The sequence below is a fragment of the Anabrus simplex genome, chromosome 3 (genome assembly GCF_040414725.1).
Source record: "Anabrus simplex isolate iqAnaSimp1 chromosome 3, ASM4041472v1, whole genome shotgun sequence".
Classification (NCBI taxonomy): Eukaryota; Metazoa; Arthropoda; class Insecta; order Orthoptera; family Tettigoniidae; genus Anabrus; species Anabrus simplex.
In genome coordinates, this window is record NC_090267.1 from 245380776 (window position 1) to 245452864 (window position 72089).

At 40.5% G+C, this 72089-nt stretch overlaps 1 protein-coding gene across 3 annotated transcripts; it reads right to left on the reverse strand.

The window, feature by feature from the left end:
• Window positions 1-24668: 24668 nt before the first annotated feature.
• On the reverse strand, window positions 24669-54206 carry LOC136866200 (coiled-coil domain-containing protein 115). Of its 3 annotated transcripts, XM_068226650.1 has the most exons (4): window positions 53905-54200; window positions 49043-49251; window positions 48254-48413; window positions 24669-27432 (listed from the first exon to the last, which is right to left on the reverse strand). In XM_068226650.1, the coding sequence occupies exon 4, from the start codon at window positions 27430-27432 to the stop codon at window positions 26851-26853; it is 582 nt and encodes a 193-aa protein (XP_068082751.1). In that variant the 5' UTR covers window positions 48254-48413; window positions 49043-49251; window positions 53905-54200; the 3' UTR covers window positions 24669-26850. The 3 variants fall into 3 exon arrangements, with proteins under 3 accessions (XP_068082751.1, XP_066999048.1, XP_066999047.1); XM_067142947.2 differs by lacking the exon at window positions 49043-49251 and having other exon boundaries at window positions 54151-54206; XM_067142946.2 differs by lacking the exon at window positions 49043-49251.
• Window positions 54207-72089: the final 17883 nt, after the last annotated feature.

Below are 72089 nucleotides of genomic sequence, written 5' to 3' on the forward strand. Positions count from 1 at the left end.
GCAAGGTAATGTATGAATAAAGCATCAGGATATTTGTCCTTCACTCTTTTCTGTAAACCACTGAGCTCTCCTGACATCACTCCTGCTCCATTGTAACACTGAGCAACTAGTTCAGAACAACAGTTGTACTCATCCATTATGTGGAACAGGTGATCTGAAACAGCAAGAGCACTGCAATCGGCGCTTAAACCGGTAAATTCAAGAAGTTATTCCTGTTCTTCTTCACCAGCAGACAAGTACCTAACAAATGTTGAAAGTTGGGAATGGGCAAAAACATCAGTAGTCTCACCAATAATAACCACCACAAATGTTTACTGTACTATTTATTTTGGTCAATAATACTCTGACTACTCCATTAATTAAATAATTTTATATTTGATGTGAACACTATTGCTTTCTGAAAATGATTTGCCAGAGTGTCATCATACTTTATCAGCAACATTAAGAGTTCTATATAACTGCCATGATATAAGGAATTTGTACCTTCTGCACTTGTTCTGATAGGAAGTTCTTATCTTGGATTACTGGATTACCTTTCTATTACATTTTACCAACTCATCATTGATTATTAAAAACAATCAAAGGCATTTATGTTGACAACTGGACTTCAGTGAGAATTGATGGTAGAATGAGTTCTTGGTTTAGGATACTTACAGGGGTTAGACAAGGCTGTAATCCTGCACCTTTGCTGTTCGTAGTTTACATGGATCATCTGTTGAAAGGTATAAAATGGCAGGGAGGGATTCAGTTAGGTGGAAATGTAGTAAGCAGTCTGGTCTATGCTGACGACTTGGTCTTAATGGAAGATTGTGCTGAAAGCCTGCAGTCTAATATCTTGGAACTTGAAAATAGGTGCAATGAGTATGGTATGAAAATTAGCCTTTCGAACACTAAATTGATGTCAGTAGGTAAGAAATTCAACAGAACTGAATGTCAGATTGGTGATACAAAGCTAGAACAGGTCGATAATTTCAAGTATTTAGGTTGTGTGTTCTCCCAGGATGGTAATATAGTAGGTGAAACTGAATCAAGGTGTCGTAAAGCTAATGCAGTGAGCTCGCAGTTGTGATCAACAGTATTCTGTGAGAAGAAGTGAGCTCCCAGACGAAACTATCTTTACATTGGTCTGTTTTCAGACCAATTTTGCTTTACAGGAGCGAAAGCTAGGTGGACTCAGGATATCTTATTCATAAGTTAGATGTAACAGACATGAAAGTAGCAAGAATGATTGCTGGTACAAACAATGGCAGAAGTGTACTCGGAATGAGGAGATAAAGGCTAATTTAGGAATGAACTCGATGGATGAAGCTGTACGCATAAACTGGCTTTGGTGGTGGGGTCATGTGAGGCGAATGGAGGAGGATAGGTTACCTAGGAGAATAATGGACTCTGCTATGGAGGGTAAGAGAAGTATAGGTAGACCAAGACGACGATGGTAGACTCGGTTTATAACGATTTAAAGATAAGAGGTATAGAACTAAATGAGGCCACAACACTGGTTTCAAATCGAGGATTGTGGCGACGTTTAGTAAATTCACAGAGGCTTGCAGACTGAACGCCGAAAGGCATAACAGTCTACAATGATAATGTGTGTATGTATGTATGTATGTATGTACGAACGTATTATATTTTATTGTCTCCAGTTTACATTGCTGATCGAGTTGCAAATCAATTTTTGTCATGCCGAATGTTGTTAACAGAATTTCAGCTCGGATATGTGTTTGTTATTGCTAATGACACTGAGATGCTTTAAGCAGATTACTTATGTCATTAAAACCTGCCTTGTTACACACACACTTTTCATTTGAAAACATAACACAAGGCCAACAGTAGAGTTTTGATGTTCTTTGCCAACCATATAACCAGCCCTATTTTCCATACTGACCTTTATTAAAGTGTCAAACACATTATTTTGTTTTAGTTTTTACACCAGGTGAATCAGGCATTGGTCTGCCACTGGAAATTATATTGCTTTCCTCTTGAAAAGCTTATGCTCTGGACTAAGAGAGCTTCTAACGTACACACAATCTCCTCCCAGTCTGCTCACTCATGCCAGCAGTTTGACATGCTTAGTGACTCAAGCCAGGGAATGAATCTAGTCAACACATTCCCTACTCAGCTGGCAGAACTGCTATAGTTTCTTTAATTGAAATGTGTGCTTTTTCAGCATGTAAATTTGGTGCAGTTTCCCAAAAACACAAATGAAAATTACACTACACACTGCATGAAAATTTAACTTCAATTGAAGACATAAGCATGACAAAACCTTTTTCTTGCACATTTTAAAACATATAAATACTTCTGAATCGAATGAAGCAGTCAGATACATTCCAGGTGGCGAAGAATCCCAGATCCAAGGAAGAATTGCGAAGGAAGCAGAGTGGAACATTATTGCTGAGCCCTGGTTGGGCCTGGCAATCCATTTGCCTGATGAATGACTTTGATAGCACATCCCTGCGTAGCTCTTGGAAAGACTCTCAACTGGCTATGCATCATGATTACGTTAAAATAATTTTAATTATACAGTATATAAAATGTCACAATCTTTAAACTATTGTCTGCAATAACATTCTTAAATATATTGTTGTTGCTTTGTTGCTTTTTGTGATAATTTTTAAGGGAATGACTCATTCCCTTCGTTCCATACAATAACTGCTCCTGCCATTCAGACACTCTTTTCTCTAGTCCAATAGCCCTCATTATCGTCAATAATTTTCCATTACCTACCTTGTCAAAGGTCTTAGATAGGTCAGTACAATACAGTCCATTTGACCTTATGAAACTAAAATATCTACTATATCTTGCTGGAATCCTACCAGTGGAGCTTCACAGGAAATACATTTCCTAAACTTGAATTCCCTTCTATTAAACCAGCTAGTAATTTCACAAACATGTCTAATATAATCAGCAAGAACACTTTTCCAGAGTTTGCATGCAACACAGGTCAAGCTGATCGACCTGCAATTATCCACTTTATGTTTATCAGCCTTTTCTTTGTACAATGGGGCTAATATAGTGACTCTCCAATCATCTGCTATAGCTCCTTCATGCAAACAGCAATTGAATATACACTTTAAATATTGTAGTAGATGCCAACCCAGAGGGCTTCGGTGACAACTCTTCTTCACACCTCCACGCTATTTTTTTGGCTGGGTGGCGCTCTTCTCTGCTGCAGCTCAGTCGGCCCAAGAAAAATCTAACGGGCAGACGCCTCGTTGGCTGTCGCCTTCCCCTTCCACCATGTACACTTGCCTCATTAAAGGCGTGGACACTGCCTTCTCGGACCAGTTCATCTGTCTCGAACTTCACCGTGCCTCCATTGGGATATGGGAAGTTGTCCGACTCCAAGATAAGTCGTCTGGTCAAGCTTCACCGGATGTCCTGGCCTTCTTCCGGGAGGAAGATGAAGTGGCTCGTTTCATCACAAGTGGCGCCCTCCTCTCCGGCAGACTCCATGAAGTGGTGCCTACTCCAGAGGGTCTTTTATATGACCTGCGCTACCTTCCTGACCCCCCTCTCACTGTCCAACCCCGTTTTTCTCGTACCGTTTCGTCCCTCCCACCTCCGTTACGGCTACCACCACTACTCTTACCTTCACCACTTCTGCCTCTCCTCCCTTCACTACTTCGTCCGTCATTACCACGTCTAGCCACTCTTCTCCTATCCTGTCTACTTCCACCACCTCTCCCCCTCACTCTTATTCGAGTCCCTTGCCCTCCCCTGCCAATCCCCAGACTCAGGCTTCTCCGGCTCCACCTTCACATCAAGAACCGTCATCCGACGCCACACAACGGCAACTCCCATCGTCTGTGAGCTGTGTCCTTCGTGACATTGACCCGGCCGTCACGGAACAAGCTATCCTACATGAACTTCAACTGGAAGGTGTCCCAGCCCGTCACGTATTCCGGATCTTTAACGACCACGGCCCAACATTCATGGTCCGCCTTCAATTCTCGCCTGCTACCGACGTCGACCGGTTGATAACCACTGGGGTCCGTCTCCGCGGAAGGACTTACAGAGTGGAACATTCCTGTTCCCCGCCCCGTCCTGGCCGTTCTTCTCCTAACATCCCCACTTCTCGTCCAAATCCCGTCCCACCACCCACCCCACCCCCACCACCTATTAACATCCCTGCTCCCCCCCCCCCCCAACTTCCTCCTCCCGCCCCACCCGATCTTGGACCTTCTTCGGTTACTTGCTACTTCCCTCACTAACATTACCACGACCCTCTATTACTTCCTTTCTCCGTACTACCCTACACCGACCCCACTCATTGTACCAGCTCAATATATGTAATGTACTTATGTAACTCTCTGTCATGTAACATTGTCTTTTTCGGAATGCGCGCCCGAGGTACCTTGCTCTCAATAAAATTTCTCCTCTCCATTCCCTCTCGTGTTCGCGGAGGTTTTTCCTGCGCGGGATGCTTTGGGGGCTTCGCCCTGGGTCCCGGCTTGTTGTGATGGTGCCCCTACGCCAGATTCATTCACTCTTTTCCGTTACTGGTGTGTACGGCACACCCCCCCTAGTTTTAAGTTTATATCTCTTCCATTTTTTCTTCCCTCTCTACGGTCCAAGAGCTCCACAGTTGAGCTGATGGCCCGCCCCTCCTCGCTGAGGAGGGGAATGAAATAACTTGTTTTATGTTTTTTATGCCAACCCATAGCATTTAGTATATCCCAAAAAATCTGATCAACTCCAGCTGCTTTTCTAGTTTTCAACTTTTGTATCTTTTTGTATATATATTAGTTATCACAATACTTTGCTAGTATTAGTCACCTCTATGTTGGCATTATCCTCATATCCAATAATCTTTACATACTGCTGATTAAATACTTCTGCCTTCTCTAAATCCTCACATATACAGTGCTCTTGGCCATATATAATTCCCAGGATTTCCTTCCAGGAGCCTGTCTCTGCCTTAAAGTAGCTATACATATCCTTCCATTTTTTATTTCTTTGCAAAATTTAATTTCCTAATTTCCTGGTAAGTTCCTTTAATTTCTCCTTACTTCAACAACCTTCCCTAACTCTATTTTGTTTTCAACCTGCACTTCCTCCTTAATCTCCTTATTTCTCTGTTATAATATAGTGAATCACTGCCATTCCTTATCACTTTTCTTTTTTTTACACTCCTCAATAACTGACTTAAACCTATCCCATAGGCTGCTCATATTTTTATTTACAATTTTCTACCAATCATAACTAATTTTTTAAACTCCCTTATGCTTGCCTGCCTTATTAACCATATGGTACTGCTTCACATTCCTACTTTTACAACCTTCCTTCCTATCACATTTATTTTTAACTATGATGTAAACAGCTTCGTGATCACTTATACCATCTATCACTTCAGGTTTTCTAAGGAATTCATCTGGTTTTATCAGTACCACATCTAGAATATTCTTCCCTCTAGTCGGTTTCATCACTTTCTGATTCGGCTGTCCCTCCCAGATTAACATATTTACCATTTGTTGGTGATACTTTCTGTCATTTGCATTACCATCCCAGTTATACAATATACAATCAGCCATTTCAATCATTAAAATGATGTGGCCTCTTTAAGTCGTGGGTATAGGTAGGCCTTCAACAGTCTTCTCCAAGTAGAACGGTCTTGGGCAGATCTCATCCAAGTGGTACCAGCGATCTTCTTGATATCCCAGTTAACATGGAGTAAATTTAGATCAACTGCTACAATCACGTTCAATTGTCATTTCCCACATTATTGATTTATCAAATAATTCTGTGTCAGTGTCACCATTTCCATGTCTGAAAATATGAAGTTGCGTGTTATCTCTAGGGATGAATCTTTCATCTAGAATTGAATGTTTCTCATCCTTAACTCTCCCATAGCTTATAAATTCTTCCTTCACCAGTATGAATACTCCTCATCCTTTTGAATCTATTCTGTCTCGATGACAAGCACTCCAGTTCCAGGAGAAAATTTCCACATTCATAATAGCTGTTATTCAACTTCTATTACAATATCTAGTAAATATTCCTTTCCGTACAATATTTCTACATTTTACCACTAACAAATTTATGTCACCCTTACTTGACATAGGTCCCTGTATTCTTATCACCACTCCTAGCCCACGCTGTTTCACTGAATGTACCTCCCTATAACCCTTCAAAACAAACCTCTTATCTTTTTTTTTTGCTACTTGTTTTACGTCGCACCGACACAAATAAGTCTTATGGCAATGAACCTCTTATCTTATATATACAGTACCACTGTGGTTCAAGTGAAGGCCATCAGAGTGCAGATCCCTATCTCCTACCAACCCATTAGGATCCAGAAATATCACTCCCAGTTTCTCCCCACAGACCCACTCCATACCCTCATTTAAATCCCTAATCACATTCCTATATTGCTTTACATGTCAGACCCTTTGTGCCTCACATCTTACCCCAGTCATCTCAAAACACCTTTGTAAAAATTCCCATTGACAGTCTAATGCAGAGGAGCTACTAACTCCTTTCTCAATTCCTGGAATGCATAAAAACAGCATTGACCTGATGTTGCTGTGAACTTGACATGCTTTCTTCAACTTAAAGTTTTGTCACCAAAAGCCTCTTTTAATTTTTGGTGGGTTTCAGCTGCAGATTTATTAAGCCTAAAGGAAAATTTAATGGAGAGTCTTTGCTTCTTAACATCAGCCCTTTGAAAATTACTAAAACACAAGAATATGGTGCAAAAGCACTGAAGAGGAAATGAGGATGCCAGTTGGCAGACTAATACTATAGTTTGAACATGCACCAAGAGGCACCTAGCATCGGAACTTGGCTTCACTTCTTTCTGCAAGTTGCTTTTATGTCGCACTGACACAGATAGGTCTTTTGGCAACGATAGGGCAGGAAGGGGCTAGGAGTGGGAAGGAAGCAGCTGTGGCCTTAATTAAAGTACAGCCCCAGCATTTGCCTGGTGTGAAAATGGGAAACCACAGAAAACCATCCTCAGGGCTGCCGACAGTGGGGTTCGAACCCACTATCTCCTGAATACTGGACACTGGCTGCACTTAAGCGACTGCAGCTATCGAGCTCGGTAACTTGGCTTCACTAATCATGCAATATATTCAAATTGTAGGATAGCTGCCTTTCAAAATCTAGTTTTGCTTCCATAGCCAAGGTTTCAGACTGTCTTCTTTACAAATAGCCTTGTATGATCCTGACCCATTTAATTTCTTTAAATAAGAAGTGATGGAATTCTTCTCCTTGCTGCAAGTTGGGGGCTTCATTCATCCCATCCCTGACCTAGTCATCGACTGGAAAACAGGTTGTAGGTCTTCATTTTCAAGAAGTAATGGCCTATTCTTTCATGTTCATCTTCAGAATTTGTCCAATTTTTGTAGTAAAATATACTATCTTGGAGATAAATGCTATATGATCAATTTCTGATTAACAACAAATCATAAGTCACTTCCTTAAGCATTCTTCTGATATTCCCCAATTTCTAGTTCATATCCTGTTTATAATTAGTAACACAAATGTAATTTGTACCCAGATATTTTGCTTCATAAATAGCAAAGTAAATGCAAACAAGGTTGTAATTATACATGACATGGCAGAATCATACATAATTATCCCTTATTGACGATAGTAAACTCCTACCATCTTATACTAGTGGAAGATGGCAACGCGACTATAAACCAGACCTTATATTCACCTGTCTGTGAAGTCTGTAGCATATGTAAGCCTATACTGAACACCCAGCATCGTCCTAACCTATGTCAACTGCTGTTCACCTGCAATGAGTTCCATTTAGACAAAGATACAATTTCAAGAAAGCAAACAGGCAAGCATTCACTGCAATATTAAATGATAAGATAACAGCAATACAACCATCACTAAACACATATGATGAGTCTGTTGATCTCATACAAGTCTGTTCTCGGTGTGATATCTCGAGAGGATGTAGAACCAGATATATTCACGACCTTATCCCTGAAACATCTGCTCTCATGGAAAAATATTACAATCAGTTTGCCACAGATTCTTTCAGCGATGAAACTATTACATATAGACAGCAAGTTATCTCGATCATTTTAGCATCAAAGCAAGAACAGTGGTTAAAATTAATGGAAAAACTCAACATGGGGAGAAGTAGCTATAATGCCTAGAGATTGCTATGCCACCTGAGCAATCATCCCACTAAGACCAAATTACATGGTAATGTGTCCGGCTCCATAGCTAAATGGTTAGCGTGCTGGCCTTTGGCCACAGGAGTCCCGGGTTCGATTCCCGGCAGGGTCGGGAATTTTAACCATAATTGGTTCATTTCGCTGACACGGGGACTGGGTGTATGCGTCGTCTTCATCATCATTTCATCCTCATCACAACGCGCAGGTCGCCTACGGGTGTCAAATCGAAAGACCTTCATCTGGCGAGCCGAATTTGTCCTCTGACACTCCCGGCACTAAAAGCCATACGCCATTTTACATAGTAATGGGACAGCACACTGAATCGCATGTCAACTTATAAAAAATGCAGTCCAAAAAAGTCAGGAATGTTAGTAGACCTCGAATAAATAACCCTGATGATGAAGGAAGCAGCATCCTTTCAAACAACTTCACATTTGAGCAGTTGGATAAAGCAATTAATAAATGCTGGAATGGGAAAGCTGCTGGCCTAACTGTTACAGCACTTTGGGCATTCTACTAGGAAATGGTTGTTAAAGACCATTGTGCCATCTGTATAAAATCTTGGAAAGAATGATTCTTGAAAGCCTTTCTGAAATCATAGAACCACTGTTAATTCCAGAATAAGCACGGTTTAGATCTAGGAAGAGTTGTACCTCTCAAATTTTACACTTGATGCAGCCTTCATCAACTTATCCTATGTGTACGAGACAGAGAATGGTCGTACACTCTTAGAAAAAAATGGTATGAAATGACTAAGGATTCCACGATAACTCAGTTTGTTGGATGTCTTCTCCAGAATCGGAGATTCTTTGTGGACATTCAAGAATGCATAATAGATAGAGGAGCTTGAAGAATGGCCTCCCACAAGGAAGTGTGCTAGCTCCAATACTCTTCAACATTTATGCAAAAAATCAGCCCCTTCCAGAAGGAACAAAGAGTTTTATATACATAGATGATCATGCCATTACTGCTCAGGATGATTGCTTTGAAAACATGGAACAAAAGCTGCCCACCCCCTTACAAGACCTAAGCAAATGTTACAATGAAAACCAGCTAAGATCAAACCCTGAGAAAACACAACTTGTGCATTTCATCTCAGGAACCAATAAGCAACTAGGCAACTAAATGTATCAAGGGAAGGGAATCAACTTAAGCATTCCCCCACTGCTAAATACCTAGGAGTTACTGTAGATCGAACTCTTACCTATAAAGCTCACTGTTTGGAAACAAAACAAAAGTATCAGCAAGAAACAATATCCTTCATTAACTCTCTGGTGCCAGTTGGTGGGGACAACCTAACACACTTAAAACAACCACCTTGGCCCGGCCCTCTGTTACTCCACTGCAGAATACACATGCTCTGTCTGGTATACATCTAGTCCTTCGAAGTAAGTATACAACACTCTGAATTATACCTGCTGACTTATCATTGGCTGTCTAAGATATATGCCTGTAGAAAAAGTTTACTTCTTAGCCAAAATTTCTCCACCAGATATCAGATGTGAAGTGGCAGCCAGAATTGAAAGAGCAAAGGCAGACAACTCAGAAAATCATCCTCAGTACAGGTACTAACCATCAAAGCAAAGGCTCAAGTCAAGGAAAAGTTTCCTTTATCCTACAAAAAGCCTTATAGAACTGCCCAGAAAAATCAGAGTAGCATAATGGAAAAGGAGAGTTAAATATCTTGAAGAGTGGATTATTCCTAGTGAAAGTTTACTTTTAGATCATGACAATGGATGGGTTTCGTGGAAAATACTGAACAGGTTGTGATGCGGGGCAGGTAGGTCTAAGATGAATTGGGATATACTTCCGACACCACCATGTGCAATTGTGGGGGAAGAAAGAACAATGGATCACCTTCTTGCTTGCAGATTATATAACCAGCTAAGTGTACAATGAAGGACTTGATGAGGGCAACTTCTGCACCATGTGACATGGGAAAATACTTATCACTAACTAATATTTAATACAGGTACTCTCTATAGAGATTTTATAACCTATCATTGATGGTTATGATGAGACTACTTAAGTACCAGCTAAATATTTACCTTTTATATTATACTCTTTATTTTAATCTTGTACTTTTAAGCTTCTGATATGATTAAATAAATAAAATGGAAAAGATCAGTCATATAGACTTGGCAGCTGTTCAGGTTTTCTTCAAGTTCAGTACCGGTAATGATCTTCTCTAGATTGTTGGCCTCCTAGTGTGTAGCTTGTTTAACCTTTTTATGCATGTTGAAAGTTTCATGCTTGGATTCACATTCTTCTATGGCCTTACACTGGTTATTCAGTCATTCAGTCTAATCATCTGGCAGATTCTGGTCTGGAGTTCTTTACACTTTTCCCAGTTCTTGTTTTTTACCAGCCTCTGTTGGTCCATCAAATCAAGGATTTCGTTCGTCATCTACATGTTTTTTCCAAACTCACTTGTCTTGTATCAGGTGACAATTTCCTATGTTCTGTACAGTGGTTTTGGACTGACTCCAACTGATTTCGATGTGCTTTGGCATTTCATTCTGGTTGGGTCAGATAATTGTTCACAGAGGTCTTACAGTATTGTTCTCGAAATGTTTGCACCTTGTAGTTTTGCAGTATCAAGCTTAGGACTGACACATCTTTCCATGATCTTTAATTTCAGGCTAAGTTTAGTAACTAATGGATTATGATCCAATGAAACATCAACACCATGATAAGTCTTTGCTGCCTTGATGCAGTTTCTGAATCTTTTTAATCAGGATGTATTCAATCTGATCACTCACAACCTTTGACTTGGTTTCAGCATTTGATTTCCAGGTGTACAATCTCTGTGCTGGTAATCTATAGAAAGTATTTGACACAACAAAGCTCTCCTGTTGAGAAAACTGAACAAATCTGTCCCCACATTCGTTTCTCTCACCCAAGCCATAATTGCCAGGGTACCATATTTCTTCTGACTCGAAGACTTGTGTTGTCTTACACTTCTTCTATCATTTACACACAACTCACCACACCACACTACACTGCATAACCAACTTCCACAGAAACACGTAATACTTCAAATACAGCTTTGGGTTAATCTGTAACTATCAGGTCCTTCAGTCTATCAAAACTAATTTATTAAATAAAATTTAGAAAATACCTGAAAAAAGAAAACATTTAAAACAGATTATGCCTAAAGAAGAAAAAAATTAAAATAGAATGACATTTTTCATTCTTGAGAGAACATCATCACCCTTTCCTTTTATAAACTGATTAATATTATTAAGAAGTATGAAATCATTTATGTTAAAACCTGAGGTGGAGCCGTGAGGAGAGCAGAATCACATGAGGAATAGTTCATTAATATAAGTTATAACATTTCAATAATTATTAGAACTGTGGACACAGGTTTTAACACAAATGGTTATGGTAATTTGGTTCATTGTTTCCTGAGTAACAGAAAAAATTATCTTTGATTCTGCAACTATCTGATTCAGGCCATCAAATTTTGCTTATTCCCAATATGCTTATTTTGAATCTTTCAATTTCTCTGGTGGTGATATAGATCTTTCCTCCTTCATACATACTTCACATATTCCCAGTGCATCTTTATTATAGACGACCCAGAGATTCTTAGCACCTCCTGACCACTAAAGTCTTGATGGGAACTGGGGGCCAAGGTATTTGATTGTTCAGCCACGCTGATTATATTTTAGGGAAAAATTGAGGTGGTTTCCCCTTGGTTTCTCAATGGCATTTTAGGCCATTCATCAACTGTTGTTAACATAGGGAACAGTCTCTGTTGCAATCACCCCTGTGAGCTATAGATGCTATAGCTAATATCTGTTCCCAACCTGTATACAGACACCTTTTTACTCAATTAATCTGATCACTGGGCTGCCTCTAAGAAGTAAGTAACAAAGTTTCAGTAAGATCAGAATGTTTGAAAGAAGATGGAAATAATTTACCCCAAGTTGATAGACCTTGTGCGGTAGCACCTTGAGCATGTCAAAATGTGAAAAGCATTCTGTATGACCACTTTCCAGGTCACTAGATTGGTCACAGTTCATTGTACAAGTATAATTCCTATGATCTCATTAACAACTCATTGCATCTTTAGCTATATTGTAGTTATTTAATGTTGCTGTAGGAGCAATGAAAGTCCATAGAATGCTGTGAATTATGCCATTCACAATACAACACCAGAAATACTGAGGATATGGAAATTTATTAGCCTATGTGCACAAAACATGACATTGAACAGACAGATCATAACTAAGAAACACAAAACATTAACATAAATACAGAGCTGGTAACTTCCTGCCCACCCTGTACAACAGACGTGCAATATGATAAAATTAAAAAAGCAAAATGTAAGCATTTCACATTTCACATGCTCAACGTGCTACTACACAAGGTCTATCAACTTGGGGTTTTATGTACTGTATACCATGGGATCTATAGTTCATTGTGGAATCTGACTACTAGGATATGTTGCTTGAGTTCAAAACTCTCACTTGTATTGAACAGATTTGAACCACAGCATTCTTACTAAGAAGTACGCAACAAAATTTTAGTAAGATCAGAATGCTTGAAAGAACTTGGAAATAATTTACCCCAAGTTGATAGAGCTGGTGCAGTAGCACCTCGAGCATTGGAGATTTGGCATCCTTATCAGAGAGTTGGGCTCTTCCCAAACAACACAAGATCTGACTTGTACGGATGGACAGCTCATCTATGGCGCAGAGAATGCAGTCAACAATGTGGGGCAGGGCCTTTTTACGTTTAGAAATTTCACTCAAAATATCTCTCTGAGCACCTGTATAGATCAACAAGATCTTTAACATCTTTGGTTCTGGTAAGACTTTCATTTCTTTTATATGATTGTTAAGTTTCTTGTACTGTATAATAGTTCCATATGTACAGATTGTTGGACCAACGTCTGATATATCTCTACCAAACACTCTGTTATTTAGACAAGCCCAGCGACAGATTATCCTCTTTTCTCTGTCATCAAAATTATTGAAGTCTTTGCACCATGCTTTTAAGCTCTTGTAACCCACTCGTGATATTTCCTGATGTAGTTGCACTCTAGACCTTATAATATGAAACAGAGCTGCTGATAAACAAACGCTGAAGGAAGCTGAAGAACCTAGTCCTTCTCCCAATAGAATTTCTGTGGCAACTTGGATAAGGCATTTCTCAAGAGGAATAGATACACAAGAGAACATTCCAGTGAGTAAGACAAGGAATGCCAAAATAGAATTCCGCTGTTTACTAGATAGATGTAGCCTGTGGTCACTAACTCTCAGGAACATTTCTGCTCTTCTAAGTAATTCATTCCCATCTATCAAAAGTGGCTCCTCTAGATTTACTTGATCAATATCAGATTTAGTCAGAGGCAGTGGATTTTTCAACAAATAATTTGTGATATGTTCAGTACAGAAAACACAGTCTACACTGAAATCGTCAACATGGAGAACTATCTCATTTTCCTCTACATCTTGTGGCATACTTAGAGTTAGTTCTGTTTTCAAGTTCATTGTAGCTGCAATGCCTCTTTTCTCATATTCTTCTGCCACTTCCCCATACATTAACATTTTGGCTGGAGCTTTGATTAAGAAAGCTAGCTTAGGCATTCTGCTAATTTCTCCTCCACCATTCAACACAATCAGGAGTATTAGGTTATCTTAAAATTACATTCTATAATAAAAGTTTTTTTAAAAAATTTAAAAAAAGAAAGAAAAATACCCTACCATTTCCGTAGAAACGTAAGAATAGCGAGTTTAATAATTTAAACATAACTTTGTTGCAGCTCTTGTATCTGCAGATTAGTCCAACACTGATGAGAAACTGCAATAAAACCCAAGCAATCATTTTAGAAACATTTAACAGAAAATTCCATTACATAGTTGTTAAATACTTCCCATGGACTGAAATTCATTAATTGGGATTTCTTTTTCTTCCACCTTGCAAGCCATCTCTTCAAAGGCTGGCAATTACCAAGCTGTGTGTACTTTGTATATTCCTGCATGGACAAGTTCTTTTGAGTTGTTCTCATACCAGTCCCCCAGGTTCTTAAGCCATAAAGTTCTTTGCAGGTCAGGTCTCTGATGTTTTATTTTCCCTTGAATCACCAGTTGCAGGATCCTGTACATCTCGTTACATATCAGTGTCTCAAATCTTCAAAAAGTCAACAGATTTCCAATTTGTGCAAGATAATTCAAGCCAAGTTTTAAAACTATTTCACAAGGCACAAACATAGTTTTTGATATTATGATTCACATGGTATATTATTTTGTTATATCCTAATAGTTTGAATTCTGTTTTACAGAGGTATATTAGGGTTGTAATTTACAATCCCTCCATAGTGTAATGGCTAGTATTATTTGTTGCCATCCTTGGGGGTCCAGGTTCAATTCCTGGTACTGCCAGAAATTTAAAACTGGCAGGAAGGCTGGTATGCAGTTGAAATGGTACATACAGCCCACCTCCATTGGGAGTGTGGCTGAAAAGAGCTGCACCACCTCGGGATGAGGACATAAGTTTACTTTAGTTAATTATTAGTCCTTCACACCAAATTAGTTTCATAATATTGAAGATGTGTTGAATGAATTTGAGGAACTACTTGTACCAGCAGAATTTTCTGAAGATGGTATAATGGGTTTGAGAGTTCCAAATTACAATTGTTCAGGTGACACTCGAGATCAAATCTTGTCCTTCCAAACATGACACAGTCAAACAGTGAATGGTCCACTGTTTGAGAAGTGCCACAAAATTTTAAAGCGTTCAAAGTAGCACTAAACTTTCATTTGCCGGAGAGAAACTGAGTGATAACGAATTCAGGTACTAAAGTTTTTCCACTGGAGTCGTCAATATATGTTGGGGAAGAACCTCTTGTGACAGACCTCTTTGTACTTGAGGTGCAAAGGTTGTTCCACTGACTTATTAGATATGTTTTGATTTGGGCTTTTGCGTAGCTTGGGGGTGATCTGTTGAAGGTATTCCATAATGGATGAGGAGGCTGCTTTTACAAGGATGTCTACCTTTAAATTTTCAGGATAACCGATGATGATGATGCTTGTTGTTTAAAGGAGCCTAACATCGATGTCATCGGCCCCTAATGGTACGAAATGAAATAACAAAAAAATCAAAATCATCCACTGACAAAAATTAAAAAAAAGTTCATGAAGAAGGAATGGATGGACATGAACCAAAAATAAAAACGAGCAAACAAAAAAGGAGTGGATACAATTCAAAACAGATCATAGATAATTCATTACTGACCAAGGGTCCACTCATGAAGCACAATCCTGAATCGAGGATGCTTGATGTCTAAAGGGGTCCAAAATCCATGTCTAAGGCCCCTCAGAATGGTGATGGTGATGATGATGCTTGTTGTTTTAAGGGGCCTAACATCAAAGGTCATCGGCCCCTAATGGTACGAAATGAAAGAACAAAAATTGCAAAGGCATCCACTGACCAAAATAAAAATAAAATATGGCATGAAGAATGAATGGATGGACAGGAACTCAACAAAACACAAAACAAACAAACAAAAACCAGTGGATCGGACTCAATACAGATCGAAAATAACATTATTGCCGACCAAGGAACCACTTATAAAGCACGATGCTTGGTGTCTAAAGGGGGTGCAAAATCCACGTCTAAGGCCCCACAGAATGGTACATGACGCGAGTAAAGTAGAACCATGGTATGTGTCATGTTGGGGTATTAATCAGAAGTAGCGAAGACTCACGGTGTTCCACAAAAGATGGTACTACTCACAAGTATTGCAATACGTACAAGTAACGCAGACCTATGGTGTGTCTCACACAATGGCCCAACTCAGAGTCAACGCAAACCGAGAAGGTTCCCCACCTAGGTGTACTAAACACAGGCGCCGGTATTCCCGTGGTGTTCCTCACATAGTGGGTACTAATCACAGGCAACACAGACCCACGGTGCTGCTCATATAGTGGTACAACTCACAGGCTACGCCCAGACCCGCGGTGTTGCACACATGGGTACGACGCACGGGTACTGGAATCCACCAGGCCAGGCTTTTACTGCTACTAATCACAAACCTATTTCGTACCGAATTTAGTGGTACTACTCGCAAGTACAGGCAACCTATGGTGTTCCCCGCGTGATGGTACGATTCAAAATTAGTTTCATGGTTCTAATTCAGTCAGCCCTTGGTCGCCCCTTTTAGTCGCCTCTTACGACAGGCAGGGGATACCGCGGGTGTATTCTACATGTGCGTCCCCCACCCGCAGGGGGTTCAGGATAACCAGTGTGTCCTCAGATCCAGGAAAGGCAGATGTGAGACTACTGCTGTACTGTAGCAACTATTGGGTTGATGTTGTGCTAGTCGTAGATTGAGTCACTTAGTATCCACGCCCTATGTTGTAGTGTTGACAACACTCCACAGCAGATGTGATGATCCATAGCTCGGCCTGAAATACTGAGCAGCTGGATGCCAATTTATATGAATGCGCATCCCACTTTCGTCAGATTCAGGGATATTAAGTGTGCGAGAGCCATCTGTGTAAATGTAGTAGTCATAGTTAAGCAAGCAGTTATTGCAAACAAAGTCTTGAAGATACTAGGATGAAGGATTCCAGGAAGTGATAGTTTTTCTCCACAGTGGTTTCAAAAACTGGATTAGGAGATGTTCTGGAAGATAAGATAAGAACAGGAGATTATTCCAGCGATGACAAGAGCTGCTTGTATAGACTTTGTGTCAGGGGTGTGAGAAAAATGAAGGATGATTCCTTCCTGAATCTGCAGAATTTTCCCCTTAGCCCATTGCTTTTTGAATGTGGAATGAATAATAATAATAATAATAATAATAATAATAATAATAATAATAATAATGAAGTACAATACAGTATTAGTGGAACACAGGCTGTGTAATATAGGGATATCATGTGGAAAAATGAAATGGCGTATGGCTTTTAGTGCTGGGAGTGTCCGAGGACAATTTCGGCTCGCCAGATGCAGGCCTTTTGATTTGACGCCCGTAGGCGACCTACGTGTTGTGATGAGGATGAAATGATGATGAAGATGACACATACACCCAGCCCTGGTGCCAGCAAAATTAACCAATTAAGGTTAAAATTCCCGACCCAGCCGGGAATCGAACCCGGGACCCCTGTGACCAAAGGCCAGCACGCTAACCATTTAATCATGGAGCCGGATGTATAATGTGGAGTACTTCTGAGTTAAGTACCCATGCTGACCTGCATGAAACAGCAGTGGCCTGAAGAAAGTTATCCGGTTTAAGCTTTAGTTTATAGAAATTTAGCCTAAAATCTAAGTGTCTGTCCAGCAGGACTCCCAGATACAAAAGTTGACTTTCTAGTGAAATTTCCTGTCCGTTCGTGAGTTGTGGCTTCATCAGATTTCTTCCTCTTGTGACAACCATGGCCTTGCAAGTGACTGATCTCATGTTTTAATCTGTACTGAATTCTGTTGATTTACTATAACTAAGTTTTATTATGATCCACCTGTTCAATACATTATAATGTTGTCACATTTAAAATATCTTCATTAGTTAAAAAGTTATATGTGGGACATGTTTCACTCCTTTACAGAGCATCATCAGCCAAATCTGAATCTTGAAGAATGCTTATGTTCGTAAATAATGACTTAAGAACTATTAGACCATTTTTCACAAACTTAAAACTTATTCTATTAGAATATCATTAAATACAGAATCTTTGGATACATTCCTTAATTACGTGTGCTTAATAGGAATTTTAATGTATCTTTCCGGCCACTTGCGTAGAAAGCTGAAATGGCCGTATTTAAAAACATATTTTTGAAGTTCCCAAAGAAAAACTAATATCGGGAGAAATAATAGAATAATCGGGAGGCGGCAAAAACTGTCGAAAATCGGGAGTCTCCCGCCTAAATCGGGAAAGTTGGCAGGTATATATATATGCAAGCGGCAATGAACGAAGGACTTCCGGCCACTTGCGTAGAAAGCTGAAATGGCGGGATTTGAAAACATATTATAAAGTATATATATACACATATATTCGCCAAAATACTCGAGGACGGTGCTCCCATAGGTAAACCTGTCTGCTGGTAGATTTTATTCTCAAAAACGAAATAATTATTACTTAAAGTGAATTTTAATAAGCCTATGAACTCATCTATTTCACTAATGCTTAATTTACTGAATTAGGTTAAATTATTCCGTATCAAATTTATAGTGGTTTTAAAGGGGATATTACATGCTGACGACATAAAAAAAAAGGATGTTGTAGTGTTTTGGTACCTTCATATGTTTTATTCTCTCGCAAAGTTCTATGGAGTTCTTTATCACGGTATTTGATAGTGATAATGTGTACTAAGGAAATCTTGAATAAATTGAGACAATTTGTACGTCGGGCTGCCCCTAAAAATTGATCGTATAGGGGGATCAGCCTTATGAATTTTTGGTAACTATTTCGCTACAAGTAACCTAGGGTTCATGGCAATGAGTTTTTCTTCTTTTCAAATTAATTGAAAAGGAAAATACAGTGGAACCTCGATTATCCGTTCCCGGAAAGTACGTTTTCCCGGAATATGCGTTCATATTACGTGGTCCCGAGAGCATCGTAATTAAATCACGTTGTAAAAGTCCCGCATTATCCGTTCCTCGAAGAAACGATTTCCCGGATCAATCGTCCAGAAATTCCAGTCCCATCAACGCTAAATCCTCGATCAATCGTTTTTTAATAAACTGTATCTCACGAAAGGACGGCTATGGCATATTTATGGATCTTGGCGTTCGGCGATGAACTTGCATCTTAGCATCGCATTCGGGTGGTATTGTTTAGAGAATCTCGGAAAATCATAGGGCAGAGAGTGGCCACAGCAATTGCTAGAAGACACGGCGCATTTCTACAGCTCTGCGTGAAGACGGAACGAGTTTCGTCAAATGTTCGCACTTATAAAACGTCCATATTATGTCCAGGGTTAGATGTTTTCTTATTTACATTTTTTCGATCGTACTGCCGAAGGGGTTTTCGGCACTTTGCTCAGGGCACTGCAGACCTAAGTGGGCTTTCAGGCAGGAATCGAAACTGCTCCTTAACACAAATTCAGTATTTTTCATATTATCGTACATGATTATGTTAGCGAGACGAAAACAGATGTTGCACCTTACATTAAAAAAAAAAAAAAGCCATGGGAGGTCTTGGGATTGCCTATTACTGTTACTAATGTAAGACTGGGAATTTTACGTTTTCGTGTTAAAATACCAAAAACCGCAGTCGTTTTACTTGCGCACGTTACATTTTAAATGATTGGTATCATTTCAAACTCGTACTGATATGTGCAGCGAGCGCACTTTCCAGATGACCTCAAGGTCACGAATAACCGTAATTTCTGAAGTTTTGATATTTCTTTTATCTTTCCAATTTGATTGGATTTGTGACGCGCAGAATTGAATATAATGTATTCGAAAACTTTTAAGAATCGATACTTACATTCGAAACCATGTTTTCGAGTTCAACATAACCTTTAAAAGTCGATGTAGGCCTAATTTGCGCGGTACGAGATTTCCAGAAACTGACTACGAACAGTATACCGGAGACCAAATTACAATGAAAGATTAAGAAATGAACGGATTTCGCCATCATTTTGGGTGCTTTTGTATCTAATATGCTTTATTTTATTAGATGAGAGACTTAAAAGCTACTTGTGGTCGATTGTCGTTTGGCTTGGCGTTGTTAGATTTTTCGAAGAGTTTGGCTAGCGTAATCAAAGTTGCTGAACTGAAAGAAGTTTTCACGGGAAACTGACGAAGATTCCCCTGTAAAATTGAATATAAAATATCGAGATTTTGAACTCGCGTACCGGTAATTAATGCGGTTCGCGGTCTAACATGCCCGGCTCTCATCCAGAGGGCCCGGGTTCGATTGCGACCAGGTCAGGCAATTTTACCTGGATATAAGTCTGGTTCCAGGTCCACTTAGCCTACGTGATTACCTTTAATTGTGGAGCTACCGTATCTAATGGTGAGATGGCGACCCCGATCTACAGAGCCAGGAATATCGGCCGAGAGGATTCGTCGCACTGACGATGCGCCCCTCGTAATCTGCAGGCCTTCGGGCTGAGCAGCGGTCGCTTGGCAGGCAAAGTCTCACTGGGGCTGTAGTTTGGTTTGGTTTAGGAGTTTTTGTAAGATTATAATTATACATATTTCATTTTTGTGATGTTCAGCCAAATTGATAGTTTTCATTCATTCCCGGATTTTCCGTTTTCCCGTGTTGTACGTTTTATTTTCACGGTCCCTCGAAAAACGGAGAATCGAGGTTTCACTGTACTATTCTTGACTATTGGTTTTAATTTGTTTTGCAACTTATTTACGAAATCCTTAATTATGCCAAAATCGCTTCGTTTTCCGTGAAAAACGAATGTGTTTTATTAATATAATCGTTCCTCTCCATGATTACTATTGCATTCCCTTTAAGTGATTTAGTTGCTATCAGATCATTAACTTTTAAATTTTCTTTGAGGCTTTTAACTTTCAGATTAGTGGATCGGTCTATGCTGTGATTAAATACTTGTTTATGATAAGATAAAAGTTTGTGTTTTATTACGTACTATATTTTACTCTTCCTGTTTATCTAAGGGTAATTTGTTGACGGCCATTTCTGTTTCTACTGAAGTAGTAATTAAACTATCTTGCTTTTTGTTCAAAGGGCCTAACAGCCCAAATTAAACTATCATGTTTGGTGGTGCTGGTGGGCCAATTGTGTTTGGGTACACTACTCAGAATTTCAAGCTCATCTTTTCTAAGACTTGCTTTACTCACGTTCATAACCGGTGGATGAAAACCTTTGGACTCAATGTTGGTTTCAATTGCGTTTGTTAGATTGACAATGTTTTTACGAGTATATGAGCGAGTTCCATTTTTCATCTAATGTGTTTTTGTAGTGAATACTATTCTAATGGAGCTACAAGTGTGGTAATTTCCAAGTGAGCCTCGTAAAGTCTGCTATTCAAAATAGAATTCTTTGTATGTAAAAACTTGATCGTAGTGTTCCTGTGCGTCTTTTGAGTGAATTTCAGAAATTTAGGTGTCACATTATTAAGGCACCTCTTAAGAAAGGTTATGTCTACCAATTTTCGCTAATTTCACTTTTGTATTACAGTTGAAATTAGCTTTCTTTCTTGCCTGGATGGCATTCTTATTACAGACTACGAATCTCATGTTAGGTCCGAACTGACAGTTGAACTTCTTACAAAATTATGTTGATATTCTTCTAGTCAATATTAATATTTTATGTCCAATTAAGATGAAACTTTACACAGATATATGGGCCATCCTCCGTAAGACATATATAATGAATTAAAAACATCAGACACACCAAATTAAATGTTAATTAAAAAGGTTTCTCTTAAAAAGCATGATGAAAATTAAAAACTGTGAGATGGTGATCGTTAAAACAGTCTTGAGTTGGAGGTCCTTTTGTTTCAAGGTTTTTGTTGTCCCTTGGTGTAGTTCAACTAGTATCTGTAAACTGTTGGTTTAATTGTTCTGTTCAGACATGCGCTGATATATATAAGCATTACTGAAGTTGAACCATCTGATTTTCAGGCTGTAAAATGGATAATACAAATCAAATTAAGAGTTGAAAAATGGTTACTAAGAGGAAAATATTTACGGTAAGTTATGAAGAATGAAAATTAACTTACGCTATGTGGCCCGCTTGTATCACCGGTGTTTTCTGACTACGGAGTCCAGCTTTCGACTGGCTTGCTCCTGCAGTCGAGACGCAAGACGTATTGCTAGGAAGAGGACGAGAGGGGAAATGGCGCGGGGCTTGCAGGAGAATGGGGGCGGTGACAAACCGAGTGTAATAATTGTGAATTCTTCTGTTCCTGTTTTTTTCCTACAAATAATCTGAATGAAAGTTTCCCATATTACATTCTCTTTTTCACTTATCTCATTTGAGTTGAGGGCTGGAATCTTATACGAGGGGGTACCAAAAAACCTGACATATTTTAAAAGATATATATTTTCAATTTTTTTATAAAACAACCTCCCCTTCAAAGTACTCTCGATCACAACTACTGTAATACATTTGTCCCACCGGTGCTTCTACTGTTTGAAACATTTTTGTAGTCGTCTTTAGAAATGACTGGCAGATCCTCCCTCATTTTCTCCTTGACCTCTTTAACGTCGTCAAATCAGTGTCCTTTCATACGTGGAAATAAGAAAAAGCCGCATGGAGCCAGGTTAGGCGAGTAAGGAGCATGGGGCAGCGGAACCATACCGTTTTTAGCCAAGAACTGTCTAACAGAGATGGCTGTGTGTACACGTGCGTTGTCATGGTGGAAGAACCAGTCTCCTGTCTGCCACAAATTGGGCTTTTTTGAAAAACACTGTTGTACAATATTCTAAAAACTTTCAAATAAAAGGTTTGACTGGCGGTCTGACCTGGGGGAACAAACTCTGAATGCACTACGCCCTTGGCATAAAAAAAAGCAAATCAGCATTATTTCGTGTTTGATTTGACTTGACATTTTTTGGACGGGGTGACAATGACGTCCTCCGCTGGCTTGACTGCTGCTTTGTTTCTGGTCGTGACCATAGCACCATGACTCATCACCAGCCAGAAATCTGGATCAGTTTCAAACTGTTGTTTCAAAACACGACATATTTCAACTTAACGTGCTTTTTGATTGTCAGTCAGAACCTAACGAACAAACTTGGTAGCAACCCTTTTCATTCCCAAATCTTGTTAAAATTCGCTGAACCGAGCTCCAAGATAACCCACTAATCTCTGACAGTTGATCAATATTGTCTGTTGACGGTCTGTGAGAACAAATTCTCGAATTTTTTCAACATTTTTGTCGATTCGGGCAGTTGATGGAAATCCCGTATTGACTATAATCAATCAATGAACATTCAAGATAAACTTAAATATTATAATTAAGCGGTCCGCCTATTCAGTACAATATATAATTTATTAATATCTAGGACATGTTTCGTCCCCTAAGGGACATCATCAGCCAATAATAAATTAACATCAATACATCAGAAACAAATATTAAAATTGGAAAGACACTAAATTTTTTTGACAATTTAAAATAAGATCTTCAAATTTTGTTAAAATTGCAAGTCACAAGACAGGTAAAACAGTCAAATTGTCCATATTTCTCTTGTTGATGTTCTTGGAAAATAAGTTTTGCTTATAAAATCTTAAAATATCATTTGTTGTAAAAAGCACACTTGATTTGTATTCCTTGGTGAAAGATTTGTTGAAACTTAATAAGCATTCCTTAGATGGTATATTAAGGAATAAGTTTATCTTGAATATGATTGATCAATCAACATGTCGCTATTTTAAAACCGAGCAAACCACTCATACACTTAAGATTTTCCCATAGAGTCATTTTTGTAAGCTGTTTTCAACATTAAAATAGTTTCAGCAGCATTTTTACCAAGTAGAAAACAAAACTTCACAGTTGTACGTAGTTCACTTAAACTTGCCATCATCAAAAACGGAACAAGAACAAAACAGCGCTAGCAGAAACAATCACTGCACATGAACAGAACAAGCCAGGTCGACAACACAGGTGGCACTGAACTGGCGGTGATTGTGCTATACACGCCTAGCGGCAGAAATGCATACTATACAAGCTTCGCCCACGGCAATGTTATTCCAGTTATTTTTGGGTACCCCTCCGTACTGATCCATACTAATGTAAAAATTCTCTATTCAATAGTGGACCTTTTTGTTCATGTTGTAGAATTTTTAGATCTTGATCTACTGTGGTATAATTATGATCTTTGAGATGGTTACTCATGGCAGAGAAACGAGACACAAGAACCCATCCCTCAACTTAAATGAGATAAATGAAGGGAAAAAACATAATATGGGAAAATTTCATTCCGATTATTTGTAGTAAAAAACAGGAACAGAAGAATTCACAATTATTACACTCAGCTTCAGTTACCGCCCCCATTACCCCGCATAATCCCATTCTCCCACAAGCCCCGTCCCATTTCTCCACTCCACCTCCTCGCAGCAACACGTCTTGCATCTTGCAAATCAAATTAAGAGCACAACTCCGTAGTCAGAGAAAACAGGTGATACAAGCGGGCCATGTAACGTAAGTTAATTTTCGTCTTCATAACTTATCGAAAACGTTTTCCTGTTAGTCACCACTTTTCAACTCTTAATTTGATTTGTATTATCCATTTTACAGACTATATGTAAATCAGCCCATGTCTGAACATAACTAAGCCAACAGTTTACAGATACTAGTTGAACTACACGAAGGGGTAACAAAAATATTGAAACAAAAAGACCTCTAGCTCAAGACTGTTTTAACGTTCACCATCTCACAGTTTTTAATTTACATCATACTTAAACATGTCTGTCTGTGTAAAGTTTCATCTTAATTCGACGTAAAATATTATAGTATTGACTAGGAGGATATCAACTAAATTTTGTACGAAGTTCAACCATGAGATTCATAATCTGTAATACATTGAGAGCATAGGAAATCTCAGGGGATCAACAAAAAATGTGTAAACGACAGGAAAACACTGAATACGGGAATGTAAAAGCGGGTTATTGTATTTTTTTACATTTTTTCTCATAGATTTTTACATTACTATCTGTTTCAATCATTTGGCATATAAGCCATTTTGCTAAACAATATTAGAAGACTTATACAACTGTTTCCCAACAATAGACATCATTAAGCAACAATATATTTTCTTAAGTACATTATTTGTGTTCTTACTGATAAAATAAATCAAAACGTAATTTGCAAAATGAACAAGTTATTTAAAGTCAAAACAATGTATCTACAACAACACCTGTTTTTCTTATCCAATAATTCAACTCGAAAATATTCTTGAGCTGATGTAAACATGTTCTAATAATGATTTATCACATATGCCAGGCAAAATAACTGAGAAAGAAGCAATGGCAGTGTTGCTGTTCTTAAAAAAACTTCTTTTGGATTCATCTCAAAACATGCATTTTGTAGGTACCGTATTTTCTCGTGTATTAACGCACTTTGACGAAATATACAGGGAAAAACTTCAGATGCAATATTCAAGGAATTCTGATATTAATAAAATTATTTACAATTCATTTAGATTTAGAAGGTACATCAAATATAATATAGACAACTAGTTCAACTCATTTTCGGTTATAGTCATTAGGGCAAAAAATTTCGGCGTGAGAATTTTTCGAAATGTAAAAAAGTTATATCAGGTAAGCTGGACACGTGGGTTTGAAGTACCACCACTGGAAAATATTCTTCCCATTACAAACTCTGAATACGACCTGTAAACTAATAAAAGTACAATTCATGTAAGTCTATAATAATGACATACCGGCAAGAAGGAAAACCGTCCAACACGAGAAATGCCGGGCATCGAAGTCCATTTCTCTTCATAAAATTAATCATCCAGCCTTGGCTAACCTTCAAATCCAAGATACTGATTCCATGTGCAGCAGCCATCTCTCATCCTTTAAATTACAGCATTTTGTGAGAAATGGCATATTCAACATCGCATAACGAAATCATATATTTAAGCAGATCCTCCTCTACTTTCGGAAACTTGCTGGTTTTTGGTCCGTGAAATGTTCTGCAAGACTTGTTGGTCACTTGAAGTGCACTTCTCTGTTGCCACTGTAACGCACGTTGCATTCGGACACTGAATACTTGCGGCCCGCTGCCCTATGCCCGTATGTTCCGGCGTAACTGATCACCGCGAGTTTATGTGAAATGAAATGGCGTATGGCTTTTAGTGCCGGGAGTGTTTGAGGACATGTTCGGCTCGCCAGGTGCAGGTCTTTTGATCTGACGCCCATAGGCGACCTGCGCGTCATGATGAGGATGAAATGATGATGAAGATGACACATACAAACAGCCTCCGTCCAGAGAAATTAACCAATGATGGTTAAAATTCCCAACCCTACCAGAAATCGAACCCGGGACCCCTGTGACCAAAGGCCAGCGCGCTAACCATTTAGCCATGGAGCCGGACACGAGTTTATGTGATGCAGTATTACTCAAATTCCTGCTCTCTGAGGACTAACAAACAATTTTTTAAGATCACAAAAAACGCATGTCCCATACCTGAAACACTCGTAAAATACGTTTTACCAGACGAGTAGAGCGTCACTAGTCACTTCTGCGCTGATTCTCTCACTGAACTAGTGCAGTCTTATTTCCTACTGGCTGATAACAGCACATTGCCCGGTATTTGGAATGCCTGGTTGCAATAGGAACGCTGCTACCTGAGTAGCTGACATCTTTCTTCGAAATGCAACCTGGAGCTGCATGATGGATGTTCGATAGATACATGAACTTTTTTTTTCTCCACTTTGAGCCCAAAAATACTGGGATGTGTAAATTATGCAAGGGCGTTAATTATGAGAGAAAATACGGTGTGTCGTAATGACTCTAAATCCCCTAAATATACCACAGTATTTTGGCACTGCGAACACCAGTCATCGGTAAATCTTGAAACTAAAGACATGCAACTTTCTGAAATTAATTTTACCAGATGGACACTCGAATGTGTAATCAGCCTTCTTTAACACGTTGACTTGTGAAAATAAAATTTCCTGTTCTCCCAAAAATTTAACCCACCTCTTCTAATGAAATCATAAATGGTTATGAAACTTTAATACACCAAATATCTGACTACTTCTGTCAGAACCAAACCCATTATCGCAGGATCAACAAGGCAGCCAAGTACCAAACAATTAAATCATGTTTCAGCTAACAAAGAGGATTTGCACTGTAAAAGTTCTTTATACTTCTGCTGACAAAATACCAGTTCACTCTGAATTGTAGCAATCTCAACTACCAATTGAAGAACCGTCCGAAAACATGTTTGTGCTCTTCGTAAGTTCTGAGGGACCAACACACCAAACCACTTTAGGGGATCAATAATTTTTGCACTTTCTTCATCTTCCTGCATGTCTGTACTAATACTAACTACTTCATCCATTTTCCCTTTCCGTTTCTTCACCAGCGTCCTTTCAATACTGGGTTCAACATCATTAAGAGACATGTTGTTCAGTTTATACAGTGCATGTCCCAACGTGCTCTCAACAAACGCTGTGACTGTGTATTGAGGCAAAAATTCTTCACTGCACTCTGTTGGTAGCTGGAGAGAGGACACATTATTGTTTCCCATTATATATCGAGCTTTAGCCATGTCAAGAAAGCCCGTCTTCATTAACTCTTCTAACCTCACTTTACTCCGAATATGCTGTTCCATTAACTGCAATATCTTCAGTGACAATTCATCCATTTCCTTATATATCTCATTTAACTGCTTCCCCATCTGAAATGAGAAAAGAAGAGTATAAGACACTGAACTCTTAAAAATGAAAAAGATTGGTAACCTGCAGAAATGAAAACTCCTCAGGGCACTTGATTTATTTCCATAGCTCAATTTTTTCTCGTAATTGACTTCTCTTTAGTTTTGTGTAATCATTCAACAGATCAAGGGTTATTCCTACTGACTGAGTACAAATCTATTGAACGCATAATGCAAAATTTCGAGAAAAACACAATAAACTCTGATATGTTATACATTGACACACAGGTCTTTTTCTCAGAATATTCTTAGAAAAATATTTTGTCAGTAAGCCCTTTATTTGCCTAACATCACTTACGAGGGCCATCCAGAAAGTAGTACCCGTTAGCGCCGCATGAAGCGCTGGCGACTCGGGTAGCCGCTGGGCAAGGTCAGACTGCGTCAGCAGCTTGTCTGCCTGCTCTGTACGAGGTTGCGTGACGCTAGCATTGCCTGTGTTGTGTCTGTGATTGTTTAAAATGTTTAAAGAAATTGAGAACCCCGCCAGTTGTGAAGTGAGGGCCGTGATTAAATTTCTTAATACACAAAACGTTCGACCTTGTGATATTCCAATATAATGGTCCGTTATTGGACATTATAAATTTTCCAGCTAACTCATTCTTGGTTGCCTGTGTTTCGCCCTCGTGTGCTAAGTTAGGCTCGTCAGTTGGGACTTAGCACACCACCCAAGACACAAGGCTAGTACATACCGTGGAGGCCACTGCATAGGCTATTTGAAGCCACCAGCAGTGCCAATGCACTATGAGAGCTATGTCTCATTTCCAAAAACAGATGCCTGCCTGGCCATCAAATGATGTAGATGTTGATTCCCATAGGGAACCTAAAATATTTGTCCTGAATGAGTAAATTTATAATACCAATATAATGGTCCGTTATTGGACATTATAAATTTTCCAGCTAACTCATTCTTGGTTGCCTGTGTTTCGCCCTCGTGTGCTAAGTTAGGCTCGTCAGTTGGGAGTTAGCACGCCACCCAAGACACAAGGCTAGTACATACCGTGGAGGCCACTGCATAGGCTATTTGAAGCCACCAGCAGTGCCAATGCACTATGAGAGCTATGTCTTATTTCCAAAAATAGATGCCTGCCTGGCCATCAAATGATGTAGATGTTGATTCCCATAGGGAACCTAAAATATTTGTCCTGAATGAGTAAATTTATAATACCAATATAATGGTCCGTTATTGAACATTATAAATATTCCAGCTAACTCATTCTTGGTTGCCTGTGTTTCGCCCTCGTGTGTTAAGTTAGGCTCGTCAGTTGGGACTTAGCACACCACCCAAGACACAAGGCTAGTACATACCGTGGAGGCCACTGCATAGGCTATTTGAAGCCACCAGCAGTGCCAATGCACTATGAGAGCTATGTCTCATTTCCAAAAATAGGTTCCCTATGGGAATCAACATCTATATCATTTGATGGCCAGGCAGGCATCTATTTTTGGAAATGAGACATAGCTCTCATAGTGCATTGGCACTGCTGGTGGCTTCAAATAGCCTATGCAGTGGCCTCCACGGTATGTACTAGCCTTGTGTCTTGGGTGGTGTGCTAAGTCCCAACTGACGAGCCTAACTTAGCACACGAGGGCGAAACACAGGCAACCAAGAATGAGTTAGCTGGAAAATTTATAATGTCCAATAACGGACCATTATATTGGTATTATAAATTTACTCATTCAGGACAAATATTTTAGGTTCCCTATGGGAATCAACATCTACATCATTTGATGGCCAGGCAGGCATCTATTTTTGGAAATGAGACATAGCTCTCATAGTGCATTGGCACTGCTGGTGGCTTCAAATAGCCTATGCAGTGGCCTCCACGGTATGTACTAGCCTTGTGTCTTGGGTGGTGTGCTAAGTCCCAACTGACGAGCCTAACTTAGCACATGAGGGCGAAACACAGGCAACCAAGAATGAGTTAGCTGGAAAATTTATAATGTCCAATAACGGACCATTATATTGGTATTATAAATTTACTCATTCAGGACAAATATTTTAGGTTCCCTATGGGAATCAACATCTACATCACTTGTGATATTCATCGCCAATTAACGGAGGTGTATGGAGACATGTGATGGACGAGTCATCTGTTCGGAGCTGGTGTCGCAACTTCAACCCGGGGAGGGGGAATACACACGACGAGGAGCGTTCAGGAAGACCATCTGTCATTACAGACCAACTGCTGAGCGCAGTAGACGAATGCGTGAGGAACGATCGGCGCATCACAACTGATGAACTCTGTGAACATTTTCCTAATGTGTCCCGAACAATTATTCATGAAACTGTCAAAGACCATCTGCATTATTCAAAAATCTGTGCAAGGTGGGTCCCTCGCACGCTTACAGAGGAGCACAAAACCAAGCGTATGGCTGCAGCACTGGCGTTTCTGCGACGTTATTCCGATGAAGAAGACTCTTTCCTGACTCGCATCATTACTGGGGACGAAACATGGGTTTGTTATGCATCGCCTGAGAGTAAACGACAGTCAATGGAGTGGCATCATGTTCACTCACCAACCAAACCAAAAAAATTCAAGACAGTTCTGTCCACGAGGAAACTCATGGCAACCGTTTTCTGGGATCACCGAGGTGTACTGCTCCTTGATTTTATGGCCCGTGGAGACACAATTAATGCTAATGCGTATTTTGAAACAAAGAAATTACGGTGGGCAGTACAAAATCGATGGCGAGGTCTATTGTCTACAGGCGTCATTCTCCTTCATGACAATGCCAGGCCTCGTGCTGCTGCGATAACACAACTTTTGCAGCAATTCAAGTGGGAAACCTTCGACCATCCCCCGTATAGCCCGGACTTGGCCCCTTCGGATTTTCATCTCTTTACGAAGCTTAAATACTTTCTGGAGGGAAAAAAGATTTGACAGCGATGAAGAACTTAAACGAGCCGTGACTATGTATCTCAATACGCTGGCGGCGGAGGACTATGACGCTGGAATACAAAAAATCATCCCACGTTATGACAAATGCCTAAATTTGCTTGGAGATTATGTGGAGAAGTAGTGTAAAGTATGCTCTTTCCAATAAAAATGTGTATATTTGTTAATATTTACTCCTGTATCTTTATTGCGCAAACGGGTACCACTTTCCGGATGACCTTCGTATTTACTCACAAAATATGATGCTCCAGGCATTGTAATTGTATATGCCGGTAGATGGCACTGGAATGTTGCCTTCCGCTGATCATTTGATCGACACCAAGTTTCAAACTGGCATTGTAAGTGTATTCCCTGTAAAAACAACTAAGCATGATATAGAACAGAAAATTCCCTAAAAGCATTCACGACACTTTGTGATATCTCCAACTCAAATGAAATCAGAACAAAACGGTCGAGAGATCAAACCCTGGTTCCCGGAAGATGAAGAAAAGTGAAAGAGCTGAGGAAGTATACATACTGTAGTTACAGTTACAAAAAACCTAAGAGTCATGAGCCCAAGAATGGAATCGTGTCAATGATCTTTGTGAGCTCACTTTCAACAATGGCATTCTCGTCATAATAACACTGCAGGTTGCAACAAACGAGCGTAATTAAGTTGTACACTTCATAAAAGCCTAATTATATTGATTATAAATCAACCCCATTAATTCAAATTTTTGCCAATCAGAACACAGTTTGGTCCCAATTAGTTCGGATTGTATTTAAATAAGCCCTATTTTGACACAATATTGCATAATTTTTTTTGTCCCTTTCTCTTAAAATAGTTCCCATAGTTTATTCAAAATGGCTCTTCCCCCTTAATTCAGTTAAGCAGGGTTTTCCTCCACTTAAAATAATGATGCCATGCACACGATACGATATTTATGTGGCAGTAACAGAGTTGCAACAGAGTGGACGGAAAAATATGAACTTCCAGATTTCTGTATGTCAGGAGAACTGTACCGAACTCGAAGCAAATAATAACTACACCCAAATTTTTCACTGCCAAATTTTGAAAAGAGAACATTGCAGGGATTACTTGCATATACAGGGTGTTTTAAACCTTTTGGGTCAAATTGAAACAGATGATAGTGGGTCCACATACGATTATATTGAGATAGGGAACCAATAGTCGGAAATGCAAATTTATTGTGTTATGGACTTACACAACGTACACTGCATAACTACGTAGCTCATAGTAATTGTTCAAAGTGACGACCGCCAGTCTCAATGCATGTATTGCAACGGCGCAAGCAGTTCTGCCGTACTCTCGCAAAGATCCCAGGTGCCTGTTGTACACTGGAACAGGCAGCGGATGATAAACAGCGTACACACCTGACCACCAAACAGATGTACTGTACACACCTTAACTCGTAGCACGTGTCATGCGACAACCGCATACATCGCACCAGCGCATTAACTTGTGCCACTCACCCACCACTATCCCTGGAGTCAGTTGTCCACTGCATCAGGCAGCTTGTGATACGTCCATGGTGAGGCGTGTTACTGTGTACAGTGCATGACGCGTAGTGAAAGATGGAACATTACTTGTCACGAGAGTTGGCAGACATGCGTTTAATGTGTGGTGCGGCAGGATGTAGCGTCCGTTAAGCAGCATGAATGTACAGACAATGCTTTCCTAACAGGCATCATCCTGATTGGAAGAATTTTATCTCCGTGGATACCAACGTACAAGAGACGGGGTCATTTACGCTACAGAGAGCCGGCCAAGATTCCTGCCAAAGACATTTCCCAACACCAGACTTTGAGCAGATGGTGTTAGATTGTGTGGCACACCATCTAGCAATAAGCACCCGTCAACTTGCCTGGGAAAAGCACACTTCGAAAGATTACATAAAATCAACATCATGGTCTGTATCGCACTTTAACAGATTCACAACTATTTTTTATTTTCCACCTTGTCGATACATTACTTGTTAATAATATACGAAACATGTACCACTTTTAACCAATAAGTTGCCCTAAGCAACTAATGTATCGACATAGTGGAAAATAGTTGTGAATCGCTTCGAAGGATACGGTGCGGAGAGTACTGGCGGAACAGGTATTACACCCCTATCGTAAAGAACGTGTGCAAACACTGGGACTAACGGATTTTGAGCCCTGTGTTACTTCTGTCAATGGATTATCCAACACAGTGCTGTAGTGCCGAACTTTGTAGTTTGTATTGTTCATGGATGAGGCCTCATTCAACCTGTGATGGTGTTTTCAACAGCCGTAACAGCCATGACTGGAGTGAGGACAATCCCCACCCACCCACATTGGTGGCCACCAGCAACGATTCTCTGTCAACGTATGGGCAAGCACTTTCCAAGATCACTTAATAGAACCTTATTTGCTGCCTCCCCGTTTGATTGGTCCACATTACCTGGTGTTCCTGCGAAATGTGCTACCAACAGTTCCTGGAGACTGAACCCCTTGTTGTCTGTGAAAGGATGTGGTTTCAACACAACGCTGCACCAGCCCACTTCGATTTTAATGCCCGTGAGCACCTGAACAACACGTACCCATAACATTGGATTGGAAGGGGCTCCTGTTCCATGGCCAGCGCGATCGCCAAACTTCCCTCTGCAGCCACAAGCAGCAACTTCAGACAAACACGGAACAGTGCCGGACGTGCTCCCGAAAAAGCACACATCAAAATGTCAACATCTACAGTAAGTACACGCACACCCATTCCAACGTTTAACAAACATTCCAACTTGGCAGACACAAAATTTCTTACACTTTATTTCTATTTACAAATACAAATACATCCAACAAAACAAAGTGAAGAACGCTAACCACAAAACATATGTTGAAATCAAGTAATACATATTGACATTTGACAAAATCAAATAAAGATAAAGGAAGCATGTCGCTAGAACAATTTATCTACATTTATATACTTATCTACATTTATATACCGTATCCCATCAAATTTTATGGTCAACCAGTCTTAACATAAACTGTAAGCTTTGTGTATAGATCGACAAAGTCCCGCACTAAACACCGGATGACTACCATGATTTCAACGTAAGTGTTCATATTACCTCAAGAAACTCTTTGTATTACATCACCAGTAGACGAACATGGCTGATCATATATCATAACATAGTCGCATATACAACACGCCAATCGCAAATACATGACTCGTCAATATCGTATTTCCTACCAGCAGCACGATTTCCAATAATTTCGGCTTCCCGAACTACTTTCAGTTTCTGATTCGCAGTAAAAGATCGCAAGCGCTTTATGAAATTCATGTTGATACTCCGAGGACGTGCGTGAGACAGACGCCAAGAGCAGAAGTAGCGTACACTGACAGCGGAGAGAGCATTGTTGCCAAGCCGCACCGGCGGTGATGCTCGATTTACACGCGTTTGGAAAGATAAATTTCCCAATATTTTAAATAAGACCCGCACCCAATTTTGGAAGCGATATTTTCGAGAGAAAAAAAAAACAGTGCGGGTGGTTTTCGAGATTATACGGTATATTCCACCTATTATGAAACCATACTAACCTATGCAGCTGGATCGTGGACTACAACAAAACAAGAGAGTAGAATAGAGGCAGCAGAGATGAAATCCCTAAGAGGTATTGAGGGCATACCCAGAAACGATAGAATGAGAAATGAAGATGTAAGGAAAAAGACAGGAATCTTGAAACTTAAAGACAGGATAGAAACAACAAAGCTAAAGTGGTATGGGCATATGATGAGAATGAGAGAAGAGAGAATGCCATAGAAAGCTTTTTCAGAGAAGGTAACAGGAAAGAGACCACAAGGAAGACCCTGAAAGAGCTGGACAGATTCAGTGTGGGAGTGCAGAGGAGAGGGGAGAAAAACCAGAACATGTACTTAAAAAAGGAGAAGAGTGGTGGAGAGACAAGCAGCAATGGAGGTCCTTGATTCACAACCCGACCCGGGAAACTGGAAACGGAAAATGAAGATGAAGTTTATGCCTACATTTATTTAGTTGCCATTATACAATCTCATGTTTAGAGCATGTATTTGATACTTCATTTTGTATTTTCCCAATCTTGTACAACTGTTTTACATTACAGACCTAAAACTTTCATTATGTGAATATCATCCCAATTATTATAGGTTAATATATCATCAATCATCATCATAAAACCCCTCCAGCGTACCAGGTAGGGTGAGGTTAATATTTCATTTAATATTATCAACATTCTTTGTTTGCCATTGTGTGATTTATTTATTTTTGACTTGTTTTATATGGCGTGGCTCAGGCTATGATGCCTGCTGTTGTGCCAAACCATCTTATATGCGCTACATTGTACAAACTAGAGAGTATTAAGGTTTCTAATTACACATAATTAATTATAAAATTAAACTTAAATAATAGTTATGAACAAAAGGTAAATTTCTGTGAGTTACTAAAAAAACATTAAATACTAATTTTATAAGTCTATGTACCACTTATAACATCATTTTTTAAATACATTTCTACTATGTATGTCTCTACAGCCGGAAGGGAATTCCCGGAGCGTATGGTTGCAGGTATGAATGAGTTGCTGTAACCGGTCATGCGGTAAATTGGGAAGCTGAGCAGGGAAGAGGTTTCTGACCTTGTAGGTATTCTGTTTGCGGATGACAAGTATTTAAGATCCATTCTCAGATAACTTGGTGTGTACAGAGAATGTTGTGAACAAGCGAAACAGAGTGACGGTTTCTTCTCTCCGCCAAATATAACCACGACAGCTGTTCAAGACAAGGTGATATATGACAATACCTGAGCACATTTAATACAAAACGGACCCACGTATTATAAGCCCGCTGAAGTTTAGCGTAAGTGTGGTGTTTAGGTACTTTTATATTACTTCACCATAATCGAAGATGGGCAGAATTAAAACTTTGAACAAGTAACTTTTCTCGTATTTAGTGGAAGGAGATCCTGTAAACATTTAAGGGAGTGCAAAGAAAAGAATACTCGTTGGCAAATTTTCGTCGTGTGCTTCGTCCAGTTTAAGTACTTATAAAAAATGAGGCCAAGGTTTTTAGCCACGCTAGTGCGCTTGAAAAAATTTTTTGTGCTTGTAGCTTAGCTAATCATATTTCCCTGTCCACACAGTCAAATGCTTTACTTAGGTCTAAAAGTACAAGGATAGTCATTTGTCCGTTGTCCATTCCTACTTGAATGTCATTTGTAACTTTCAGTAGTGCTGTGTTTAGGTCTAAATCCTGACTGATATTTGTTGAGTAAATTGTGTTTGTTAAGGTAATTTGTTATCTGCTTGTGAACGACCTTTTCTAATATTTTACTAAGACAAGGAAGTATGCAAATTGGTCAAGAGTCTTCGGGTTTTGTTGGATTATTGATTTTTCTTATCGGTCATATTATGGCACTTTTCCATACATTGGGAAAGATTCCTGTTATGAGTGATATATTTATTATGTGTGTAATTGTTGGGAGAACAATTTCAGAGTCTTTTAATTGATGTCAAATTTATTCCGTCACATCCAGTAGCCTCTGACTTCATTTCATGAATTGCTTCTCTGGCATCATTAAGAGTTACATGTGAAAAATAAAACTCTTCTCCATCGTGTTTTCTTTTCGTACGTAGTCTGTCGATTGTTTGCCTTTTAGTTTGTTCGTTTGTATGTGAGTTCTGTGAGCAGAAATATGTATTTAATTCGTCTAATGGCAAGTCAGTGTTTTCGTCGGTTTTATTTTTTGTCAAACCAATGTTCTGAAGAATTTTCCAAACATTATCAGAATTGTTATTTTTTTTTTAATTTCATGTGTATGGTGTATCTTAGCATTCCTGATGGTCTGGGCTGTTGTGTTACGCAATTTTTTGTACTTTTCAAAATCGTCTGCGGTTGGATTTTTTCTACAAGGGCTATTTTTTTTTCAAGGTCCGATCGGTCGCGACAGTCAAACGCCCGCGAATATATGATGAACCGCTGCGCAGATGTGTTGTGCAACGTCTCTGAAATGACCGTTATGCGCCTCACCTCAGTCCCGTCAGTAGTGAATGTGCAGCGCGCTCGTAAACATGGCTACAACGATCGCTTCGCCCGCCAAGTGTGAAGTGCGCAGTGTAATTCGATTTCTTCAGGCTGAGGGGTGCAATGCAGCCGAAATTCATCGCCGAATAAATCGTGTGTATGGTGAAACGTGCACGAGCGACAGCAAAGTGCGACAATGGTGCAGGAACTTTACAGCAGGGCGTACAGACGTCCATGATGCAGGCGGCCAGGGAAGGAAGCGTGTGTCAACCGAAAAAATCTTGTTCAGCGTGTGGATCAGGCAATTCGAGAAAATCGTCGGTTCACAATTTCTGTGTTGAGTGCTTCGTTTCCTGAAATTTCCAGGTCAGCTCTCTACACAATTGTGAGTGAGACACTTCAGTACCGCAAACTCTGTGCGAGATGGGTTCCGAAGATGCTGTCTGACCGTCACAAAACACAGCGAATGGGCGCCGCTTTAGCGTTTCTCCAGCGCTACCATGATGAAGGACCGGATTTTTTGGACAAAATTGTCACAGGGGACGAGACATGGGTTCATTTTGAAACGGAAGAAACAAAAGAGCAATCCAAACAGTGGATTCATTCGCACTCCCCGAGTAAGCCAAAGAAATTCAAGCGAACATTGTCCAACAGAAAGTGTATGGCTACTGTGTTCTGGGACCGGAAAGGAGTTCTGTTGGTGGAATTCATGGAACGTGGTTCCACCATCACTGCAGCCGCATACTGTGCGACTATTCAACGTCTACGAAGGGCAATTCAGAATAAGAGGAGAGGGATGTTGTCATCAGGCATTGTCCTCCTCCATGACAATGCTCGCCCGCACACTGCAGCTGCCACCACGAACCTCCTGCAGCGTTTCCAGTGGGACGTTTTCGATCACCCAGCATACAGTCCGGACCTGGCTCCATCAGATTTTCACCTCTTTGCTCACATGAAACGCTGGCTAGGAGGACAGCGTTTTGACACCGACGAGGCGCTGCAGACCGGCGTACAAAGATGGTTACAGGCGCAGGCGGTGACGTTCTATCAAGAGGGCATTGACAAGTTGGTACCACGCTACGACAAATGTCTCAATCTGCGAGGCGACTATGTTGAAAAATAGCTGTGATGTATCAGTAAGTGTTACCGATAGAAAAGTGTCAAATTTGTACTGCTGTTTCATTTCGTGACCAATCGGACCTTGAAAAAAAAAATAGCCCTCGTATAATATTTGTAAGCTGCATTTCTTTCCTCCATTTTTGCCTGTATGTCTTGCGTCAGCCAAGGTGATAGTTTTCGTTTCACTCGTGCTGTCCGTATAGGGGCATGTTTGTCATGCAGTCCTAAAAGTACTTCGTTAAACAAGGTTATTTTTTTGTTAATGTCATGTACAAGCTGTATGTTGTGCCACGGTGTTTTGAATGCGTCCTCAATGAACGCCTCTTCATTTAGGATTTTGAGGTCTTGATAAGAAATTAATTTAGGCTCATATTTGGGACATTTCAGTGAGTAAGTTGCGTAAATAAAGTCCTGGACTGGTTGATGTCTGTGAGTCTGCATTCTATCAGTATTGTTTGTAATAATTAAATCCAGTAGTGTATGAGAAGTAGCTGTGTGGTGCGTAGGATTTGAGTGAGGTAAGCATGCTTTTGAGTCTTCTAGATTCAGCCGAGTCACATTTTATCATGTCAGTATTGAAGTCACCCATTAAAATAACATGCTCGTACCTGGATAATCGGTCCTGTAATTCTTCCTCCAGGTCTTCGATATATCTCGTCTTCGGTGCACGATACACAACACCCAGTAAACACTTAACAGTGCGAATTTGTAATTCAATAAATAGAAACTCCAGCCAGTTGTGAAATTCACTTGGTGTTTTGTGTATTTCTTTGAATTTCATATCATTGCGCAGATATATCCCTACGCCTCCCCCACCTTTTCCTACTCTGTCGTTTATCAGCGTGTAACCCTCCATATGTACTAGTGAAGACGGGATACTTGGTTTCAACCATGACTCAGATATTAATATGGCATGGAAGTTGTTAGAGAATATTGTCTGAGAATTCAGTGAAATGGGAAAGAAGGCTCTGTGTGTTCACGTGGCCCACCTGCAGAGAGCCTGGCGGTATGTCGCTGGGACAGCCAGCACTGATTTGGGAAGGGGTGGTTGTAGTTTGACCGGTCTACATTTGGGGAGGGGAGATTTGCAGGCTGTAATTAGACACATTTGTTTCCTTTAACCTAAGAAAATCCAACAGTTTCTAAATGCTAACTGAACTAGTTCCCTGGAATTTAGTTAAGCCTAATCTAAGTTATCAATTAAATTTAACAGATACATTTACAAATCTAGATATTTTCCTATTGAATTACAGTTTTCGCCTAGTTTTAGCTTAGGCTTATGATTAACTAATGCTGTTTAGTTCTTGGCGATTTGTGACCCGAATTTTCTTGTCACCTCATTACACTATCACTGCCCCGTCCTTCGACCACGTATTTTTCACGCCGTACTTCGAAATTGCCTCCTGGAGAAGCTGTAGTCTCAGGGGAGTGAGATCTTCTCAGATAGTTTTGTTTGTGCCCTTCAGTTTTTTCTTGTTTGTGAACATTGTGTTCCTCTTCCGATAGGACACAAACTTCACTATTATTGGTCTCGGACGACCACCTTCTCTTTTCCCTACCCTGTGTGACCTATCAATGTCTTCTAGACTGAGATAGACCCCAATTTCCTCGGCGATATTTAAAATTATGTCGTCCGTGTTCTCGTGTGCGGACTCTGCTACACTGAACACTCGCAAGCACTGGCGCCTCGGGTACTGTTTCAGATCATCAGTCTTCTCCCGTAACTGGGACTCTAGTCTCTTTATGATTTTGTCCCTATCTTCGAGAGCACTCCGCAAGTCTCCTAGTCTCTTTATGATTTTGTCCCTATCTTCGAGAGCACTCCGCAAGTCTTCAATTACCTTAGCATTGAAGTCTATAGACTCCTGCAATTGTTCTACCACTACCTTTGTCACTTGCTCCTGTATTAGGTTGGCAAGTGTGCTCAAGATGTCCTTGCTACACAGCGTGTCCTGGACTGCTTGCTTCACCAAGTTCTCCATCAGCACTTGCTTCACTTTGCGCGGTGTGATATTTTTGTCTGCTGGTAGATGTTAATCGCACGTATCACGTCGCTAACACTTCTGTATACGCACAACAATGCTAGAGAAAAGTATCAGCGTCACGAATCGTTTACACTACAAAAGTACACCTTCAAAATTAACGTTAATCAGGAGCCTTGCCTTGTCCGACTATGCACTGTTCGCCATGTTGATAAAAATTAAACAATCTTAGTCCGCTGTGTTATCATAATATTCTGATTATTGTAATTTATATTTCAATATTATGCAGATTTCATATAGTGGAATTAGAATGAACATAGAATGTTTTGGTTAATGATTAATTTTTCTTCCCAATATATTTAATCTGTATTGTAACATCTATGGATAAGTTTTCTAGAAATTATGAACTAAATTTGAGCTCAAGGAATTAATTTTAAAACATTTTGCTCAAACCATACACAGGTTTCTTTTTTTACTCCCCAACAAAAATTAGCCTTTATGCTACATGGAACATTTTGCCAGTTGCACCTTTCAAGTTTGGTGAGGAGGGAGACTTTACCCACTCTTCTTTTCAAACAGTTAGCATGTTGCTAGAGAGGGGCAAGGAAACACAAGTCTGGCAAGGAGGAAGACTCTACCCACTCTTCTTTTAAAACAGTTGTCACATGACTACAGAGGGGAAGGAAATGGATATCTGTAGTTTCCAAAACTTTGTAAACGTTAACACAACTCAAATGATGCTAGGTCATGGCCAGTATAGTTTTGCTAGGAAAAGTCCAGAGCCTGAGGAAAGTAGGGTAGACATTCGTTATAAAAGTGTCTTGAAGGTCATTTTCAGCCTCAACCGCCACCATTACACTGTTAAAATTTAGGTGGGAAGAGTCTTTCTATTCGCCAGATACACCATGATAATATTCTACTAGAGAAAAAGGAAAGAAAAATGATCTGTTGAAGAACGGTTCAGCCTTAACTTCCAATGAGACTTGAAGTAAGGAGATCAGTTCTTACTGTACTCTAGCACCTCTGCTTACCCAACCAACAACAGTTAAGTGGCTGGGTCAAAGTGGGTGCAATCACACAATGCAATATGATGCTACTGCATTAATGAATATCCAAACACTTTCAATATTTCAAGTTAGTAATGAAACACTACTTGCGAGGAGCAAGTAAGGCAGCTTGCTTAAAACAACCATCAACTATGATTTCTGGAAATATGTAAGCACTTATGTCCTAAAAAATTCCAAAACACAGAAACTTGAAAATATGATGTAAAAGAAATTAAATATTGTCCAAAATTGGTTTAGAAGAACAGCAGCAATCTGGTCACATTCCTAATATTCCTTCATCCTTTCTATTTTGACAAAACCCTTTATCCCCAAATTTCATTTAACAAAATATTTCTAGGGGAAAAAAAAAAGAAACTCACAAAATATGTGAATAATACAAGGAAGAAAAGCTAAAACTATCATAACATGACCAAAAATATTTTCTGGTCACATGGCTTGGTCTCCCTCTACTTTTACTTCTCTCACCCTCCATAAGAGAGTCCATTATCCTTCTAGGTAACCTTTCCTCCTCCAATCGTCTCTCACAATCCCACCATCGAAGCCAGTTTATGCGTACAGCCTCATTCATAGAATTCATTCCTAACTTAGCCTTTATCTCCTCATTCCCAGTACCATCCTGCCACTGTTCCCACCTGTTTGTACAAGCAATCATTCTCGCTACTCTCAGGTCTCGTACTTTTAAATTATGAATAAATCATGAGTCCACCCAGCTTTCACTCCTGTAAAGCAAAGTTCGTCTGAAAACAGACAATGAAAAGATAATTTCATCTGGAAGCTAACTTCCTTCTTAGAGAACACTGTTGATCGCAACTGCGAGTTCACTGCATTAGCTTTGCTGCACCTCGATTCAATCTCACTATACATAGTGTTTGTACTGTGCGGTACGGCAGCTGCTTCAGCCGAACTTGTCACATGTGGTCGTCCTGCTTTAAGCATGTATGCAATCTTATAGTAAATTTTACGGGTACTTTATAAAAGATGCTGGAAGTGTCGGCCTTCCTGGGTTTTACAGGCATTATACCTGGTAACCACATTCTGCCTGACATGAGCAAGTTCTGCCACTGTAATGTTCCTGAATTCATTCGTAATGTTTTCTTTCAGTTCCTCCAATGTGTGAGGATTTGTTCGATACACTTTTCTTTCAGTTTACCCCACAAGTAAAAGTCACACACTATCAGATATGGAGAAAGAGAGGTAAACAGACCAGCACTGATCACTCTGTCTGCAAACACTTCCCGAGATTGTAAGAAGGGAATCTTCTGCTGTATGAGCAGGGGCTGAATCTTGTTGAAACCACACACGCAATTCTTCTTCCGTTAACTCAGGGCCTCTCAGGGTGCATGCACTGTGCAAAAGACTACTTCGCTTCGTTGCCCAGAGTGCAGACCCCCACTCCTCGATTTGGAGCAATAGCACTGTGTCTCTCTTTCCCCATGCCTGTCTCGCTCGCACCCCCCATCTCCCTCTTCCTCACTTGCTCCGTAGCGCTCCAAATCCGAGTCGAGTTGAGCCAAGTAACCCAGAGACGAAGAATTGATCTGACCCGAGTGGAACCGATGCACAGTGCACGGAGCTCTTGCGCCTCGATTTGCACGCATGAGATTTTGGGCGTTTGAGAGGCCCTGTGTTAACTGATGGAAGAACGTGGTCAAAATGTCATCTTGGTACCTCTCTGCATTTAGTGTCACCTCCAAAAAAAAAGAAAAAAGTAGGGCCAATTATTCATCTTGCACTAACAACATACCAAACAACAATCTTCCTATCATAATGAGGGACTTCATAAACACCATTAGGATTTTCTACACACCCATGCGAGAGTTATGACTTCACACGACCATTAAGATGAAACCAGTCTTCATGCGAAAAGAACACAAGCTGTGGGTTTAATAAACGATCAATGATGCAAGATGATACCGGTATTCTCAATATCTCACTTTTGTGGCTGGATCAACAGGTTTTAAACAATGGGCCCATGTCAACCTGTATGGTTTGATGTGTAACAGCTTTGTACCTCTGTGTGCAAACCGAAATTCCTACTTGTGCTAATTTTGAGTGTGATTTATTCGGTGACTGTCCGAGATTCACACCTATGTCATACAGCTTTTCCTCTGTTACAACTATTCATGTGTGTGCATATTTTTTATTGAGCACTAAGCCAGTAGTTTCAAATTCTTTTATAATTACATGAATCTGTGCTCATGAAATTGCTGAACAAATGCATTGCATACCCATCAAGCAGACTCTTACTTAAATTTTTTTACATACAAAAATACGGTGTTGCAATGTTAACTGTCTCACCATGTTAAGAGCTGAGATTCAGACTGGCGACTCATGCTTGCCAGGTCGAATATGTGCAGGCTGCTTGCAAGGTGAAGAACTATGCGCCCACCTTCGATACTGCAGTTGCTGTAGCGCATAGTACAAACCCCATGCATTTGGTCTGGGTTGATAGCAAGACCCTGTTCTACTATTCTGGGAGAACACACATCCTAAATACTTGAAACTCTCTACCTGTTCCAGTTTTGTATCCCCAATACGGCATTCAATTCTCTTGAATTTCTTACCTAATAACACCAATTTAGTCTTGTAAAAGATAATTTTTGTATCATACTCATTGCACCTATTTTTAAGTTCCAAGATATTAAACTGCAGGCTTTTGACACAATTTGCCATTAAGACTAAGTCTGCATGGACCAAACTGTTTACTACATTTTCACCTAAATGTATCACCCCCTGCCACATAATACCTTACAGCAGATGATCCATATAAACTATGAACAACGAAGGTGAACGATTACAGCCTTGTCTAACACAAGAACTCATTCTAAACTCTCACTGCAGCCCAATGGTTGATTTTAATAACCCACCCTTAATCCCATAGTCCCCCCAGTATGGCAAACTTCTTTTCCCTCAGTACTCTGTCATATGCCTTCTCTAGGTCTACACAACATGAACTACCTAACCCTCTCATAGCATTTTTCAATTACCTGACACATACTGAAAATCTGATCCTGACAGCCCCTCTGTTCACACTGGTTTTCACCCAACTTATTCTCAACCACTGACCACACCCTACCTTCCAAAATCCTAGTGAACAGCTTGCCTGGTATACTGATCAATGAGATACCTCAATAGCTGTTGCAATCTTTCCTGTTCCCTTGCTTATAGATAGGTGCAATTACTGCTTTTGTCTAATCAGGAGGTACCTTATTAACACTCCATGCTAATCTTATTACTCTTAGAAGCCATTTCATCCCTGCCTTCCCACTTTATTTCACCATTTCAGGTTTAATTTTATCTATTCCTGCTGCTTTCTGACAATGGAGCTTATTTTCCATCCTTTCCACTTCAAGCATAATTTCACCAGTATTGTCCTCCTTTAAAATGAGCTTGGTTGTTTTCACGATGTCACCAGGAAGATTTCCTTCCACGTTGAGAAGATTTCCAAAATATTCCTTCCACCTACCCAGTGATTCCCTTGGATCTATTATGAGTTCACCAGATTTACCCAAAACACTATTCATTTCCTTTTTCCCTCCCTTTTTTCCTTTATTTTATTACTTACCAGAAAGGTTTCCTTGCTGCTTGACCTAGCCTTTCCAGATTACCGGTACCAAAATCTTCCCAACTTCTAGGATTCAACAATTATTTGTTTGGCTCAGTTTCTTTCATCTATGTACAATTCCCTGTCTACATCAGTCCCTGTTTGGAGTTTGGAGTCATTCCTGATACACCTTTTTACATGTATTACTGAATCGAGGAAAGGTTAATGTTTTCTACTATTTGCCCTATGATTTTTCCGTGTTGCATAGCAGGAAAAACACTTCATCATTCAACCAAGATGTTCGCTATTTTCCACCTTTACACACAGTTGTTCCTAGGCTGTTTCTACTACAGCATCCCTGTATGCCACCCATTCTCTTTCTATATCATGAACTGTCCTACTGTCCAATGTTTGGTTTTCACTAATCATATCCCTGTACCAGTACTTCTGATTTCATCAACCTGGAGATTTTCTACCCTTATTCGTCTACAAACCGATTTCATGTAACAATTAAGGCTTTCACGGCCAGCGCTACAAATCATGTCGGTGTTTTCCAGGCTTGTAGGCTGTGGTCCCAGAACAAGTGACTGTCCTGACGGTTTCACCGAAGATTGCATTCGGCATTGTCAACAGTTCTGACTGATTTTGATAGCAGAGAAGCTCTCAGTGGAACGAAGTGGTGTTGTAATTGCACCTCATTGGATAGTGCAGGCTAAGGTACGCTGCTCACCTATTGGTCCATCATGCTGGGGGGAACAGTCACTGATTGGCTGTTCTTCAGCCAATGTTTGAAGCATTATGGAGCCCGATGTACATCGACCTGTCTTGGTGGAGACAGGCAACTGATAACCAGTTGCTTTTTCTGTTCTGCCTGACCATCGTGTCCTTCCAGATTTAAGGCTGGAAACCAGGCTTTGTTTATCTGTTCAGATTCCTCCTTATGGTTGAAGCTGTGCTTCAGAGTTTCAATGGCTTCCCTCTGTAGCTGGGCGTGATAAGACACAGGAGTTGACAGTACTTCAGTGTCGCTGAACTATATATCATGGCCTGCTAGCAGCAAGTGTTCAGCAACTGATAATCTATCTGCTTTTCCAGCCGGCTATGTCTGTTGTGTTTCTTCAATCGTGTGGCGATGCTTTGTTTTGCAGTGCCTATGTACACCTGGCCGCTGCTGCACGGGATTTTGTAGACATCTGCTGTGGAGAGAGGATGGCGCTTGTTTTTGGCAGACCTCAGCAGTTCCTGGATTTCTTTTGTTGGCCTTCTATGGTCCTATATATGGTTTTTACCCCCATGGGACTCCAGTAGCCTCCCTATTCCATCAGTTGTTTTCCCAATATACAGCAGAAAGACTTTAGCTGCTGGCCTGGAAACTCCTTCAGAAAAACAGCTTACACGAAAATTAGCACTATCTCTGACTCTATTACAAGAACTAACACTTAATATTACTTTTTTTTAAACCAAAATCACAATGATCAATCTCCTGAAAACAAAACAATGACCATGACTAAGGCAAATAAAATCATGAAGGGAGAAAAATAACACCAGATTTGAGCATCGTTATATTCACTTTTCATTTTGGCTTTCACTAATAACAGCGACCAATAAGAGAACGCCCTACAGCTATTGAAGTTTTGCAATCATAGACTTGAAATCATGAGCAACAGAATGGGAGGTTGAGAAGTAATATTTTAAAAATCAGGAATCCTTTGCCTAAACTTTGAGAGTTCGCAGGTATGGACCAGGATAAAAATATGACATCATAGAAATCCAAGGTCTACATCTTTACAAGGAATTCTAACCAAAATGATTCAGCTTTTCTGTATTTATTAAAAAACCTCAAATCAGACTTTCAGAGTTCAAATTTCAATGATTTGACATCTCACCAACTACTACTGGGATTTTTAGGAGACAACATGCCAGAATTTTGTCCCACAGGAGCCTTTTATATGCCAGCAAATTTACCGACACACAGGACATTTCAGCACCTTCAAATAAGGTCAGTCAGGGTAAATATGAGACATTTTTTACAACTTTGTTCATAAATTACAAACTACAACAGTGACAGTTATACAAAAAATCATAATAAGTTGTGACTGGTGTTACAAAAAACACTGGAAACAACAGATTACTATATATTCATTAACTTTTGAAAAATAAATATAAATGTGCATCTCATTTTTAATCTGCAAAAGGGGGAATTATGAGAAAACCCAGGGGAAAAGTGAGACAGTATTGTAGCAGACTGTAAAATCATGTTGGAGAGTTAATAGGGCAATTGTGAGACAGCTTAGGGTCAAAAGAAGACAGGAAAAAAAATCTGGATGTAATAGTTTGCAACACTTTCCTCAGTTTTATTATAGGAACAAAATGGCCATGTTTTGATACCATGAAATTTAGGCTTGAGATGCATTTTTATACTCATTCCTGACAAAAATTACTTAGTATAGACTGTTGACATTATACCATCTAATTAAATGGTACCTGAGCTTTATGCCTGAATTTATGTTACATTTTAATTATACTAAATAAATACAGAGTGCCCATTGTAATCAGAATGGTGAAAAATGAGACTCACTTGGTTTAAACTGGCTTAACAAATTGGAGTTCTAGATTCTTCTTTTTTTCAAAAACATTAACTGTTCCTGGGAATGCAAATGTAATGCCTCTACCTTTCCCTGTTATTATTGGAACAGGCAATTTCCATAGTAATTTTGACTTTTCCACAACAGATACATCATTTTTATAAAGCCTTACCACAGTTTTGTTACTGTCCACACAATTGAGACACATGATTTGCATGTCTCCACCTTCCAGAACTTTCTGAACAGTGGCAACATATTTATATTGAAAAGAATGCCGCTTTCCAGAACTTTCGAAAAGTACAAGTACAAAGTCACCTGGATTTACTTCATCTGCCATGGTCATTTCCACAGCATCTGTGTCAAGCAGACCAACTTCATCAAGACTGTCACCACTACCTTGCCAATCTTCTTCGCTTGTAGCTGAGTCAGAAGAATGAACTACGTTTTTCTGCTAGTTGCTTTACGTCGCACGGACACAGATTAGTCTTATGGCGATGTTGGGACAGGAAAGGGCTAGGAGTGGGAAGGAAGCGGCCATGGCCTTAAGGTACAGCCCCAGCATTTGCCTGGTGTGAAAATGGGAAACCACGGAAAACATTTTCACGGCTGCCGACAGTGGGGTTCGAACCTACTATCTCCCAAATACTGCAGCTATCGAGCTCAGTGAATGAACTTCTGCTCTTGTCTTAGATGGAGGTTTTACTACTGGAACTGTTGCCTTTTGAATATCTGTACCCTTTCTATCCTTCTTATGAAGTGGTTTCTGCTTTTCCCTCACAAGCTGGGAATACTCTTCAGATGTTATCACCTTTGCTGTTGGGTCCACTCTTCTTCGCTTCATCATGGTTTTGTCAGTGTGTTTGATCTTTGAAAGTAGAATATTCTTGAAAGAATTTTCAGGAAGTATATCAGGAAAGAAGTCTGTAGGAATGACAAACATAAGTATTTAGGTACAGAAACAAGTGTACCAACTGTCTCATTTTTTCCCCTAAAAGTGTCTCACTTTTACCCTAATGATGTCTCATATTTACCCCCCTTTTTTAAAAATGAAGTTTCGTCTCAAATCAAAAACTTAAAATTGTGTTTTCAAGCTGAAAAGGAAGATTCTCCCTTACACTACCAAATAAAACCAGAAACACTTTCCTGGATATTTGGGTTGAGCTAGAGTAACAAAATACAAAGTGCAATGCATGAAAGTTTTTTTTGTTAGAAAAAACACCACTCAGGAAAAACTTGTGTACTGCTAGATATAGAGTTCAGACACTTTCCAAATATTTTACCATAATGGGTAAAAGACTAATATATGATATCATTAATGCAAAGTGTTGAGATTATTAATCAGAGCAGATAAAATTGAGTGCCTCACTTTTTCCCTTTTTTTTTTTTTTTTTTTTTTTTTTTTTTTTTTTTTTTTTTTTTTTTTTTTTGTCTCATAATTACCCTGACTGACCCTACAATCAAAATGAGCAAGGACTGTGCAAAACAACTTGGGCTCAGAAAGCCAACCATTTAAACCACTCAGCCTGAAAATTTTTTTAGAACTGTAATTATCTGCTGTAGGTAAAAATAAAATACCTTTTCCCATGTAGTACACCAGTAAGTGTTGACAGCCAATTATGATGCAATAATAATGACCCAATGAGTTGAAATGCTTGCACTAAAAGTACACCATAAGAATTCCTCATACAGATACTTCACTCTTCCTTCTAGCTTTTCGATCTAGAAGATAATTTCACTGCAATGAGAGAAAACAAAAATTATGTAATACTGTACAATGTGGCCCTCTTGTTGAGCAAACAAAACTTCTACAATGAAACATAAAAGAGAAAATAGGACCTTTGAAATTTCTAATCAAATTATTATTCACAAATATTAACAGTAGGGCCTATGTTTAGGTTTAGAACCACTTTTGTGTAATTCAATATAATTATGAAAATACCTTCAAAAATTTGAGTGTACATGTATGTTTGAATGGATGATGATGATGATGATGATAATAATAATAATAATAATAATAATAATAATAATAATAATAATAATAATAATAATAATTAATGATGAATTAAACACACTGTGTACTTTTAACAATTAGTAGAATACAGGAAAATCATAAGCAGAAGCCAAGAAGAAAATTGACAGAGTCACCAGCTGCATCTACACGTAGGAATTCCTTAAACGATCAGCAATCCGGGATAACCTCAAATGCCGTCGCAATCGCACCACAAACTTCGGTGACAAAAACAGAAGATACAGGTGACCGATTCGTTGAAAGGGACGCCCAGCAGCCCACAGCTATGGGACTTAAGCGTAGACAAAACAGTCAATATCCAGAACAAGAATTGCAATCAAAAATAGGATATTCACCAGACTTCCAAAGAGCTACTGCGCCAGTCAGCGTAGAGAGAGAGGCGGATGTACATGAGGTAGTCGTTCAACCCGGCGAAGAGGAAGCCCCATGGAACAAAGTTATAGGACGAACACGTGGACAACACAATCAATCTCCAGGCCTCCAGGTGCAATCAAGACGCAGAAGAACACCAGACGCTCAAAGAGGTACTGCAACAGTTGGAGCACTGAAAGCAGCAGAAAGAAACGTATGGATATATGTGGGTCACCTTAGCAGCGATACAACTGCGTCTGACATCACCCAATATCTGAAGGAGAACGGTATTGATAATGTCACCGAATGTTCCATGTTGACCACCCAAGGATCAAACAAAGCCTTTAAGGTTGGAGTTCCCATTAAGTTTAAGGAGAGAATATTCAGCCCTGATTTTTGGCCAGAAGATGCGACTTTTCGCTCCTTTCGTATCCGACAGCAGTGAACTTACATGCCTCCTATGGAACGTCGAAGGCCTCAAGTCACTTACGCGCACTCCTGAGATATCCATATTAGTTCAAGATTTAATAATCCTAACTGAAACTTTCCTCCTGGAACCAATCAGCATCAAGGGATACTACTCGGTTCATTCACTGGCAATGATAGGACATCAAGGCAGACCGTCAGGAGGAGTATCCTGTTTCTACAAGCCGTCTATGGGTCAAATAGTTAGTGAATACACAGAATTAGACACCGTGATCGTCACTTTTAGACACTTTGCTGTAATCGGAATATACATAAGACCCAACGTTTCTGCAGAAGTTGTGATAGAAACCATTTTACATGCTTTAGAAAAAGTGAGTAATAACTTACCAATACTACTAACAGGGGACTTTAACTGCCGTCTGGACAAACCCGACCGTAAGGCTCTAACTGTTTTTGAAACCCTTGAAGAAGAAGGATTTTCTCTGGTCAACCAAGAACAACACCCAACGTACATAGGTCACAATGGCTCGAGTGTCATAGACTTAATATTCTTCAGAGGTAACGAATTTCACATACTACAACAGAAACACATTTGGTTACCGATCAGAAAGCACATTCCAATACATACTAGTTTCAAAATAGATGACCTGGAAATCATTAACATTAAGCAACAATGGGCCCCACGGCACATCAACATAGCATTACTGGAACAGTCACTAGATAAAAACGCAATAACCTCATGCCTATCTAGAGGGAATATCGATAAGGCCTTAGACATACTAGAAAATACCTTACTTAACTCAGCGGGAAAGATGCCCCGGAAAAGAATAAGCAAGCCCTGGTTTGACGAGGATTGTTACACCCAAAGGAAAGTAACCTTGGAGAAACTCCACAGATGGAGAGAACACAAAACAGAAATAACGCTGAAAGAATATTCAGAAGAAAGGAGAAAATACAAGGAATTAATCAGAAAGAAACGACAAGACTTCATTTTAAAGCAAGAGCTGGAGACAATAGCAGCAGCAGAATCAAAACCGTATAGAATACTAGAACCCCACAGAACGAAAGTGAATTCCACTATACCGATGAAAATATGGGAGGACCATTTTTCAAGTATATATCAAAGGACCCAAATGGCCGTCACACAAACTCGAACCACGCAGCAGGATCCAATCGTGCCAATCACAGTGGAAGAAGTATGGAATGCATTTCAAAGATGTAAACAAGGAAAAGCGCCAGGTCCGGACAACCTCACAAACGAGCTTCTAAAAGAATCAGTTCCTCTAACGGTAGTTGTATGGACAGCAATATTCAATGAATGCATCGTACGCAGGAAAATCCCTAGGAGGTGGAGGGAATCTACTATCCAGGTGCTATATAAAGGAAAAGGGCCAAAGGACTCTCCAGATTCCTATCGTGGGATAGCCCTCGAATGTGCTCCTTTTAAAGTATTTACCAAGTTAATATTAGACCGCATCCTACCACAAGCCATGATGTACATACCAGAAGAACAGTATGGATTTACTGCCGGAAGATCAACAATCCAAGCAATTGAGAGGGTACTTAGCATTATATGGGATGCTACAAGCATAACTGGAGGCTTCGTCTACGCTATCTTTGTGGACTACACTAAAGCGTTCGATGGAGTTAACAGAACCATTCTACTTAGGAAACTATCTTTTATCTTAGGACCAGGGAATCCACTATTGCACTTATTGGAAGATATACTAAGTTCTAACTGGCTTACGGTTAGTGATAAAGTAGGCCGGTCTGGACTTATAGCCCAGACTAATGGCGTACTCCAAGGGGACCCTCTCAGCCCAATGCTTTTTAATCTGTTGACTCACGATGTCATCAGTGAGGTGGCCTCGGAAGATATTGCAATGGTCATGTACGCTGATGACATGATATTGTTATCAAAAAACAGAAAATCTCTGCAGCAAGGACTCAATAAGCTAAACGAATGGTCACTGAGAAATGATCTAGAGATAAATACCAGCAAAACAAAAGTTATGAAATTTAGGCGAGGAGGAAATATCTCCACAGAAGATGTCTTCGAGTGCGGCAATGACAAAATAGAGCTGGTAAACTCGTACCGCTATCTAGGCTTAACTTTGCAAGTAACTGGGAAGACGTTTACTAAACACATAGAGGAACGTTGCACCGCAGCGATCAAATCCATAATAATAATAATAATTTTATAATAGTTTAATGGCGGCTTTCTGGTAAACCGTAGTTACCTGTAAGTTACCTAAATGAGCTTGTAACTTTAACTCCACTGTTAACTTTTAACGAGTTTCTGGGAACTTAAATCCAGATTTATAAGCCCTGGCAATAATCAGCTTAAAAATAATGAGATCCGTTCTTACTTTATTCTGGCACCTTTCTTTAGCTAACCACTTTGAAAAACAACTGGTTAGTTCAAAGTGGATGACTTAATATTATTTGATGAACATCTTACACTTCAAAAATCCTGAGCAAGGCCTGGAGATATCGCTGGATTACCACTATACCCCATCCGAGATACACAAATGTCTTCGTTCGATTGAGTTATTCTGATACAACTTTACTTCCAATCAACCAATCACTACTAATATTCATTTAGGGCAGTCACCCAGGTGGCAGATTCCCTATCTGTTGTTTTCATAGCCTTTTCTTAAATGATTGCAAAGAAATTGGAAATTTATTGAACATCTCCCTTGGTACCAGTGTGTTATTCCAATCCCTAACTCCCCTTCCTACAAATGAATATAGGCCCCAATCTCCTCTTGAATTCCAACTTTATCTTCATATTGTGATCTTTCCTAAATTTAAAGACACCACTCAAACTTATTAGTCTACTAATGTCATTCCACGCCATCTCTCCACTGACAGCTCGGAACATACCACATAGTACAAGTCACTAACATTACGTAGATCATATAGGCCCTAGATCCGTATTGATACAGTTAAAATTATGAAACAATTTTAGGTTTATGGTCCACCCAATCAATACACATCACTTTAAAAGTGAAAACTATTTAATATAAAAACATATTACACTACGTTGGGACGTTTCGTCTCTATTTGAGATTTCTTCAGCCATAAAATCACGTAGTAGTTTACAGAATTCGTTGTTCAGAAAGTGAAAAAAATGGAAGAACCCAATGCCTTTTTAAGAACTATCTGAGATATGCTAAAGATATAATATATACATTATTTACACAAATTGTTCTCACTTCTTGCAAAAACTTTTGTTATCTTCAATGTTAAAAATTAGAAATATAACTTGAAATATGACATGTACAGTAATTTTACTAGACAGCAACAATGAACATTGTAGGCCTATTCTGTTACAAGATGTTATAGCTGGCATGTCATATTTAGAGATATTTCTAATTTTTAACAATGAAGATAACAAAAGTTTTTGCAAGAAGTGAGGACTATTTGTGCAAATAATGTGTATATTATATATTTAGCATATCTCAAATAGTTCTTAAAAAGGCCCTTCAATTTTTTAAATTTCTGAACAATGAGTTTTATACTCTACCACGCGATTTTATGGCTGAAGAAGTCTCAAATAGAGACGAAACGTCCCAACATAGTTTAATATGTTTTTATATTAAATAAGCTTTCACTTGTAAAGTGATGTGTATTGATTAGGTGGACCATAAACCTAACATTGTTTCATAACATACCACTTAGTCGAGCAGCTCATCTTTCTCCCAAAACTTCCCAGCCCAAACTTTGCAATATTTTTGTAACGCTGCTCTTTTGTCGGAAATCGCCTAGAACAAATAGAGCTGCTTTTCTTTGAATTTTTTTTTTCCAGTTCTTGAATTACGTAATCCTGGTGAGGGTCCCATACTCTAGTTGGGGTCTTACAGAGACTTACATGCCCTCTCCTTTACATCCTAAACACAACCCTGAAATACCCTCATAACCATGTGCAGAGATCTGTACCCTTTATTTACAATCCCATTTATGTGATTACACCAATGAAGATCTTCGCTTATATTAACACCTAGGTATAGTACGCGAACCTTTCTTTTGAGCCCGAGTTCCCATTCAGCACTATGGAGCTCAGGGCTCAAGAGAAGGTTCGCGTACTATGCTTACAATGAGCCCCAAAAGAAACTTTCACCCCATCAACGCAGTACTTAAAACTGAGAGGACTTTTCCTATTTGTGAAACTCACAACATTATCGAGGTCATTTTGCAGTTTCTCACGATCTTTTAACTTATTTATTATTACTCAATAAAAAATAACATCGATTGAACATCATCCGCAAAATACCTTATCTTTATGAAACAGAAGCTGTTACACTTATAATTATTTTTAAGTTCTAATGTTATTAGTTTCATGAAACAGGCCCCTGCTTACAAACTTGATTATTACAATAATTATTTGTACTTGAAGTGCACAACTATGTACTCTTACATGATCCTTTTAACAAATAATCCACCTTTCCGCAATGGATCACATCTTGCATCACGTGAACATGACACATAACCAAAGACCTCTCTTCCAAGACCTATATATTTTGTCCCACACAGTAATGATAAGAAGCACTCGAATGAGTAGTGAAAATTCACTCTTTGCTGTATTCAATCAGTGAATTTTGTCTTTCTTCTTACACATACGAGGTGATAGCGATCGCACAGGAAAAAGCTGGTACGAATATACCTTAAATTCTATAATCCGCAATCAGTAACACCAGCCATGATCAAAGAGTTCTGTTCCAAAGAGAATGTTCTGTTCTGTTCGTGAAGTTGAATTGGGCTCGTTATTTCACCCAGACACAATACTGTATTATATTTGTACCAGTGTTACACACGCACACAATTTCAATAAAGTAGAACGCCCATGATCAAAGAGGATTTTCTTCTTCTTCCCCTGCGTGGAAAGTTATGGCACGGCCGACTTGATCCGTCGATCTAGGTAGCTCTGTTCTGTTCTGTTCGTGAAGTTGATATGGGCTCGTTATTTCACCCAGACACAATACTGTATTATATTTGTACTAGTTCTACACTACAGTAGTTCTCTAGAGATCAGTGGCGCGTGTAGAACTAGTACAAATATAATACAGTATTGTGTCTGGTTGAAATAACGAGCCCATATCAACTTCACGAACAGAACAGAACAGAACAGAGCTACCTAGATCGACGGATCAAGTCGGCCGTGCCATAACTTTCCAAGCAGGGAAAGAAGAAGAAAATCCTCTTTGATCATGGCTGGTGTTACTGATTGCGGATTATAGAATTTAAGGTATATACGTACCAGCTTTTTCCTGTGCGATCGCTATCACCTCGTATGTGTAAGAAGAAAGACAAAATTCACTGATTGAATACAGCAAAGAGTGAATTTTCACTACTCATTCGAGTGCTTCTTATCATTACTGTGTGGGACAAAATATATAGGTCTTGGAAGAGAGGTCTTTGGTTATGTGCACTGATCTCTATACATGGATCGCTGATGGCAGGTCTCCGCTGCAGGAGAAAGTACGCCAAGTTGGGCGCGCGGTTCGCCATGTTGGCGTACCCAACCTAGAGCTCTCCTTATGGGGAAGCAATGATAATATAGTCAATTTTAAGTCGCAATTAATGGCGCATTGGAATAATTAAAAATATGGAGACATGTTCACTCAAAGCATAAGGACATTGGGATCACTGACACGTCATTCCGAGGTCAGTAAATCTCCGGGATAGCAATAAACATGAGTGTATAATAACGGCCGACAAATATTAAGGTGCTGAATACATGCAATTAGCGATCGGTAACACAATACGAGTGAAAACCAGTTTCTGGAAACATTGCTGTAAATTGTATACATGTATGCCACGAAATTATGCATTCTTAAAATGATGTACCTATAAACGTAGCTCACTATACAGGCCTAGATTCGACATATCGTAATCGGTGCTTGATAATGAATTTGTTTCCTGTTTCCATGAAAAAACGCGCATCTTATCAAATTAAAATATCATTGAAGCAAATGTTCCGCCTCTGTGGTGTAGTGGTTAGCGTGATTAGCTGCCACCCCCGGAGGTCCGGGTTCGATTCCCGGCTCTGCCACGAAATTTGAGAAGTGGTACGAGGGCTAGAACGTGGTCCACTCAGCCTCGGGAGGTCAACTGAGTAGAGGTGGGTTCGATTCCCACCTCAGCCATCCTGGAAGTGGTTTTCCGTGGTTTCCCACTTCACCTCCAGGCGAATGCCGGGATGGTACCTAACTTAAGGCCACGGCCGCTTCCTTACCTATCCCTTCCAATCTTCCCATCCCCCTACAAGGCCCCTGTTCACCATAGCAGGTGAGGCCGCCTGGGCGAGGTACTGGTCATACTCCCCAGTTGTATCCCGACCAAGAGTCTGAAGCTCCAGGACACTGCCCTTGAGGAGTTAGAGGTGGGATCCCTCGCTGAGTCCGAGGGAAAAGCCGAACCTGGAGGGTAAACAGATGATGATGGTGATGATGATGAAGCAAATGTACACATTTATAAAACCAGCAAATATTCAAAACTTGTCAATATATCACATTACCTGCAGCTTAATTTACTATTACAGATCTCTAATTAAATTCAGATAGCAAAGCGATATTGATAGTCATCATCAGAAATATGTAACACCAGTTGCTTGTTGTTTAAAGGGGCCTAACATCGTAGGTCATCGGCCCGTAACACCAGTTAAAAGTCCGACTCGTTGGCTGAATGGTCAGCGTACTGCCCTTCGGTTCAGAGGGTCCCGGGTTCGATTCCCGGCCGGGTCGGGGATTTTAACCTTCATTGGTTAATTGCAATGGCCCGGGGACTGGGTGTTTGTGCTGTCCCCAACATCCCTGCAACTCGCACACAACACATAACACTATCCTCCACCACAATAACACGCAGCTACCTACACATGGCAGATGCCGCCCACCCTCATCGGAGGGTCTGCCTTACAAGGGCTGCATTCGGCTAGAAATAGCCACACGAAATTAAATTAAATCAGTTAAAAGAGTCCCAAATACCACGAATAGTATAATGGGATAGCCCCAAACACCCACCACACTTTCCCTTCTCCCACCACTCCAGTGTCTGAAACCCATAATTATTACTGATGTAAATAAGATCTAGAATTCCTCCAGACTTCATTTTCTTAGATTGTTATAAGGTCACGTCAATGATTTCATCGAAACCGTCAGTTTAATTATGAGAAATTAAAAAAATATAAGTAAATCTTTACTTGCAGTTAATGTTCAGTAAAATTGAAAATAGTTGGCTGTACATCACTTCTAAGGTGTACAGTTTGTCCATTTCTATCAAAACAGTCTTCCTCTAAGTGATCCGAGCAGAGAACAGCTGTTTTAGAAGGTTCCCAATTCTCCCGCCTGATACTCCTAATCCATGATCTTAGAAGTTCGGGTCTCGAGAAAGGAAACCTACAAAAATTAATTGCTATTTTGCTCCCGGAATATGCGAAAAAAGATACAATAAACCTAAAACTCAAAACACTACCCTAGGAAGATTCTTATGTACAGTATAAAACTCCCCGATGAAATGATTTCTCCTTCTGCTGATCGGTTCTGTTTGTACATCCATAAGCTGAACACTGCGGTATGTTAATACCCCGTAGAATGTTTCTTCATTCATATTTCAGATAAACACATATTTAAATTGAATCTTGTAATCCACAAGTATACTACAAGGCAACGAACCTAAATTCGTAAAATACACTACTATTTACTTTGCAATAACAGCACAGAACACTCGTGGAACTACAATCAAGAGGCCTGGCGTCACTGAACTAAGCATAAACAAAGCAAGCGCGCTCCTCGTGGTCTATTGCACCATGCGCTCGCTGCCATCTTACTGCGCCAGTCATCTTCTATTCGGCTTACTGCTACCCAAGCTACCAGCCATCCAGGTATAGAGATCAGTGACACGCGCACACAATTCCAATAAAGTAGTACACCAATGCAGTTTACAATGTTGTCTGAGTACGAAGTACTTGAAGATTGAGGGAAGTAGACCATGCAGCGGACTCACAAAATGGGTTCAAAGCACTTGAAGTAGTTCAGGAAAAGACGTATCACCTAGACTGTAGACAACTGAGAGTGAGGAAATATGTATACAAGACTAGGAGAGATAGGAAAAGCACAGGGACACAAGGTATATTAATCTTCACGCTAGAGTGGCCGTCTCAGCGACTTCTACAAAACATACACACCGAGCCAACATATAAGGGATAAGCAGGAGAGGGCAGTGGAACGACGGAGGGGTGGATATATGTGAGAGTGTAGGACTTTGGACAGATGGAAAGAAATATCTGAGCAACGTATATGGGGGATGAAGAGAGCGCAAAGTGTCAGTGAAATCGTAAACAAAAGATGAAGAGGGGCGACAGTGTGTTGATATGAACATCAATTAAAATGTACACACGATCGGTGGAGGGAGAGATGAGAATAAACGGTAGCTATGTGTCTTGGTTGAAGAGGAGGCGTTAGGGAGGGCGGGAAGCAAATGAGAATATGATGAAATATGTAAGTAGTGTCAATGTATTGTGGGAAAGTGGGGTTAGAGTTGTAAATTAGAGTGATCTAAGAACTGATTTAAGATATGTATGATTGTGGGAGAGGGCTTGTATACGAGACATGCAATTGGCGAGGGGAGTGGATAATTGTATTGTATTAAGCTGGAGTACAGGCATCGGCGAGGAGAGTCGTACAATGGGCATTGAAAAAAGAGATAATTGATATCAGCATCTACAGATCCACAATGACATAGGGGATGCTGTTGTAAGCGAAATCGAAATTTATATGGAGGTGTGAGGGAATGATTAAAGCGAAGACGTATGATATTGATGATATGACGACGAGTGTAGGTGGCGTGTTGATACCAGAAAGTAGTAGGTAATATGGGTTGGAGACTATGATAGAATTTGCCCTTCTGACATGCAGATGTTGTCCATGTGTTTTGCCATATTTGTCGTTGTTGTGATTTGAGGAGAGATATGAAATCTGTGGCTGGAACAGAAAATGTAGCTGGGGTTGTAGATAATAGGGAAGCCTCTTTCGCTAAGCGATCGGCTCGTTCATTGCCTGGTATGTTGTTATGTGCAGGTATCCAAATGAGGGTTATTTGGACACCTAATTGGTGTAAATTGAAGAGGATGTGTTTGACATTATACACATACCAGTTCAGCGTAAACTTGTTAGATTTTAGTGTTTGGAGCACGGAGAGAGAGTCGGTGAATATATTAGCAGATTGTATGGATGAATTTTTGATGTACAGTAATGTTTGTCGTATGGCAAGGAGTTCAGCAGAAAAAATAGAAAAGTGGGACGATAAATGAAACAATTCAGGATACTGAGTCTGTTCGTAATAAAAAGCAGCGCTGTCGTGACTCACCTTGTCCCGAGATGTTCTGGACGATTTGTTCTCCCGAGCGGCTTGGAGAATCTGTGGGTTGGGTGCCCTGAACCATTAAATGAAGTACTGAGTCCCATTTAATATGATATATATTTGAATTCAACTCTGACTTCCCAACTACCGTACATATTTACAATGTCTATTTACAGCATACTTCAGTGATGTGCCTGCTCCGGAAGCTTTTAGAATACTGACTTCCGACCTGGGTAGAGTCTATGTTGAAAACCTGAGAGTTGCCCTCTAGCTTGTCTCTAAGCCTAAGTCCGCATCTCCCACTACTGTCTGAGAGACTAAGTCTTTCCAATATCACTTCTAACGCGGCTATGTCCTACTCCTCTCTCTCATTCTGAATGTAAGCACCTCCAGTCTTATTACCGACGTTCTTGACCTACGTAGAGCGTTCTCCTGTCCAAGACTAAAGATATCCCTTAAGCCTCTGCAGCTTGTATATATATCCTGGTCTGGCCCTTGCTAACTAGTGAGAGGGGGAACTCCCACCCTAGTACTAGTCTACCCCCAACTGGGATCCCTCTCCAGTAGGTGGTGCTATAGTGGTCAATCTCAGAACCACTTATTCTCTGTCTCACTCAGCCTAACTCATATCTCTCACTGAGTGGAATGTTTTGCCATGAAGTGGAGATTTTCCGATGCTCCATCCTTCCATGAGTCATGTATTCTTTCCTTGTCTCTCCCAATGCTAATTATTCTGAATGCTGGATTTGTGCTTGTAGCTAGCCACTGTTCATTTACTCAACCCTTGGTCAGTTTACATAGATAAGATTACAACTCAATAACAAGTTACTCATAAGCCTTCCGTAGCAGGACTTGAAGAACAAGTAATTTCACATATCCAATTCTAAATGTTTCAAATATAAAGTAGCACATTTTACACAATTAATAACCATAATTCTTCTTGTAAGAAAACTCTTTATCCTTTCGTTTATGCATTCCTAGTGGTCTCCTGTACTGGGGATCCACTAGTTCAATTCTAATCTCCTTAACTTAATATATGCTATGGGACTTAATATACCTTGGTTCGATTCCCGGCATCGGTGCCATCACGACACCTCCCTTACCCGGGAAGAAATGGGCGCAACACATTTGCGTCCATTTCGACTATGAGGAACTCACAGCCTCGCTTCTGATGACCTTAACGGTCTCCTGGCTATTGGTGGTGGCGTGCCTCGTTCTCTTATCTCGTGTGAACTTGCCTCGATAACTACTACTTCTCGGGATTCCACAGGTGAACTGAGACGTCTCTCAGTGAGCCTGGGACTTTCCAGTCTCAAAAGCCCCGCAGGTGAGTCAGGACGTCTCCCAACAAGCCTGGGGTGCTGAAATATCACATTAACATTCTCTTCCGAGGTTTTCGCCTTACCTTCCTTATTGATTACAGTTTGTTTGATACAGATACTTGGACAATGCTCCTTCGCATCGTCCATACATTTACTGAAAGAGTATCCTACCTTTCTACAGGAATTACAACAACAACAATTACAACAATAACACCATATGAATAAACCCACTATACTCACCATGGTCCAGACTATGTATCTATATATATTTACATGTTGATACATGGCTTTTTGCCTTATTTCTTCCTCTTTTTGTCTGACCATGTTTTCTACTTCCTCTGTCTTATGGGTAGCCCAACGTAAGTCATCGATGTGATTTAACAAGTTAGTTGTTGCTACTTTATTTAACTCGGGGACCTGATCTAACCTTAATTCACTATCTATCTGCTCACAGCAATCATACTGTAGTGCTATCATTGGCACTAAATCCTTGTCTTGCGTACTATTTATTTTCCCTACTCCCTGAATTTTACTATTTGGGCCATACAGTGTACACATAGGACTTATTTCTATCGTACCTGTACCCTTAAGCATGATATCACTAGTAGTATCTTTGCACATGCAAGTCACCTTTTTCTCTTCAGGGGACACATATATATATTTATTATTCTCTATGAGAATCCACATCAAGTCTCTAACGGGCAACACGCGTTTGGCACAATTTTCAGGCATTTGATTGACTCCACTAATTAATTTAACAACACAATTATTTTGCGTGTGCACCGTATTAATTGGAAACCTTACCTTGCATAATTTCCACATGGAAGTTACCTGTTTGCATTTGTTTAATTGTTCTTCACTCAATTGCACGAATGTTTGTTTTTCCTTTTCCATGATTATATAATTCTTTTCCTCGTTCACATACACGTAATGATTAGGGTTATATATCACTTGAGTAGGAAAAGGTATCACTTTATACAATAAATAGGTTGTCTTATCTGTTAAGGGTGTTTTCATTACATACACTAAGAAATTTTTACTTAAAAACACGTCTGCTGAAGCTACCCTGTATATAAGGTAGCCATAAGTCGACTTTAATTCAAATGGCAAGGAAATACCTCTTGGAAAATCTCCCTGCGCTTTTCTATAGGCCTTAATGATCTCATCTGGTGTAATTATCTGAGGATGTATTATCCCAGACTGAGCATTCATAATACCTTCCAATACTATACTATAATGATCATGCAACTGCATTAGAAGACCTTCAATTTCAATTAAGTGTCTATTAATAGCTATCTCCAATTCTGCTTGCTTAATCGCTCCAGCTACTTGGAGTGTTTCATTCTGTAAATACAATCTAATTTCATCTAAATTCTTACTGATTCTAAGTTCATTTGCATTTACCTCGTAGATGGTGCTGTTCATGGTTTGTAGGGTGGACTTAACAACAATCATCTGCTCTTTAGCAATTTTCATAATAGAGAGCTGCTCCTTCTCTAGCTCAGAAATCTTTCCCTCGTATCGTTCTGCATCGTCTTCGCTAAGTGTTCCAAATAACGTTTTCGCTATTGATCCTACGGCATTAATTAATCCTCTCCTTCGTCTATTCCCTTCTTCCCTTGCCACGCCTTTTGTGATCCTATTAATAACATCTTTTGATCCCTTTATTCTTTCCAAATGTGTCTGCAGCATATTTACGTCCTGCTGGCAAGTAAAATTTGAAGTAACTTCTAATTGCAAACATAGCAACCTCGTTCGTCTCACATATCTCTGAGCTAGAGCAAATGTTTCTGTCAGCTGATTCAAATTTACATACGTTACTAGGGTCCATTCTGTAGTATATAACTGCACTTCGCCCTGGTCATCGAAATATACACCAGGTGTATTCTCATATGGCGTCACTCTGACGTCTATCACCTCTCCACCTGCCTCGAGATGAGACGACATCATCATCCACAGGGTTACTACGATGTGGAACCAACTCGTTATCTCCGCCATCGTCTTCTGTCAACTGTAAGGTACGACAGGAAATTCGTTACCTAACAATTATAAATTTCCCCAAACTTAATTTCTATTACTTAACTGACTGTTTACATTCCCGCATTATTAACCTAGCTAATTTCCTTTATTTGTCTACCTCTTTTGCTATCCCACTTAGCTCTCACAGGAACATCCTTAGTCTATTTTTGTGAACCTTTGTTCTCTTTCCCTTTTTGTTCATTTGTAAGGTGCAATTTACACCTGATACGCCTACTATAATGTATGGACCTTCAAAAGGTGGGCTCAATTTCCTGGATTTCCCTCGTCGCAGTGCGTCATTACGTAACAAAACTTTATCTCCTACTTGGAAGGTTACTTCGTTTTGCTTCTTGTCATAGTCCTGCTTCTCTCTTTCTTTTCTCTCTATTAAGGTTCGTCTTGCTGCCTCGTGGTTTCTCCTTAACTGCTGGGTTAGCTCCTCAACCACTGTCTGATACTCGTTATAACCTGACTCAGGTGGTTTTTGCAATACTCCTGGGATGTTTGCCTTCTTACCGAATATCAATTCGTAAGGCGTGAACCCCGTACTTGTGCTCTTGGTCGTGTTGTAGACAAAAGCTGCCGTTGGGAGATACCGGTCCCAATCGTTCTGTTCATTGGCACAAACATAGTGCCTAAGGTACTCCACTAATACCTTATGGGATCTTTCAATGCTCCCATTTGACTGTGGCCTGAACGCTGTGGTGTGAGTTTTCTGTATCCTCAACACCTTACAGAGTGTTTTGAACACCTCGCTCATGAAGTTACTACCCTGATCAGTCAATATCTGGTTCGGTATCCCGTATATACTGATGACATTATTTATTAATGTACGTGTCACCGTATCTGTTTCTTGATTTGGCATTGGACTTGCCACTAGATACTTGGACAGCTGGTCCTGGCAGGTGAGAATGTACCTGTTACCAGCTTCCGTCAAAGGCATAGGGCCTACTACGTCAAGCGACATCTTCTCGAAGACTGTGCTTGGAGTATCTGTAATTACCATGGGGGCTCTGATGTCTGGCCGAGTCCCCTTATTTCGCTGACATGATGGACAAGAGCGAATGTACTCTTCTACGTCCTTTTTCATACCCTTCCACTGTATTCGCTCGCTCAGTCTTGCGAATGTCCTCGCAATCCCTTGATGGCCTCCTATTAATGAGTTATGACTCTCCTTCATTATGGCTAATTTCTCCTCCTCTCTTAGCCCTTCTATTTCTCCTTCCGGTGAACTACCTTCGGGCTTGGATTCCTCTGCCTTAGCGTCCTCGGAGCCCTCGTCCGTGGTGTAGCCGACTTCGATTCCCTCTGCCTTGGCGTCCTCGGGTTTTGAACTCGCTACTCTAACCTTAACGTCACCAGGATACTGAGTGTCTCTTCTGACCTCCGTCTGGGGTCCTTTCCGAGCTGAACTGACCACTCTAGTTTGGCTCTTCTCTACAATGGGATTACGACTCAGGGCATCGGCGTTACAGTTCCGCTTACCCTGCTTGTATTCTATGACAAAATCGTACTCTGCCAGCTTTAACCTAAACTTCAGCAGGCGTGAAGACGGGTCCTGCACATTGAAAACCCACTTCAATGGCTTGTGGTCCGTCACTACAGTGAAATGCCGCCCAAATAAGTACGGCCTGAAATACTTCACTGCCCACACTATTGCCAATAATTCCCTTTCGGTTACACTGTAATTTACTTCTGCCTTGTTAAGCGTCCGGCTTGCATAGGCAACTGGAAGATCCTTCCCAATGGGTCCTTGTGACAGTACTGCTCCAACCGCCTCGTTGCTTGCATCAGTGGTAACAACGAAGGGTTTTTCAAAATCTGGATATTGCAGTACAGGCTCCTCTATTAGCCTTCGCTTCAGTGTTTCAAACGCTTGCTCCTGTTTGTCTCCCCACACAAAGGGAACGTCTTTCTTTACTAATTCATAAAGTGGCTTTGCAATTTTACTATAGTTAGGGATGAACTTCCTATAGTACCCACTCAGCCCGCAGAACTGCTTGATCTGGCGGCTAGTGGTCGGCCTGGGAAAATCCCTGACTGCCTGGACCTTTTTAGCATCTGGGTGGACTCCATCTTCCGTGATTACGTGGCCTAAAAATGCCACCTCGGCCCTTAAAAATTCGCACTTATCAGGCTGGAGTTTTAAATTATTCTCTCGCAGCCTCTGGAGTATTACTCGTAACTTGGCATTGTGCTCGTCTACTGAGCTACCATACACAATTATGTCATCCAGATAACATAAACATTTAATGCCAGTTAACCCTGTTAGCACAGTGTTCATCAGCCTTGTGAATGTGGCTGGGGCATCTCTGATACCCATCGGCATTCTCTTGTATTCATACTTCTGCCCTAGTGCTGAGAAGGCGGTCTTGGGCCTATCTTCAGGCTTCAGTAGCACTTGGTAGTACCCACTCGCTAAATCTAGAGTCGAGAAATATTTAGCCTTTCCAAGGGCATCTAACAATTCGGAAATTAATGGTAGGGGATAACTAACTCCTATTGTAACCTCATTTAATTTCCTATAGTCTATGACGACCCTCCATTTCTGTATGCCTGAGGCATCTAGTTTCTTTGGGATTAAAAGTAACGGCGCATTCCAGGGTGACACACTGGGACTGATTATGTCATCCTCCAACAGTTTATCTATTTGTTTTCGTATCTCTCCCTTCTGTGCTTCTGGGAGCCTATAGGGCCGTACGTTAATAGGAGGTTGTTCCCTAGATATTGGAATCTCATGCTGTATTACCTTCGTATGGGTCAACTTGTCCCCCTCTAAGTGAAATACATCATCATACTCTGTACAGATGGCCAATATTTTCTCTGCATCCACCATGTTCAAATGGTCTATCCGCAACTGTTCGGTCACTCTCTGTGAGCGCAACTTTCCGAAACCTAAACCATTGTCTTCGGTCTCCTTGGTTAGCCTTACCCTTTTCCCTTGTGACAGGCATGTGTAATCAACCTCATGAATGCATACCACAGGGCTCTGTATCTCTACTTCTTTCTCGGTGGTGTTAATAATGCTTACAATAGCCTCATTTCTCTGGGACCTGGTTAAACATTCGGCTAAATACACCCCTGGTGCTACTTCTGCTCGCTCTATTACGCCAACAGGTAGATTCTTATTTACCTCAATGGCCACTACCTTCTCGGTCCTAGGTTCGAGACGGATCAGCTTTGTCTCTCGATCCCCCATTGAGTACCTGGTCCCTTTTATTATGACGTAGCCTTCCTTGTAATTTATTACGCCATTTGACAAGAGGTCCTTCCCAATAATGCCATCTTGGGTCAAGTTAATGTCTTTACCCACTACATGGAAGGTGTGACTGGAACCACTTATCTCAAACCGTACCGTACCCTTGGTATATAGCTTGCCTTCACTGACCCCGGTGAGTTCTATGACATGTCCCCTCATAATTGCGCATACTTTTGGTACGCTTCCTTCTTTGACCAGGCTAATTTCTGACCCTGTGTCTAACAAGAATCGAAGCGGTTTCCCTCTCTGGACGATGCGAAGTAACATCGTGCCTTCGTCATCTGAACTTTCGAGACTTATTTTTCTACGGGATTCCGAGGTTGTCTCCGGCCTTCGGTCCCTGCTTAGTTTGTTGCTAACCTGGTTTTCATAGCCTGTCCTTGGCTACGCACTGATCCAAACGGGCCCTCCTCGGTTTGTTGCGACCCCCTGTCACCCTCGTCTCCAGACCTTCGGAAGACTTTCATGTCCGTTCTCCCTGTCTGTTGACCTATTGTTTTCGTGCGACAGTACCTCTGTAAGTGCCCCGCTTTCCCACAAGCATAGCACTGTTTAGTGGACTGTTTACCAAGTACATTTCTCCAACAGTCCCTTTCCAAGTGACCATCTCTACCACACGAATAGCATCTCGTTATTTCGGTATGTTGTCTGTCAATCGGTAGCCTGCAATTTTCTTGCTCATGCCCTTTCCTGTGGCAATTGTAACAAGTTCGTGTACCCCTGGTACTCTCCCTCATGCCCGCCTTGACTGTGCGGACCGTCCGCGTTTCTACACCTACTTGGTCCCTTTGCTTCTTTCGGCAATCTCTCTCTATGTGTCCTTGTTTCTTACAATACCGACACGTTAGCGTTGTCGGTGGTCTTTTTAATTCTGACTCTCCGATAGGTTGACCCTGTGTTTCCTTTCTCGGACTTGTACATTGCCTAGCTAGGTGGCCCTCTTTATTGCAATTGTAGCAAATCACCCTAACCATTGCTGTTCTAGGCTTAGGATGCCACCTTCCTTCTGGTTTTGCTACATTAGGCTTGTTAGTTTCAATTCTCCGTGTGAACCCTAGTGTGTTCCGCCTACTTTGCAATCCATCCTTAGCCTGTTTGGATATAATGACTGCTTCTTCCTGCCTAGCTATTGCCACGGCTCTTTCAAATTTTAAAGGTTGCTGATCCTGCACTCTACATTGGATTCTTGGGTTGTTTAACCCTTGTGTGAAACTAGCCACTCCTATCTTTCTCACGCACTTCAACTGTGCCTGCCTATCCTGTAGGCATTCGCCCTCTAATAAAGCATCCCTGAAAGCTGACGCCATCGTGTCTACGCGATGCGCCCAGGATGCTACACTCTCTCGCGGTTCCTGACTGCTTTGGAACATTTGGCAGATATATAGATCTAACGTGCCCTGGCTACCATAATATTCATTTAGCGCTACTTTAGCGTTCTCCCAGTTAGTAATATCAGCTCTTACCAAGAGCTTCTCTCGGGCCTTGCCTGTAATTTTTGTCAATATATATTTAAAGAAAAGTGCCTGATCATTCTCCCTGATCATGCGTACAGCCGCATCTACGTTGGCAAGAAATTCTCGTAGTCTGCCTGGCTGACTACCGTCAAATTCTCGACCAATCAGTCTGTGTCCCTCTACTACAGTTACATACGGTCCTTCTAAACTACGTGCATCATCATCATCATCAGCCTCTTCTATCTGAAATTCTAGCCTTCCTGCATTTAAATCTACATCCTCCTCCTGACTTGCCATACTGAATTAAAGTGACTCACCCTACGATGTCTTCTGTACTGCTGGGCTTGTTGGCTGCGATCCGTGTAGGCTGCTTAATAGGCTGCTGGGCTTGTTGGCTGCGATCCGTGTAGGCTGCTTAACAGGCTGCTGGGCTTGTTGGCTGCGATCCGTGTAGGCTGCTTAATAGGCTGCTGGGCTGCTGGCTCCCTGCAGCTGGGCTGGATTGTGGCTCCTACGATGCGCGGTTCGATCTTCTGCGATGCGCGGTTTTCGAACAATCTTCTTCGGTGCGCGGTTCAATCTTCTGCGCTGCGCGGTTTTCGGACAATCTTCTTCGGTGCGCGGTTCAATCTTCTGCGATGCGCGGTTTTCGGACAATCTTCTTCGGTGCGCGGTTCAATCTTCTGCGATGCGCGGTTTTCGGACAATCTTCTTCTCGAAGTGCGCGAACATCGGACTGATATGGTTCTACTGTTCGTCGGAGTTCGAACTAAGGGCACCCCACATACCTGACACCAAAACGTAAGTCTGTCGTGACTCACCTTGTCCCGAGATGTTCTGGACGATTTGTTCTCCCGAGCGGCTTGGAGAATCTGTGGGTTGGGTGCCCTGAACCATTAAATGAAGTACTGAGTCCCATTTAATATGATATATATTTGAATTCAACTCTGACTTCCCAACTACCGTACATATTTACAATGTCTATTTACAGCATACTTCAGTGATGTGCCTGCTCCGGAAGCTTTTAGAATACTGACTTCCGACCTGGGTAGAGTCTATGTTGAAAACCTGAGAGTTGCCCTCTAGCTTGTCTCTAAGCCTAAGTCCGCATCTCCCACTACTGTCTGAGAGACTAAGTCTTTCCAATATCACTTCTAACGCGGCTATGTCCTACTCCTCTCTCTCATTCTGAATGTAAGCACCTCCAGTCTTATTACCGACGTTCTTGACCTACGTAGAGCGTTCTCCTGTCCAAGACTAAAGATATCCCTTAAGCCTCTGCAGCTTGTATATATATCCTGGTCTGGCCCTTGCTAACTAGTGAGAGGGGGAACTCCCACCCTAGTACTAGTCTACCCCCAACTGGGATCCCTCTCCAGTAGGTGGTGCTATAGTGGTCAATCTCAGAACCACTTATTCTCTGTCTCACTCAGCCTAACTCATATCTCTCACTGAGTGGAATGTTTTGCCATGAAGTGGAGATTTTCCGATGCTCCATCCTTCCATGAGTCATGTATTCTTTCCTTGTCTCTCCCAATGCTAATTATTCTGAATGCTGGATTTGTGCTTGTAGCTAGCCACTGTTCATTTACTCAACCCTTGGTCAGTTTACATAGATAAGATTACAACTCAATAACAAGTTACTCATAAGCCTTCCGTAGCAGGACTTGAAGAACAAGTAATTTCACATATCCAATTCTAAATGTTTCAAATATAAAGTAGCACATTTTACACAATTAATAACCATAATTCTTCTTGTAAGAAAACTCTTTATCCTTTCGTTTATGCATTCCTAGTGGTCTCCTGTACTGGGGATCCACTAGTTCAATTCTAATCTCCTTAACTTAATATATGCTATGGGACTTAATATACCTTGGTTCGATTCCCGGCATCGGTGCCATCACGACAGCGCCGACACCACAAGAATTTTTGGATCCATCAGTATAAAAATTGGGACAGGCATTAGTGGATGAAATGCGAACTTTTTTAGAATGTAGAGGAAAACATGAAAGCCGGTAAGGGAGCATAGCAAAAGAAGATTCTTTAGAATGAATAATAGTAGGAGTATATTGAATCACGTCGTATGCCACAGAATAGTATGGTAGCACATGACTACGAATAATAGTAGATTTAAAAGGGGAGACAGACTCAAATGCCCAAATTAAGGCAGGGGCTCGGCAAGGATGTGTGATAGGTGTTGAGAATGATTGAGCGAGTAATTGTAGTTTGGGTAGAAGGTTATTGGAGAGCACTAGAAGTCGTTTGAGGAGATACTTAGATGCTAGAAATCTGCGTCGAAGGAGAAGAGGAGGGTCACCAGTTTCAACTAATAAGGCATTAGTAGGTGTGGTAGACAACGCACCAAAACAAACTCGCAGTGCTTGATTTTGAGTTGTGTTGAGGGACTGAAGGGCAGATGGTGATGCAAGATCAATTATATGTGCACAGGAGTCGAAACGAGCACGGATGGTGGAGCAGTAGACTAATTTTGCTGTAAGAGGATCAGCTCCCCAGGAACGACGTGTAATGGCTTTTAGGAGGTTAATATACGTGGCAGTACAGTTGCGTAGGTGTTGTATATGTTGGGAAAATTGTAATTTACGGTCAAGGATAATGCCAAGATATCTATGGTGCGAACGTATGGGAATTTCATAAGTATCGAACAGTAAAGGCTCGGAGTTGTAAACCCGCTTGGTAGTAAAGATTACTGCAGAGCATTTATCGGGTGATAAAGAGAACCCATGAGTGTGTAACCAGGATTGAACTTGAATGAGCAGCCGTGTTATGCATTTGCGAGCAACATCTACCTCTTTATGGGAAAAGTAGAGAACTATGTCGTCGGCATACATAAGAATTCGGGCAGATTGGAGGGCAAGTTGCTCGAGGCCGGATAAATATAAAGCAAACAGTATTCCACTGAAGATATCACCTTGAGGGACGCCGACAGTCGCTTGACGAGGGGTTGGCGTAGTGAGAGGAGGTTTGAAGATTAGAGTGCGAGACGTTAACAGATGACGTAGAAGAGTTATGAAAGTGGTTGGGATGCCTTTCTGTGATAAAACATCCCATAACATATTCAGGGGGACGGAATCAAAGGCACCTCGTATATCGAGGAAGACAGCAATAGTGTGTTCTTTTCCGAGATTTGGCTAATAAGATGTCTATTATAAGCATATTGATCGCATCCTGAGCATGTCGACCTTTACAGTAAGCATACTGATACTTGGGAAGAAGGGAATAATATTCTAAGTACCAGAGAAACCTTTGGAGCATGAGTTTAAGAAATAGTTTGCGTATACAAGATGGCAAAATTATTCCCCTAATATTGTGAAGGGAGGTCATTGGACGTCGAGGCTTTGGAACCGGGACTAGGAAAAAAGTGTTCCACTCGGGAGGAGGAGTCGTAGTATGTAACACAAAATTGAAGTACTGAACAAGCACTTGTAGGGCTTTGGTCGGCAACTGTTGTAACATAGCATAAGAGATATAATCAGGACCGGGAGTGGATGATTTGCAGGAGTTAAGAACGGACGTGAGCTCAGGGAGAGTGATGGGACGAGAAAGGACTGAACACTGACGAGTGGAAGCAGAGATAGTTGGGGTATAAGGTGGAAGTGCATGATCTGGAGTGAGGGACCTTAGAAAGTCATTCAGAATAGTCGGCGGGACTTGAGGGCTTGGGACGTGAGTGGAAGCCCGGGTGAGAGCACGGACAGCATTCCATAATTTAGATGCAGAAATATGGTTATGGAAATAGGATACAAAAGTTTTCCAGGCCTGTCGTCGTTCTTGATTGAATACACGTCTGTTATGAGCAATATGATGTTTGAGGTGAAAGTAGTGTGAAGGGGTTAGAGTTTTACGATAAATTTTGAATAGTCTCTTGCGTTGAAGGATTAATTGGTGACATTCACTGTCCCACCACTTTAATTTAGGGGCACCAGTTGTCATGGAGTTTGATGGTGGTGTAACAGGATGGTATAGGTCCAGATACTGTGTTATTATTTTGAGAAGTGAGTGATAGGATAATTCTGATACAGGGAAGGTCTCCAATTGGGTTACCATGTAGGAGTTAAAGCACGAAGCATTGAACTGTTTCATGGAACGTAGCGGAGCGATATAATGGTCGTTAAGTGGGTTTTTAGTAATATACCCATGGCCATAAGTAATGATGATAGGACAGTGATCACTTGTATGAGTGTCACTGAGTACCCGCCACGTGGCGATAGAGGCAATAGAGTTGCGGCAAAGTGATAGATCGACTGCACTAGGCAACGAACCAGGAGGAGTGAGCCTGGTAGGGGAACCATCGTTCAGAAGCAAGAGATTATGTTGAGTTACAGCATGTAAGAACTGTGTGCCTTTGGAGGTGTTGAGCGGGGCTCCCCACTGAGTATGATGAATATTGACATCTCCCAAAAACAACAGTTGGGTATCAGGTGGAAACTGATTAAAAAATTTGAACCATTGAGCAAAATAGATGTAGTTATCAGGGGGATTATACAAGTTTATAACATATGTGTTCTGATATATAAGACCTAGGGAATAGGTATTTGGTATTATGTATTGTAGATGTAATGGAGTGTACGAGAACGAAGTATGTATCATAAGTGCGACACCATCAAATCCTGGTCCGTCATGGCGTTCGATAGAATATCCTGGAAAATAAAAGTTAGTTGTATGAGAAAACCAAGTTTCTTGCAAAGCGACTATATGAGGAGATGTTTCGTGCATGAGAATTTTGAATTCGTATTGTTTATTTTGTAGGCTCCTAGCATTCTATTGAAGGATGCGTACTACCATTATTAAAGATAAGGTGTATACTTTCGCGAAGTTGACTAATAACTGGTAAGATATTGGGGTGATCTCCAATTAGTTGAGTAAGCTGCATGAGAAGAGTGAGAACACACTGTTGAACATGTTTTCGCTGTGGGAATGTAGTACCTGTTTGGGGATGCTGTGCGGGTTGCAGAGGCATTGACGGGCTCGATGTTGAGGGAGTTGTCTGACTGGGTTGAATGGGATATTGATAACTCAGAGATTGAGAGGGGCGAGAGGATGTAGTGGAATGCACTAGCTGGAGATACCCAGCTCTATCATATCCAGGAGAAGGCTTAGGTGGCAAATCCTTAACAATCACTTGTGTGAATTTGCGTTTGCGAGGGGTGTCTGGTATTGGAGAAGGATGTTG

Bases quoted from the DNA above. Each gene is read 5' to 3' on its own strand.
- LOC136866200 (XM_067142947.2), bottom strand. From the start codon at position 27,432: ATGGGGAAGCAGTTAAATGAGATATATAAGGAAATGGATGAATTGTCA.